At 33.4% G+C, this 72,089-nt stretch overlaps 5 protein-coding genes across 5 annotated transcripts in view; 3 read left to right on the top strand and 2 right to left on the bottom strand.

Annotated features, from left to right (window-relative positions):
* Positions 1-16,284: 16,284 nt before the first annotated feature.
* On the top strand, positions 16,285-18,734 carry LOC144573757 (coatomer subunit zeta-1-like). The gene is made up of 7 exons (XM_078323509.1): positions 16,285-16,377; positions 16,700-16,859; positions 17,189-17,336; positions 17,711-17,788; positions 18,030-18,117; positions 18,217-18,272; positions 18,480-18,734. The coding sequence occupies exons 1-7, from the start codon at positions 16,375-16,377 to the stop codon at positions 18,667-18,669; spliced, it is 723 nt and encodes a 240-aa protein (XP_078179635.1). The 5' UTR covers positions 16,285-16,374; the 3' UTR covers positions 18,670-18,734.
* Positions 18,735-38,630: 19,896 nt separating this feature from the next.
* Positions 38,631-45,554, top strand: LOC144550649 (uncharacterized). Its single transcript, XM_078298635.1, has 3 exons — positions 38,631-39,163; positions 43,484-43,548; positions 44,839-45,554. Exons 1-3 carry the CDS (start codon positions 38,682-38,684, stop codon positions 45,354-45,356), a joined length of 1,065 nt encoding a protein of 354 aa, XP_078154761.1. The 5' UTR covers positions 38,631-38,681; the 3' UTR covers positions 45,357-45,554.
* A 7,382-nt stretch (positions 45,555-52,936) lies between these two features.
* Positions 52,937-55,364, bottom strand: LOC144573779 (protein SOSEKI 4-like). The gene is made up of 4 exons (XM_078323527.1): positions 55,106-55,364; positions 54,949-55,018; positions 53,674-54,492; positions 52,937-53,372 (listed from the first exon to the last, which is right to left on the bottom strand). Exons 1-4 carry the CDS (start codon positions 55,308-55,310, stop codon positions 53,216-53,218), a joined length of 1,251 nt encoding a protein of 416 aa, XP_078179653.1. The 5' UTR covers positions 55,311-55,364; the 3' UTR covers positions 52,937-53,215.
* A 7,503-nt stretch (positions 55,365-62,867) lies between these two features.
* On the top strand, positions 62,868-67,523 carry CRSH (Ca2+-activated RelA/spot-like protein). The gene is made up of 4 exons (XM_078323519.1): positions 62,868-63,303; positions 64,821-65,206; positions 66,363-67,170; positions 67,269-67,523. Exons 1-4 carry the CDS (start codon positions 62,932-62,934, stop codon positions 67,404-67,406), a joined length of 1,704 nt encoding a protein of 567 aa, XP_078179645.1. The 5' UTR covers positions 62,868-62,931; the 3' UTR covers positions 67,407-67,523.
* A 2,246-nt stretch (positions 67,524-69,769) lies between these two features.
* LOC144573767 (heat shock cognate 70 kDa protein) overlaps positions 69,770-72,089 on the bottom strand; it is a 3,122-nt gene continuing 802 nt past the window's right edge. The window contains exon 2 of the mRNA XM_078323517.1: positions 69,770-71,726. Within this exon, the coding sequence (XP_078179643.1) occupies positions 69,994-71,726 (1,733 nt within the window). The 3' untranslated portion in view covers positions 69,770-69,993. The remainder of the gene's footprint in view (positions 71,727-72,089) is intronic.

The raw sequence follows: 72,089 nt of genomic DNA, 5'->3' as shown, positions 1-72,089 counted from the left end.
CTGTTTAGAGATTACATATCAAGAATTTTCTTATTGATACGTAAATATTTATATTTTTCTTAAAGAAATTTTCTTTCTTGGCATCAACAATTCAACATGCATCATCATAAGACTATAAGAACTATATATTTATTTGAACTTAATTACAATGAACTGTAGTATTTATATGTTTAATATAAATGGTGACGATTCTTTGTTTATTTACCATAAAACATATGTTTAAGTCTTGCTAAACATATATATTTGATGAAAAACTTAATGTTGGAGTTAACAAAAACCCTTATTCAATAATACAAAAGGAACCTTGTAATAACGCCTGATATAATAGGGACCTAGTTAGTGCATGTCATATACAGTAGTTTCGTATAGATATCAAAAATTGCATCGATATTGTTTTCAATTTTCCTGATTAACCAAGTTAAGATTTCAACTAAAATATGATAAAATAAGAAATATAAATATATTATTTGACAAGTAAAAAAATAAAAAGAAAAAGAAAAGTATTTTATAATAACAAGATACAAAGTAACGGCCAAATTAAATTACAAAATCAGTAAATCACCTAATTAATAAACAAAAGGTACCAGTAAAACCTCAGCCCATCAGTAAAATCTAATGGCCTACCAAAAAAAAAAAAAAAATATAGGGAACAAATCTGAAAACTGCATAAGAATGCATGACAATCAACAAGAGCCTAAAATAAATAAAATAAATTATAATTTAAAAAAAAAAGTCATGGCAGATCAAAGAAAACAATCCACCATACTAGAAACCTTATGTACAACATTCTGAGTGCCGAGGCTACTCATTTTTTGCCATTGAGTACCGGGCGGTGCCAGGTTTAAATCCAAGCACAGTGTCGTGCTGTCTTCGTCTACCTTCTTTTCTTCGATTTCTTGCTGCTCAATTCCATCAGCAATGGCTCGGTGGCGCCTCATGTGCCCACCTAGCGCTTGCCCTATTGTGAACTTGAGCCCACAAATTGGGCACCCGTGGACCCGTGGTTTTGTGGGACTAACACGCACCTCGGTGCAATGGTCTGCTAACATCCTTGGCTTCTTGTGGCTCGCGCGGTGGCCTCCGAGCGCTTGAAAGGAGGGAAATTTCCGGTTGCATGTTTTGCACTCGAACATCCTGTTGGATGACGGTGTCTGCATCTGGAACTGCTGTGACGGCCGTTCTACGATCTTGAAGCTATCGCAGCTGCTGGTGTTGCTGTTGCTGCTACTGCTATGGTGGTTGTACCTGTCTTGTGAAAATGACACGAGAACTTGGGCTAGGTTTATGTCGACCTCTATTTCTTCGTCTCCGAATCTGAATCTCTTCATCTTCACAGAAAGTATGTGTAGAGGTTTGCTTTGGGGAAGCTAGTGAATTAGGTTTGAGGTGTGTATATGTATTTGGGTTCTTGAAGGGTATGCAATTATATATAGATATATATAGATACGATGTGAGATATTCCAGCAGCCGTGTAGGTCATGTCTAAAAAAAACTAAAAGTCAGTTTAGAGTATAGTAGCTAGATTCGCTGCAGACTAACTATCACCAGACAAAAAAAAAATTAGAGAGAGAGAGAGACTGAGAGAGAGAGAGAGTCAATTGGTTGAATCCATGTCCATTACATGTAAATGGTTCGGTCCATTAATTACCAAACAAAATGCATAAAATATTGCATAATTAATTGAGATGCTGCCGACTTGCAAGTGTATAGCACAACTTGAAAGTTATTTACTGGGTTCATGTTTCTTTTTGTAAAATAAGTTTTATTTTGGTACATCCTGGAATAATTAGAGTCTCCATTTTTTTAGAACTGGAGAGATCAATGTACGTAGACCAAAAGTAAACAGCAGTTACAAGTTAGTTAAAGCCTTGCTTGAGCTGGCATTTGTGACTAGCTAGGCTGCTTACTAGAAGCAAAAAAATTTGAACCGTTGAATTTTGAATTTGGCAACTTTTCCTTGTCCTTCTAGATTTAAATAGCACCTTCATATTTTTTTCCTTTTTCCAAATATAAATTTTAAACGGCAAGTCTAACATGTTGAAGAAAAAAGCTTACTAGAAAGATATAAGTCAAGGAGTCATAGCAACTGGTTTTATGACTTTTCTGGTTTCTTAAATGGTAGTTGCTATTAAATGCGTGTTCTTCTAGTAGGTGGCTGATTTTTTTAAAAATACTTAAAAAAAAATTTATTAAAAATAATCAGGTTCTGAGTGGAATTTTAAAAATATCCAGGCTGCAGATTTTTTCCGCGCTCCAGAATTTTTATTCCGGGCCGCGGAAAAAATATACGCTCCGAATTTTTTTTTTTTAGATTTTTTTATTCCGAGCGCAGATTTTTTTTTTTTTTTTTTAGAGTTTGGAGAAAGAAAATATATGTATAATATATGTATAACTCATTTTTTTTATAATATATGTATATGTATATATATGTATGAGGTATATGTATATATAATATAATATAATATAATATATGTATAATATATGTATATATAAACATCTATAACTTTGGTTAGGAAAGTCGGATTTGTCCGTATGAGCACTTTTCGGAAAGGGGAGAATGAGACAGATCCGATTTTGCACTGGTGGTACACCGGGCATCGTCGCATCGGAAGCATCAGAATTTCAAAAAAAAAACATCATTTAGTGCCTCAAAAACTCAGTTTAAGTTTTCGTTCGACGGTAGACGTACAACGATCGGTATTTTGTTTAGTATAATTAAGTTTTTTGTAGTGTAATTATTAATTATGGAATTTTTTAGTTTGCATGTAGAGTAATTTAGGTTTTTGTATAATTATATTATATTATATAATTATACAAAAACCTTAATTATATATAATTATATGTAATTATATTATATATGTAATTATATTATACATATATTATATTATATATACATACACATATATTATACATATATTATAAAAAAAATAAACCAAACCATGGATATTTTCTTTCTCCAAACTCAAAAAAAAAAAAAAATTCGGAGCGCAAATTTTTTCCGTGGCCCGGAATAAAAATTCCGGAACGCGGAAAAAATCTACGGCCTGGGTATTTTTAAAATTTCACTCAAAACCTAGTTATTTTTAATAAAATAATTTTTTTTGGGTATTTAAAAAAAAATCGGAGTAGGTGGTGATGTTGAATAAAACTGAAAGAATCCAATATGTTCAGACTTGAGTACTTGACTAGTGTGACTAGTTGTATTTTATATAAAATTGACAAATCTGGTTTGGCTTAATGCAGAGCATCAGCCATTACTTTTTCATTTGTATGCATTGGCTGCGCTACATGAAGTCCTGAAATTTTTATCTATATTATAATTACAAAAAAAAAACCAAATCACCTCAGATTTTGGAGAATTCGAGAAATATCCAAACCACCAAACCGTTATGCAGCCCTAAAGACTGAGGGCCACCAATTAGCCCTGCAGTACCAGTCTAAGGGTGTCTAAATAAAACAATGATCGATCCCATTTTTTTTATACATAAATGTTATTTCGAGGTGTCCTTGAAATTTGTGCAACTTGCAAAAAAAAAAGGGCCGTTGTTTCATCCAAAGACCTCTAGATTGCAGTGGCATTGGGTGGCCCTCAGTTTTTGGGGTTGTTAAATGATTTGACGGTCTGGATGAATTACAAATTCTGATCAAATTAACGAGAGTTTTTTTTTTGTGTGAATATGATATAATTTTTTTTTTTTGGCATAAAGTCAAAATAGGTTTGCAAATATCTTAACCCTCCGATACTCTATTAAAAGTTGCCTTTTTTTTTTTTTTTTTTTTTCTGAAACTGGAAAAGGAGATCCAACACAAGTCATGACAATTTTGTTTCCTTTCAAATGTTGCGATCCTCTCCAGTCTATATTTTAATCGTAAATTTTGGACTTGCTAATTAATGGATAGGTGTGTTTACGTAATTTATTTGTTGTTGATGATATATATATGTGTCAGCCTGATACAATATATGTCCCCATCATCATACTTGAGTATGTACGTAAAGAATGCAGAAAAGTTGTATATCTTCTAGAAATTAAGATATTATTTGAGTCAGAAAGATAGGATCATTTTACTTTTTGTGGTTTATCTAGTTTTTCTAACTTCTAATTTTTACCTGACACATGTATATATAAAAATGATATATCTGAGCGGATTCAGAATATTCGTCAGAGGAAGAAAAAAAAATATCGAATCAGGTTTAAATAGCTCATCAGATTTAAACCAATTAATTAATTGAGTACTCGATAAAAAATAATACTTTGACTTATACTTTCCAATGCTCTGATTTGTAATTTGTAATTTTCTAACTTATAATTCTAATTACCAATCTTAATTCAACAAAATTATTTTAATTTTAACACTAAATTTAATCCGAACTATAAATTAAACATCTAAAGAGAAGCAATTTGTTTTTTTTTCAGAGAAGATAAAGTCATCAATCAGAACCGATAAATTACCACTATAATTTAAAATCCAGAGAGGACGTGGAACCATGTGGTCGTCCCTGTCTACTTAATTTCTAAGTTTCTAGTAATAAGGACGTTTTAATTTCTTGTTGACCTAACACAAATCTAGAGCATGTAAAGGTAATTTTTCATAAATAACGTAACCCTGAAAATTAATTCATGTTAAGAAAAAAAAATACAAACTGAAAATATTAAGACGAAAAAAGAAAATTGAACTCTCTTTTAAATTACTTGCTCATCAGTTTATAATGTCAGTAGAGGTTAAAAATTACGACTATATATTGATAGAAATTAATTAGAAAGAATAAGTTCAAAAAACCTATCTAACCATGCACGCGCGTACGGTTGCATATATTATAATTTTTGTTAGTGATCTTGCATGCTTTGGAAACAAAGCCAGAGGTCAAGTATTTATATTAATTAGGTTTTAATTACTTGTTTGACTATGAATATATATGTACAGTTTCTATACGTGTCTATACAGTTACAAGTTACAATTACCACTAGCACATAACACATCATCACCGACGGTTATAAATGGAAATCGATGATTGTGACTTTCAGTGAACACAAATACTATATATATATAACCAAAGTTGCTTTCACCATGATTTGGAAAATTAGATAACTAAGGCTTTATTTGTACGTATGCGAGTACGTATAGAGTGGGAAAAATGGCTTTTTTTTACGTATACGAGTATGTATAGAGTGGGAAAAATGACTAAAATATTAAAGTTGCTTTCACCGGCTCTGTCACGGAATGGTACGATTACGGTACGGCATGTGTGTTAGTTACGTACCATGACTCGCGTGTCCCGTGATCAATTTTTTGAAACATTGGCACGGCACGGCACAGCATGTCACGTGAAAAATCTAGTCACGGTATGGCATGGAACATAACGAGTCACGTGTAAATGTGTAATTAGGACCATTAGATATTGATTAAATGGTAAATCTTGAGTAAACTAACTTAAATTATGATTAAATTGTCATGTGAGTCATGAGAGGCATGTCTGATCACGGCACGTTTGGGTACATCGTGACTCACGTGGCGTGGCCATTAGCGTGCCGTGACCACCTTTGATATTTTAGTCACGACACGGCACGGCACGTGAAAAATTAACTTGGTCATGGCACGGGACGGCACGAGATCAAAGTTACGACGTATTAGTCACGGCACGGCACATTTTTTCCACTCTAAGTACGTATACTAAGTGTTATCTACTGATTTTTATTTTATTAAGCACACACAATATTTACCCAGACATAACTAGAATAATCTTTTTTATTGTCAAGCTTTTCAACTTCAAATACCTCCATTTTTTATATCTCCACCATATTTTCATTTTTTAAAATGTTAATAGCTCAAAATTTTTAACATAAAAATCAAAATAAAACTGTTGGATGCAACCTATGCTATTTTCTCTCTGTCTTCATAAAAAAAAATATTACATTTTGATTTTGTTTTTATATGAATCAATAAGTTGAAAAATTAATGTCTAGAAATCATCCACATATGTATATTTTTACAAGTTCTTGATAACAAGCAAAATAATAAAGTTCAAATGTCATAATTTTTTATAAGTGCATAGATAAAATGATGTAGATCATACCAATGGTTTTATTTTGATTTTTAAATTTTAAATTTGAGTTATTAAAGTTTTTAAAAATAGAGATACGATGGATTTGAATGCTCCTCTTTTAACACGTGCTTAATGTAAAAACTTGAATTGCATGGTAATATGCCTCTTTCTTTGGAGACGTGTAGAGACGAAATATGAGAAAATAGTAAAATAATGTATGAACTGGACAAGATATATAGGTCATATTAATTTGCTCCAACCCCCTCAGTATTAATAAAATTTCTTTGAAATTGATTCAATTTTTTTTTAATATTAATCAAAATACTTTAGAAACATCTGCCACATATATATATGCTCCATGCATTAAGTTCACATGAGGTAAAGAGAAATTCAAGTGAAAAGTAGAAAGGAAGGGAAAAGAAATAAAAAGAGAGGTGGCATATTTTTTATTTTTTTATTTGTTTATTTTTTTTCTTTTGTTACAATTCAATTTAAGGAGTAACAAAATATAAACTTTACAAGGTTAATTACCTAATTTTTGGAAAGAGCTCATGGAGAAGTTAGAAACACTCAAGTCCACCTAGTCGGCCAAATGAGAGGTTCTTATAGATTGCAGAATCATCATAAAGATGAAAGATAAGATTAGAGGAAATACACACTCTTCCATACCCATAAGGATTAGAGCTTTAGAGGTTATCAGCAGCTACTTTTTCCTAATAAGAGATTATGAGTTTCTTGCTTGAAACTTGCTTGTAAAGTGAATCAATTAGTGATCCATAAATAATGGAATTAATCAATATCCAACTCAATAAGAATTAATCAATTTTTTTTTCTTCCATTCCCCTTTTCTTTACTCTATTCTCCATCCAAACAAAATGTAAACTTTAAATGATTAAATATTAAATAAGTAAATTTCATCACTTTTATCTTCTTATTAAATATCCAACTCCACAAGTATTTAGTCAATTAATAAATTTTCTGGAGTGAGGCTATGGTACTGTACATAGCACATTTTGATCAGTACTTGGATCAATATTTTTATTTTTAAAGTTCTAAACTGTTCAACATGATTTCTATATGAAAATATACTTGCAATCTAAATTTTATAATTTTTATAACTTTTTACTTATTTTTTAGGTAGGTAGAAAATCACTTGATCTAAATATTCTAGACCATTCAAAAGTAGTGAACTTTTTACTAAAAAAAATAGTAAATTTGTTTAAAATGTCAAATTTAGTATAAAAGTACATTTTTATATGAAAACCATGTTGGACAATTCAGATCTTCAATTTGAACTTTGAAAACAAAAATATTGATCCGTAGTATATATGGACCATTGCGCTATGCATAGTACCATAACCTAACTCAATTTCCTTTCATTTTAATTTCTTAATTTCCTTTCTTCTATTCTCCATCCAAACAAGATGCAAAAAATTCAACATAAACATTTGTTAGGTATATTCCAAGGCACTTTCTAAGAAGTTGTTCATATATACATGTACTACTCATTAATTGTACTATTTCACTTGATTTCGTTAATTACCATGAAGTTTAAAATACAATAAAATTTAAGATCATCATTTGCCCAAAAGACTAGACACGTCAGACAGCCAATGGGTATTTTTGAGGTTAAATTTTTGTATCTGGAGAGATGCGATGAAATCTTTCTAAAGACTAATTACAAGGGTTTAATTCTAATAAGTCAGTTAAGCATATTAAGTGATAAGTTAGAGCAATTATGCTTGCCATGTTTTTGGCAGCAAATTGGTCATCACAAAGCAAGTTGCTTAATTAATAATCAACAATTATCACTGACATTGTGTGGACTTAATTGGAGCTTGATTAATGCACTCCAAGGCATCATGCATGCCATGCATCCATTAGTTTAAAGTATTTTAAATGCAGCTAGGAAAAATTAATTACCTTGAAAGTAAGAAATACTTTCATTTGTTTATTTATCACTTTAAACTCTTTTAGGGCCTGTTCGGCTGTCAGACGGGAACGGAAATGGACTTGGGTTCAGGTCCAATTTGAATGATCGAAACACTAAGCGTGTGGGAAAAAAAAATTCACTCACTCTGAGTGAATTTTTTTTTCCCACAAGCACAGTGGCAGCCGAACAGACCCTTATTGTTGAGCTCTTCTGTGTTCTGAACTAAAAATTCTATATATGTAATGTTTTCAATTAAATGCATATATTCTAGTTCTACTGAGATTCTGAGAATAAATTTATATTTTTGATGGAAATAAATGCTAACTTGTTCTTTGAAGCCGTCCACATTTTCTTAATTAATTATATGGTTTCTCAGATCAAGTTAGTTAAACTATGAGATATTATACCATATCAAAAGCACAAACTAATAAATAGACTATTATATTTTCTTCCAAACGAAATATAATTATTTTATTTGATACGTTGGACTAATATTTATAAATATATTATCTGTAAACAAATAAAATGTTATATAGAGTTTGTTTGAAGGTGGCCCTTGTAAGGAAAATATGTACTCATATATAATTGAACTATATAGAAATGATGCACATATTTTCCATGAAATTTCTCCAACATATACAAGTAAAAACACTACAGTCATTAGAGTTTTATATAAGAAGAATATACAATAATATATTCTGCATATTACATATTTTTTCATTGACATTTGACAACTGTGGAAACTCAGAGAAGCATCTCAAGAAAAAGCGCCGAAATTTTTATTTATAACATAAGAAAAAAAATAAAAAACCAAATAACAAGCTAAATGTGGAGCGATGGATTGCCAATTTTGTTTTTTAGTTAATAATAATAATATTTCTGTAAGAAAAGAAAAAAAAGAGTTGGGGCCATCAAACTGTTTGGCGGATCTAAGATTGGGGCTGCATGCAGGGGTATTTGGCGATCTCCAATCTTTGGAGCCACCAAACTGTTTGACGGCCTGGGTATTTTTAAAATTCTGATCAACTGAGGGTGTTTTGTTTTTTTTTTATTTTTTATTATGGTATAAATAAAAATTTCAGGAGAAAAGGTGTCAAGTACAATATAATTATTTTATGATAATAATTTGCACACTGTCTACAAAACCTAGCTACACATATTATATTAGAGAAAATAGTCTTATATTTTATTACATAATATTGTAGTACTTCTCTCTAAAACAGCTAGCGATCTCTTCACGTTGTACCGTTATATGACATACACTGCCATATTGTTTTCAAATCTATGGATTGTAATAATATACCACCAACCATATGATGCATTGTACGGAACCAAATTTTCAATAATTTTCCTCCCAAAGTTGTTTTTTCTTATTATAATAATTACGTCATCATCATTAATTAAATTTATCAGATGTGTGCTCTTGGTTCTCTCCTAGCAAATAACTGAATTTGTTTAAAAGAATATTCATCTAATATTTCTGAATAATAGTTTTATTGGACTAGGGTTGAGGGTTGAGCTTGAAGTCAAACCCTATAGTGTTTAATTAAACCTACTATCATCATTGCTTTTTATTATTTGTCAATAATATTTAATATATATAATTCAGTTGAGAACTACTTAAATGGCTGCTAAGAAGTAATATTAGGGGTGCAAACGGGTCGGATATTACCCGTCCGAATCCGGATCCGTATCCGAATTTTTGCGGATTCGGATATTCGGATACGGATAGTTGCGGATTTGGATACGGATACGGATTTTTTTTATGCAGATTCGGATACGGATACGGGTTGAGTTTCGGAATCGGATACGGATACGGATAATTATCCGGATCCGGATATTTTAATTTTTCGGATATCCAGATAGGAATATGCTAGCATGATATGCATAGCATAGAACCCTTCCATGCAACAGCTTGGATTTCGAGTTTTCAAAATCCTAATGGTCGATCCGAACCGTTCATCTTGTTCTCCATATTAATATGTGTTTGAAGACCAAATTTTACATTTTTTGGAATTTTTTTACTATTTCTTTAGATTTATTGAAAATCGCTGTTTTCAGCAAATCTGGACCATAAAAAAACAGCAATTTTCAATAAATCTAAAGAAATAGTAAAAAAATTCCAAAAAATATAAAATTTGGTTTCCAAACACATATTAATATGGAGAACAAGATGAACGGTTCGGATCGACCATTAGGATTTTGAAAACTCGAAATCCGAGCTGTTGCATGGAGGAGTTCTATGCTATGCATAGCATGCTAGCATATTCCATCCGGATATGTTAAGATTTGAGAAAAATTTGTGTCTATTTATCTTTTGTATTGTATAGTTATGTTGGTGAATTTTAGTTAATCAGATATATATTTTGTAATGGTGTAACAAGTTAATTAGATATATATTTTGAATTAGAAATCCGAATTATATCCGTATCTGTATTCGTATCCGAAAATATCCGATCCGAATCCGTATCCGTTTAATATCCGATCCGTATCCGTATCCGAAAAAAAATACGGATACGGATATGGGTTGAGCACTATCCGATCCGTTTGCACCCCTAAGTAATATCCTTGGGCTGATTCCGGTTTTAACTCAGGTGGTCAACTCATGCCCCCCTCCCCCCCCCCCCCCCCCCCCTCACACACACACACATTGTATTTGAAAAGCTCAAGCATCTCTTTATTGAACCTATTAACATTTTCATATCACTTATAATAAAATTGTAATTAAATAGATGATGTAAATTAAGTACTTATTAGTTTTAGCAAGATTGTATTGTATATTTTTTTTTACAATTTATTTTAAGTGATAAAATATTTTCATCTTTGCAATTGCTTTATATTGTTTAGTTTACCATGTTAGTGGGTCTCACAATTGAATTGAGAGATGAATATATGAAATAAATTGATGAATAATTGCTAAAATTGTAACCATGATAAAAGATACTTTTTTATAACTGTAATAATAAAAATACTCTCATTCAATTTTACCAAATTTTCAACCATTTAGCTTGTCACCCAATAAAAGATTGAAACCTAGCAGAGACAAAATCATGTGGACAAGAGCAATTGTTATATTATACTGTACTTGTTAGTTAAACCCTAGAAAAAAAATAAACCCTCAAGCTCTTGACTATATGTTATTCAATTAATGTCACACCATGCTTCCATTGGTATATTTTGAACCTATAAAATTAATTTTGATACAATCCTGCTCCAATGTAAAATTTTGTTCATTAATTAGTATCACAAATTTAGGAACCTCTGAACAAAAAAGAGAGCTACAGTGATCCTAAATTAGGGGTGCAAACGGATCAGATACGGATCGGATAGTGTTCAATCCATATCCGTATCCGTATTTTTTTTCGGATACAGATACGGATACGGATCGGATATTAATCGGATACAGATACTGATCGGATATTAAACGGATACAGATACGGATCGGATATTTTCGGATATGAATACTGATACGGATATAATTCGGATTTCTAATTCAAAATATATATCTAATTAACTAAAATTCACCAACGTAACTATAACTTTAATTAAAAATACCAACACAAAAGATACTCTTTAAAGATATTTTAATACAAAAGATAAATAGACACAAAAAAATTCTCTCAAATCTTAACATATCCGGATATCCAAAAAAATAAAATATCCGAATCTGGATAATTATCCGTATCTGTATCCGTATCCGATTCTGAAACTCAACCCGTATCCGTATCCGAATCCGCAAAAATTCGGATACGGATCCGGATTCGAACGGGTAATATCCGACCCGTTTGCACCCCTATCCTAAATCCTCCTTTCTTTCATAAATGCATTTATAAAGAAACAAATTAATATAAATGACTTAATGACAAAAATATATATAACTTAAAATCAAACAGGATTTTCAACATTTATAAAGAAAAAAATAATGGAATGAGGCACAAAATTCATTCAAGAAAATTAGTATCAAAACTACAAGGTTTTACCAACCAAAAAGGCTGCTATTTAGTGTCTTACTAAACGACCAGAATATATCATACCAACTGGTACCTACCTCCTGTACCTAACCTAGCAAGAAAATTGTTCAACACATACCAGTCCCCAAAAGCTAAATATGAACAGAACAAGCTAACAACCTCCTTACAGAACTGCAAAAGCAAAAAAAAAAAGTTGCACTACTAAAAGAAATCAACTGAAAATGCAAATTATATAGAACACCCTGTAATTCCTCAAATATAAAATAAGTAAAAGTGAACCAAAATGCCTGGCTTGAGTTACAAGTTAAAACCCAACATCTGTAAGAGGAAGGAATTCACATCCCCTCAGGTTACCTGACTGAGCACAATTACAATCCGACGATTATTTTAGCATGGCACGAATCTCAAAATGGACCCCTACAGTCTCCATAGAAACCGGATTGAGTCTGATCCGGCTGGGATTAATCTGACCTGTCAGTTTCAATTTGCTTGAGTCAGGTACCTGGGAGGGTACGGATCCAAGAGACAGGTGTTCATATGGTTTTGTTAATTTGGTTTTCACTAAACCAAATTTATTTTGGATAAAATAGTTTAGTTGGTTTGATTTATTTGACTCAATCGTGTTTAAATACGCTAGTTCGGTTTTTTAGTTTACGATTTGTTTATGACAATTAAAGATTAAATAAACTGAACCAACAAAATATATAACCTGAAGTGTTAGATATTATGTTAATATTGTAATATGCATACACTGAAAGATAAATTATTAAGTTAGTACTTATATTATTAATTATAAGTTGAAACTTTAATATTAATTTGATATAACAGTTAATCAGAATTAACTGAAGTAAAGATGAATTTATTTAATTTGGTTATAATTAGAGGAGCTACTTTTACCCGATTATCCATATCCGATCCGGATCCGAACTGGAACCGACCCGAATCCGATTAATTTGGATTGGATATGGTTTAAAAAATATAACCGGTTAAATTATAGGTACGGTTACAAAATTAATAATTTAATATCCGACCCGGATCCGAATTAACCGGAACCGATACTGTAATGGATAGGATATGAGTTTCATTTAATTATTTGATCCATAACCGAACCCGACCCGATACCCATATATATACCCGATAAAATGATAATACCATTTCTTTTATAATTATTTAATATAAAGCATATATTAATAACTATGGAAAGACAATCATTTACGGTATTTTTTAAATTTTTAAATGAAATTTGTTGCTCTTTTTGCACATATCATTGAAATCAAATTTCATGGTCATCTTTTGCCTATAAATTTTTGAAGCTAATTAGTTCCTTTCTTGATATCTTTGTCTACCATATATCTGCCTTTCTGCAGGGATCATTGAAATTATTGTGCCCTTCACTGATTGAAACAAATTGGTATTAATATTCTATTCATGAGTTTTTGGATTCATAGAATGAAATCACCATCTCCAATATTTTACTTTCTATAATTATCTCACCTTCAATATTTTGAAGCATATTTTAATTTATATTATAATATATATTATGTCTGGATATTTAAGAAATAATAATTATATTTAAATGTAAAGGGTTTCTCATATGCTTGTGAGTTGCGACATGTACCCGCTCCAGATCCGAAACCTACCCCGGATCCGAACCGGACCAGATAATCCACAAATAAGTTATGAGTATCTATCTACCCGGAACTGAAATACTGGATCCAAAATATCTACGGCTAGATAGGTATCCGGATCCGGATCCAATCCAATTTGAAACTAATAAGTATATGGATCGAAATTCGGACCCGAACACTTTTAGGGTATGAATTCAAATATAATAGTATCCGAACCCTACCCGATCCGATAACACCTCTAAGTTGTAATTTGACTAATCGCATTATATGATCGGTTTGAATTTACTTGTGCAAATCAAATTTAAATTGGGTTCATTTGTCAACAAACCTTATTACTAGATGCAACAGGAGAGTTTCCAGAAGGTACTGCAAGGTTCAGTTACCAGATTTTCTAAATTTCAAATTGAGCCTTAAACAATTTGCTATTTAGAACATGATGAATCACAACTAATATATAGAAACTAAATAAATATAGGAATGAAGCTTTTATTTCTTTTGCTTTCTAAATGCAAATAATATTTAGTTGATGAATATAACCAATACAAACAATTATATAACATGTATCTGATGTAACAGTTCTTCAAAAAAAATTTGAATTATCCCTTGTTCCCTTGCGGGACTTTCGTTTTTTAGAAACTTTTTTACTTAATTTGACCTAAGTTAACTTTATCTTGCTTCTGTACAAAAAGAAAACTAGAAAGTAGAAACACAGGATAAATTTTATGCTCTGAACTGATATTTTTGTAAACTCAGAAATTCAAAACTAACCAAATAATGGAACTCGTAGAAAGAAAATTTCCTTGTACATAGATACACACTGCATTTTCTGAGTTCCATAAAAAATGTCGTCATTAAAAAAAATATATATATACCGAAAAAAATCTCCCTTTTTTTTGATAAGAAATCCAGAGGTCAAGCCTCCATGAAGTTAAAACATAATAGAAGGTTAACAAGAAAAGAAAAAGAAAGAAAAGGAAGCAAAGAAAAGAATAGAAATAAAGAGTACAACAGCGCAACCAAAAGGAATCAGTAATCTGTTGCCATTTGTATCTGGTACCAACTGTTAAGCTCCATGCATGGCTATATGACTATATATCTGTCATCAGCTGACTTGCTTATTTTTTCCCTCCATACAATGAAACAGATATATAGCAGTCTGGATTTGGCTGACATTTTTTGTTGTAGAGCAAAGTATGGCATCAGCATAAGTCCAGCTATCCTGTGCTGTTGTCAGTATCTGATGCTGCATGTATATATGGACTGTCTCACTTGCTTGTCTGCAGAGATGACATATGCTTGGCAGTACTGGCAACAAAAATCCTTGTTTATTTTAAACTTATTATTTTGTGTTATTGTGCCCATAAACATAATCCTTGTTTAGTTTCATAAAATACTTTTGTCATCTAGACTGTAGGATATTGATGGATTAAATTGTTTAATGTGTAGTTTCACTTGATTAAATATATATATAAAAGTTTTTACTGTAAATGTATAATGCTTTAAAATATAAAAAGTTACAGATATAGGTATCAAAAGTATAATTATCATGATCAAAAGTTTAAAGTGCATATAGTGGGTTTATAACGGTTAGTATATATATAACACTGAAAATCGGATAGCGGTCATTTAGCGGGTGTTATCAGTTCGTAGTGGATATATTTATACATTATATATATACATTATATATAAGTAGAACTAAGGCGGATTTTTAGGAAAAAAATTTACAACTCAATATCCAGAATAACATATTACAAAAATTTTAAACTTGTATTTAACTCGATCAAATTACAATTTAGTAAACATGATTTAAATTGGAAGAGTTAGACGGGTTGAAAATTTGTCTGTAAAATTCAACTAACTAAATGAAAAAATGTTTACTGAAAGAGCCCATTTGACATGTGAAAAAATGAATGCAAAAAAAAAATTGAGAAATATTTTTTTCAAGATCAATATTTCTTATATACTTTTCTTTTAAAAAAATGGTTGGAGAATAATGTGAAGAAAAAATCAAAAGAAAATTCATTACTCGTTTTCCTAGAAAAAATCAAAAGAAAATTCATTACTCGTTTTCCTAGAAAAGAAAAGTAAAAATAATGGTTGGAGAATAACATGATTTTAAAAATAAAAAAATAAAAAGTAAACATGTGGATCAATATCTAACTGACGACGATTTTTTATACATCACTGAGGGCCTCTTTGCTACATCACTGAGGGCCTCTTTGCTGATTTTTGGGCCGAATTGGGCTTTGGACAGGACCATGTGCTTCGAAAGATTGCTCGAACGTGTATCAATCAATTCAATCCTTTGTTGGTGATTTCAGATAAGGACACCATGTAGCAAATCATAGACATGTGGGTCCAACCAATTTATTGCAGCAAGCAAACTGTAGCTAACGCCGGAACAAGTTTGATCCTATATAAGCCTTTGACTCGCCACACGCATCATTACATGTTGTTACGCCGGACCTGGTTGCCATGCGTTTTCTTTTTGTTTTAAGGTTACCATGTTTGCTCTCACAACCTTTTAGCGGATCTGTCCCTTAGGTTATTTGTATTTGGGAAGTAATAATGAACTTTTTTCTGTAGCCATGTGATTTCTCGTTTTATTTAGAAAAAGTATCACTGATTATATCTCATTTAATATTTATGAAAAAATGAAAACATTGGAGGACATATGTGAAAAAGTACCTTCCCACTTCTTGACCATCATCCGCCAGAAAGTCTAACGCTTCTTTCCTTTCATCGTTTCGCTTCGTCGACAAAGACCGCCGAATTCCGATTTTGCTCCTCTCACCTCAAATGGTAAATTTCTGAAATTCTCGTCTATTAGTTCTTCAAGCTCTCTCTTTGGCCCTTATAATGATCCTATCTCGATCAAATTTGTGCATTCTTTCTTTCTTTTAGCATTTTTTTTAGATGATATTTAGATAGTTTTACTATTTGTTGGAATTGAACTTTACACCGGATCAGATATACTAAAAAATCTTGTCATTTTGCTTGAAAGTAAAATACTCGAAATCTGCAGGATTTGAATAAAAATTCGCTCTAATCTGTTGGGATATGATACAACTTGATTCCAGTAATTCATTGACTCTATCTTACTGGAGCTTTTTGTGTATTGTAGGCAGCCCTGCCTTTGGTGAAAAACATCCTAGTGCTAGATTCAGAAGGAAAGCGTGTGGCAGTAAAGTATTTTACTGATGATTGGCCTTTGCTTTCTTCAAAATTAGCTTTTGAGAAATCTGTCTTTACTAAGACCATGAAAATAAATGCTAGAAATGAAGGTAGCACACCCTTCTCTCAAATTATGTATTATAAAATAAACCGGTCTTCAATTTATCAATTGAGGGTAAGTTGCGCATAAACTTGGATCAATTAAGAGTAATTTAGGCAGATTGGGTCTCAATTTATAGCACAATTGAGCCTATTACGGGAATCGCTACTTTGCACCAAGGCCTGGTACCAAATATTTTGTGGCAGTAATGTTGGTATACAACTTAAAATTAGAATTGGGTGTATTTTGCGAATACCAATAATGGGCCATTCTCAATATGACAATATCTAATGCACCTTTTGTTTGTATGTCTGTATGTGTGCGTATACACATGTGCAGCTGATATAGTGATGTTTGACGGGCACATAGTGGTCTTCAAGTTCATTCAAGATCTTCATTTCTTTGTCACCGGAGGAGATGATGAAAATGAGCTCATTTTAGCGTCAGTTCTTCAAGGTTTCTTTGATGCTGTTGGCACCATCCTCAGGTCTGTTTTCCTCATAGTAAATTTTACATCAGACTACAATAACCAAGAATTTCAGTAACTGGATACATGCATTTATAATATTGCAGTGGTATATTTCAATACCTTGTACAATGAAGATATTGTTATGTAAATCTTTACTAATATGTGCCACCGTTACGGAAATTGACTGGTAATTTACTTACTTGGAGTCCTTCTGGCTGGTATCTGATATTCGAGGCTCATTGATGTTATGAAAATGAGAAAGTCATGTGGTACCAGGGTAGCGTACCAGTGGCATGTTACTATTGGGTCTGTTTATACTGGTTCATTACTTTGATACTTGTTATTCAGGTAATTTACTGATGGATTGATTATTTATTTTGGATCTGGTACAGAAACAATGTCGACAAAAGGACAGCACTTGAAAACCTTGATCTGATCTACTTATGCATTGATGAAGTCATCGATGGAGGGTAACTCTATGATTTCTCTTTTTATATATCAGAACTATCTTTGTACCATTTTTGGCTCTTATGCTCTTTTTGGTTGTTAAGGAGCGGCTTAAAGTACATAAGGTGGTTGTAAAATAACTTATTAAGGTGCTTTTAAGATTGTAAAATTTATTTACCTGTTTTCTTTTCTTAGTTATGGACTAGCTTGTCTTTTCTCAATTCTTATCTTTTGTTTCCTTCTGAGTATTATTTTTTCTGTCAGGATGATTCTAGAAACAGATGCTAGTGTAATAGCAGATAAAGTCTCCTCTGCCAGTGGTCTTGATTCTGGGGCCCCCTTCTCTGAGCAGGTGCCTTAATTTCCAGCCATATTTTGGTACTGTTTTAAGTTTATCATTACATAATTAATTTTCTAATCTAATACTTTGCTTGATGAATTATTTTTATAGACTCTATCTCAGGCCTTTGCTGTTGCAAGAGAGCACTTTGCAAGATCTCTTCTCAAGTAAGTTTAGAGACATCTGGGTCAAAGATTTTTTTGCTATTGGACCATACAATTTTTACTGGTACTTTCCTTCCGTTTCCTTTCTTTTGCTATCATGTGGAGTGGTTGGAGCTCAGATTAAATTCCTCCCTCTTTTCCTGAAATACTATAGGTAAATTTTGGGTTCTTGTCAAGTTTCATTCCTAGGAATTTTTTTAATATGCTCAGCTGGCAGGCCGAAGAAAGCCTTAGTGTGATTATGCTTTTAGACAAATTTGTCAACTTTACAATTGAAGAATTAAATTTCATCTGTTCCCAAGTAATATTTGTTATCCATGTGAATTCTATAGATGTTGTGTTTCAATTCAATTGGTATGTTGGAAATATTGTTTTTATTTATTTGATTATATTTTGTTGATGGTGTATTTCAATTCTCTTTTGGTTCAAAGATCCAATTGGAACCAAATTGAACTAGTTGAGCTAACTTGCGGTAAATTCGGATCATCCGTTAAAACAATGGGTGAACATTGTTTTTGTATACTTCCTCAGATTCTCTATCAATTATGTCGTGGTAATTTTATAGTTGTATCTCTAAAATATTCTTGTACCTGCTCATTGAGTTGACTTGTTATGTTTTGTAATTCATTTGGTAATTTCACGGGCTTCAGTTGTTTCTTCCTAAACAAGAAGCGCTCCAGGGTAAATAAAAAATGATTCTAGATTTCTAGTGAGTACTAGCTATTTTTATTCATCAGATTCATCAGCAAATTCAAAATTTTGAAACATTGCAACACCCCACATGGAGGAAATAATGAAAATTTTCCTTTGTTGTTTTTTTTTTGTTGAAAAAGAAACCCTACAAATGTCGAAATCACAATCTTTTGTGTGTTTATTTAATATTTGTGAATGAATGATTGGCTAGATTTTAGTTAGAACTACGGGTGCAAATGGATCGGATAATATCCAACGGTATCCGAGTCCATATCCAAATATCCATACGAATACTAATACGGATATGGTTTTGAATTTTAATTATCTGTATCTATAATTAATATAGTAGATTTATACCATATATATTAAAATATAATTTAATATATAGTAGATATATACGGATACGGATATAGTAGATATATATCATATAATTTAATATATATAATGAAAATATTATGTATATATCTATGGATATTCGATATTCGATCCGTATCTGTCAAATATCCAATCCGTTTCTGAACAGTAAAAACGCGAATACTGATATGGTTTTACCACCATTCGATCAACTACCCCGTCAGAATCTTCTATTGTAATACTACTTTTGTATAAGAATCGAAAAATGGCGATTATTCTAAGCACTAAGCTGCTTCAATCAAGAGTTTAAAATATAAACATGATATTGGTTTTATGTTCTTCGTATAGATTATGATGGGGACAGATTAGTGCAATTTGCAGTATCACTAGTTGTCTTTTTATATGATTTCAATTACAAAGGAAGAGTAAACGAGTAAACCAATAAAATCAATGAATGAAGTGAAAATTCCAATAGATCTAAATTCCTTTCATTCCCATTGAAAAAAGGGCATCCGAACGACCCTTCTCGAATAGTAGCTATTCAAAATAGCAACGTGCATAAAAATAACATTTTTGCTATTTGAAATAGCTAGAATAGCTACTATTTTTTGTTCCTTGTAAATATTGGAATAACTACTATTTAGAAGTGTGAAGAGAGAAAAAAAAAATTTCATTCTTGAATTTCCGCCAACATAGTCTCGAAATGACAAATTTTACACCACTTTCACTATCTTCACGTCGTGACAATTCATTTGAGATCTCACCTGTCTATCTTTCCTCTTAATTAACACCTTATTAACACTATTTTTTGTTGGCTACAGCTATTCACTATTTCACATATACAATTAAAACAATATTTTTACTAATCTGAATAACACTATTTTCACACTAATATGAAAATCACTATTTTTCTCTATTCTCATTTACTATTTTCAAATTTCACTATTCTAACTATTCAATCAAGTATACTATTAAATGAGGTCACCAAAAACTAATACTTAAATTTTTTTGTTTTGATGTAATAATGTAGATAAAATATGGTGTTGGTGTTGGTTAAGAAAAACACTGTTAAACACAAACAACACAAGTGTTTGATTAGTGTGAAAAAAATAGAGGTAAGTTGACCCCCTTTTTACATCTACTTAAATCCGCCCCCTGTTTTAATTAACATTATCTAATAAAATGATAAGAAAAGTCCAGATGTAAATTCCAATGGAACCCATGAGGTTGTTTACGAAGGAGAATTCAAGCTCACATCCCACTTCCCAGACAGGATGCATAATAAAGATTTTATAGGAATTAGGTACGCTCTTCCGAATTTCTCTTTGAAGTACCAGCATCTGGAATAAAAAAAAAAAAAAAAAAGTACCAGCATGGCAGCATCGATCAGTGGTCCAGCTTTTAGGAAACTTCGTTCATGGTTGCTAGATGATGATTGATGAGACTAATTACATCATATCCTTATCAACGCGGAGACTCAGGTCAATTACGCTACTGTTGACCTTGACCTTGACCTTGACCTTGACCACCAGGTAACTCGACGACTTCACATCCCCTCAGGTTAACGGGAATTCGTATCTCTGAGATATCTCAAACTTTGCGTGACTCTTTGGAAAATCCCAACCGTTTAAATACGTTCTGCACGAATCTCAAAGCACACATAATACCGACCCCCTACATCACCCCCGAATAGGCACCGGACATGTCGGTCACGCAAAAGTTGAGATATCTCAGAGGATACGCACTCGGTTAACGGACGGTCTGAAATTGGAACTTTTAACTTGGCACGAATCTCAAAGTACAAATAATACTGCTCCTACTGCTATCCCGTGTGCTCACCGGCTGAAATTAAATCTGGGCCGTCCATTTCAATTGTGTTGAGTGAGGTACCTGGGAGGATACGGATCCAGGTACGAACTGCACAAATTATGTTAAACTTTTTTTTATTTTATTAATATGTTAAACTTAAAAAGAGTGAAAAATTAACTAGTGTTTTTTTCATCTGATTATGTACGAACGAAACAAATCATGCAGCAATGGGTCCCACTCGTTAGTACACTCCTTAATTAGCGTCTATTCTCAATTACCTAGTCAATTCATTGTTTCTATATATAAAAATCAGAATTTAATTTTGTCCAAACGATTTTGGACAAATTTTATTCAAAGTAGAACTTAAACCGTCCGTTCTGCATTTAAATTTGTACGAATAGATGAAAGTTAATAAATTTAAACAATCCTGTGAATCTATCCATATAAATTTTAATTTTAAAGTGAATCAGACAGTATAGACTCAACTTTAAATAAAACTTTATACAAAACTCTTTAAAGAAAACCCCAGTACCCCACCCATAGAATCTGGGACTGATTCATCTAATATTATAAATATTATACATAGATAATGCTCTATAATTAATATGTTATTTTATTGAAGTAACGAAGAAGTTGCTTGTTTCTTGCTCAGGAAGATTCTATCGCACCCTATATATATGTATAAGATCCCTGTAACATGCATATATACCTCCGAACAAATTAACCACACTCAATGGGAGCTTCAAACAAACATACAAGAGATAATCACACACAAGTAAGAGAAGAAGCAAATCTACTACTCTCATTAGCACTCCCTCAACAAAACAATAAAATCAAAAGGAGGAAGAAAAAAATTCCAGGAGTGTTTGAATGCAAAAAATGCAATCGCCAATTTCTGTCATTCCAAGCCCTCGGGGGACACATGACGAGCCACCTTAGACCGAAAGTTCGGTTTGATGGGCTCGGCATGGTAATCACAACGAAATTTAAGGAAAGAAAGAGGCATCTATGTAACTTGTGTGGAAAGGAGTTCATGTTAGGTCAGGCATTGGGCGGACACAAACGTCTGCACCGAACTCCTGCGGTAGTAACCGAGCAGTTTTTGCATGACTGGCGCCGTGAGGCTAGTATTGATTTGAATATGCCTCCTTTGGACATGAACAAACTATCATAGATGATTGTACTCGTATATATATAATAATAATGTGATTTGGATGTATAGGTACTTTTATTGGTATTTAGTTGCTGCATTTATACTACATGTTATGTAAGATATGAGTTGTGATAGCATTTCAAGCTGTTTGTAAAGTATGATAAGAAGTATGAATATCATATTATCCTTAATTAACTCATGATTTGTGAAAATGATCCTCAATTTGAATGACCAATCAAACTGATTATTGTTGCAAGCTGTTTTCATATGGCAATGTTGTCAAATAAATTTAGTTAACCCCATTTAAAGTCTTTTTTGAGGAGTATATGCAATTTGCCTGGCAATAAATCATTAACAAAAAGAAGGGTTAATTACCTCAAGATGGAGAAGAAAAAGAAAACCAAATGAAAATAAATATACAAGCACATGAACCAAAGGTCTGAAATTTCAAAAATAATAAAATAAGTAGAGCCTTGCCAATTGAAAGTCTTGAACCTGAAATTTGCATTTAACAGTTGGAGAAGATATAATGAACTTCATGGCCAAATCAACATGGTAAAATAAGTGGGATATATCTAAATGAACACTAGCGGAAAAACAGGAATCAGGATCGGCCTATCTGGATCGACTATATGAAACAACCGATACTAATATCTATTAGGATCGGTTATTTATACAAAACCGATCCTAAAAACTAATAAGATCGGGTTTTTTAGTCAACTGATCCTGATAGTTCAGCTATCAGGATCGGTTGTTTATAAAAACCGATCCAGATAGTATCAGAATCGGTTTTTACAAACAACCGATCCTGATAGTTCAACTATCAGGATCAGTTGCTTATACAAAACCGATCCTGATACTATCAAGATCGGTTTTTTATATACAACTGATCCTAATAGTTGAACTATAAGAATCAGTTGTTAAGAACAACTAAACAACTGATCTAGTTATATTATAAATTATTTTAATAAATTATCTTAAAAATTTTAATGTTATTTTTAGTAGCTTATTTTTTTCATGTTAAAAGTTTCAAGTTTTAATTTTCTTGTAACTTATTTTTTTTGAATGTTTTAAACAAATTTTCATTACATGTCCGGTGGCACACTCAATTTGGTCTTGGATAGCTACTTTTAATAATTTTGTGTTTGATAGTACTACTGTAGGTCAGTTATGGGAACTTGATTACTGTATACCATTGAAGGATGCTAATCTTGTAGAAATGATACGTGGAGCAATTCTATGGTCTCTTTGGTTGGATCGCAACAGAATTGTGTTTCGTAATGGCAATATTTTAAATATTCAAGCTTTAGGTTCAAAGATTATTTCACTTGCTTTCTTTTGGGCTTCCCAACAGAAATCAGATTTAACTGCGCAACTAAAGCTTATTATGCCTTGTGATGTGAAGGACCTATTAGGTACAACGCGGGCTATTTCCATGGGGGATACACAGGTTACAATCCTTACGAATGGAGGCGGGACAGCTTTGGATGATAACTTTGGACTGCAGTTGGTGCCTTGGGCGTCTATGGAAGATGGAGAGTCTCTATTTTCTACTTTTATAGTTTGTTGTTATATTTTGTTTTGTGTGTTTTTCTGTTTTGGTGTTTGTAGGTTTTGATATAATATTGGTCTCTCTGTGGGTATTCGCTGCTAGGGTATTTTTGTAAGAATTTTGTGGTCTGTACGGTTACATCTTAGAGGTACCGGTGATTCTCTGTAAAACTTTGGTTTTCATGTTAATGAAAATCGGTGGCAATGTCACTTCTCTCAAAAAAAAAAAAAAAAAAATTATTGATTGAGAAAGTCTTATTATTCATAAATAGTTGTACCAAAATTTTAATATTTCTTAAGCATGTCATAATATTGGTTCCTAAAGTCTTAATATTTCTTAAGCAAGTCATAATATTGGTTCCTAAAGAATTAATATTTCTTAAGCAAGTCATAATATTGGTATGTCAAAAAATATAAAAATGTGAGTTAATATTTTTTAATATTGCTGACTTAAGGAAATTTTTTTTTTCTTCAGGATGCATTGAAACATGTTATTTCTTCAACATTTCTTCTAGCTTATTTTTTAAATTTTTAATGTTATTTTTTTAGTAGCTTATTTTATTTTACGTTATAAGTAATTTTCAAGTTATTAAGTTAATATAATAAAATAATTTTTAAAATAGCTAATATACTAAAGTAGTTTTCAAAATAATTAATATACTAAAGAAAATTTTAAAGTAATTTTCAAGCTTATTTATAAAATATCATACACATAAACATCCTGTTTTTAATTTTTTTAAATAACATACACATACACAAATATAATACACCCATATAAATATAAAACACTATCTGGATCGGTTCCTTGATTAAGAACCGATCCAGATAGTATCAGGATCGGTTCTTAATCCAAAAACCGATCCAGATAGTGGTTTTTAAGCCAGGAACCGATGCCAAAAACCGATCCAGATAGTGGTTTTTAAGCCAGGAACCGATGCTGATAGTACTCCCTTGGAGAATTCAATAATTTATTCAATAATTTATTTGTAACCTATAAATATTTGTAACCGAAAATTATTTGAGGTTACAATATAATTTATTTGTAACCCGAATTATTAATTTACAATATTTATTTGTAACCGAAAATAATTTTCGGTTACAATTTTCGGTTAATAATTTGGATACAATATTTATTTGTAACCGAAAATAATTTTCAGTTACAATTTTCGGTTAAGAGTATAGGATCAAGATCGGTTTTTTCAAAAAACCGATCCTGATACTGATCAGTTAACCGATCCTGATAACTTCTAGGGTTCTTATTTTCATTTCGCGCCTCTCATTTTCAACTTAGCGAAAATCAAACCCGCCTCTCAACTATCCCGTCTCTCTCTGTCTCAGTCTTTCTCGCTTCTAGGGTTCTTATTTTCATTTCGCTAAAGATGTGTCATTCATCTCTTCCAAGTTCATGAAATGAGATGAAGGATGATGCCCCGGCTTATGCCCTTAAATTATACTTAAGGTACCTATTGTTTATTTCCTCATATCTTATGTACATTTGAGCATCTTTTGTATTTTTAATTTACACTAAATTGCAGTATTACAGTTCATGATTTCAATTTTTTTTTATTTTTTTTATTTGAGCAAAGGCTTTCTGAGATTATTCCATCAGCGGTGAAGAGGTACACTTTGAGGTATGCTAGCTAGGTTTTCCTTGTCTATCAATTTAAATAATACATGTATCGAAGATGCACAAGCAAGCAATTAATGATATAAATATTTGTTCAGATTTTGAAGTTTGCACTGGTGGAGATGATAAAAGAGGGAGTGTCATACAAGTGGCTGAATTTTATTTTCCTATTGCACCAAATTTCTTCAACTATTGTACTTGTTTTTGTGTTTCATGAATTTTATTTTGTGTTCTTAATTGATTTTGAGCTCCAATAAATCAATGGTAAATAAAAAAAATATTTTATGCTGGCCAACAAATATATATGGAAGCTGGCCAAATAAAAAAAAAATTTAGATCCAATATAACATCAGGATCGGTTGTTTCAAACAACTGATCCTGATGGTAACTATCAGGATCGGTTTTTTGGTTAAACAACCGATCCTGATAGTAACTATCTAGATCGGTTAAATAACCGATCCAGATTAGTGTAGTATCAGTATCGCCTTCATCAGGATCGGTTGTATTCCGATACTAATATGTCTATATAACCGATCCTGATTGCATATTTTCCACCAATGGAAGTAATTAACAAGCAAAGACAAAGTAAAACAAGAAGAGTATTTTTTTATATTTAAAAATGAGATTTGGTCTTCCAACTTTTAAATATTTTTAAAAGATCTTTCAATCGGATTTCGAATTTGCAACTTTTCATACGGAGAGTGTAATATAATTAAAAAGAGTCATCATTTGCATAAACAATAAGAGTTGTCATTAAATATTTTATTTTTCCTTCAAATTCATCATTCTTTTTGTAAACTTTGGAAGAAAGAGAGAGAAGTGCCGAAGAAATTTGAAATAGTTGAAAATGCTGTGTACAGTAAGATGGCTGCAGTTATCAATCCTATTCCGCTCTTCAATAGTAATTTACAGTAATCTAAATTTGATAATTAATAATATATGTTTATAGGAACTTAATATTGCATGTATTGGCAGAGGGAAGAAGAGAAAATGGGGCTAATTGACTCTTATTATTTTTTAGATTTTTTGTATTTGTGTATGATTTTCTATATAATTTAGAGTAAAATAATTTGGTATTGTCAAATCGACCACCATTCTCCGTAGAATTTTTTTCTGTTTGACCCCCTAGTTTGAAAGTCTGACTTTGTTCTTGTATACTAGTTTAGAAAGTATTAAAATAATGTCAATCGAATGTCTATTTCTTTAAAGATAGGTTTGGATGGAAGTTAGAATAGCTAGAATAGTAAAATTTAAGAATAACAAATGAAAATAGAAAATAAATAGTGATTTTCATATTAGTATAAAAATTGTGCTATTCAGATTAGTTAAAATGTTGTTTGGATTGTAAATTTGGAATAGTGAATAGCTGTAACCGATAAAGAATAGTGTTAACAATGTGCTAATTAAGAGGAAAGATAGGCAAGTGGGTTCTCAATTGAATTATCACAACGTGGAAATAACAAAAGTGGTGTCAATTTTATAATTTTGGAACTGCATTAGCAGAAATCTGAGAAGGAAGCATTTTTTTTTTCTCTCCTCATACTTTCGAATAGTAGTTATTCCAACATTTACAAGGAATAGAGAATAGCAGCTATTCTAACTATTCCGAATAGCAAAAATATTATTTGAATGTACATTGCTATTCCGAATAGCCCTCTATTCTAGCTATTCTCATTTCATCCAAACATACTTGGTTACTTAATCAGTACTACGTACGTATTTGCATCAATTCGGAATTTCTCAATTTACCAGTAACAGTACCCTTTGATTTAATTATGTAATTCCGAGGATCAATCCATGTAATAATTAAATGAGAGATCATATTTTTAATTAGTCAGCGATTAATAGCAATAGAGAGAAAAAAAAAGTTGAAAGATTTAATACTAAAGGGTTCTTGAATGTTTTAAATTTAACGGCTGATTTAAATGATTTATTAATTATGGATCAATTTAGTTCAATAATAACAATGATGATATCAACAGAGTTAGGGAGTGTCAATGGGTACGATATGGGTAGGGTGGAACCATTTTCATATCCATTAAGAATTGACCTTACCCATACCCTACCCATACCGTTAAGAATTTGCCTTAACCTATCCTACCCATACCCGCTAAGATTAGTGGGTAACGAAATGGTAGTGGGCGAATAATGATAATACAAATATAATAGTTTTATTATTTTTACAAATAAACCATCAAAACTTATCACGTCATACATATGCAATCACTATTACTAATAAAAAAATTAAAATATAAATATGTAATTAATTCTAAGTAATAGGTTTTTATAAAGCAAAAAAAGTCAAGATCAAAAATACCTCTTCTAACAAATTCAATTCCTTAACTAAATAATAAAACATTCAAATAAAAAATAAAATGTTTAGCATAATATTCTTCTTATGATATAATTTATTTTATATAATTACCCGTTATCCAACGGGTGCGAAATAACCTTTACCCATACCCATACCCGTTTATCTAACAAAATAAAATCCTTACCCATATCCATACCCAATAAATTAACAAAACAAAAAAATCTTACCCATACCCATCTTATTGAATACGATACGGGTAGGGTAAATGGGTGTCATTGACACCCCTAGTTACCGAGTATACAAGCTATTTGGACATTGGAAAGTTTTCTATATATATTTGCCTCAAAGTAAATTGTGTATACAAATTTCTACACTCCGATATCATCAATATATATAAGGTAGACTTCAGACTTGTAACAGCTTTCTGTGTAAGGTCTTGCTTTTCTTTTTTCTTTTTTCTTTTTTCTTAAGCCCCTTAGAAAGATATCTTATAATAATAAAAAATTAAGGTAATAGTATGTGTTTCCCTAACCGGATAACTTAGTGACCAAGGCACTTCACTAGTACTGCATCTTGTCAATATATTCTAATCTGTCTCTATCAGATTTAATTTCTTGGTTAATTAGCTTATAAGCAACATAGGTTATCCCTTTTCTTAATCAAGCTTCAAAGGAAGCAAAGAAGGAAAGGACTCAGGAGTCAACAGAATTAGTGTTTTCGTTGTCATTTGAAGTGGCCTCAGTGTTTACACAATCAATGACATGTAGGCTGTCGGTACTTCTATGGGCATTCTTTCCCAAAACAAAAGGAAAGACATATATAGTTGCATACTTGCATATAATAAAAATATTAATTATATATATTTTTTGAATCTGTTAATGATTTATTGCTACTAGATGTGTTTGCATATATTTTATGGATCCTGATAATTATCTCCGTACTCCCATCTCCACATTTATTCTCGTATTAACTTCTATAACTATCTTGGGAGACCATAAAAACTCCGGCACTGATTTTTTTTTTTTAAGCATTAATACTTATGCATGGAAGTACTTGTACTTTATTGAACAATTTTTACATAAATAATTGTCTCTCCAACAAAATCTCAAACTATATGAGAAGCATACACGTTTTTAGAGGGTTTTTTTTTAATCTCATTTCAATCTCATCTACATTTCTGATGATCTATGAGGAATTTTGCAAATTTAAAATCACGAACATCTTCTACGCAATTTTCTTTTTCAAATGAGATCCATGATAATGTACTTTCGATTTTGTTGTTACACAAGTATTTATATCTCGTCGTGCAAGTATATATATCTATACTTGCAAGTATTTTTTACATATGACACTCACTAACATATAAAAGTATTACAAGTAGTTATACTTATACACTAGAATATTTATATTTATATAAAAAATACTTGAATAATCACCTCATATACGTTTATCATGATGAATATTTTTTTGTATGGATAAATAATTAGTGGGGGACTATAGTACAACTTCTAATTTAAGAAGTAGACACTCTAATTTTAGAAGTGTTTAAATAATTAGTGGTGGTGGGAGTAAGAGTGTAGAGATGAATATTATTATTCATATTTTATTAAAACATAAATTTTATTTTTAGTCTTCTTCTCCAGAATTAATTGGAGTTATTAGTTTATCCATCTATTGTAACTTTAACTTCTTTTTTTTATGTAAAGTTAGATAGTATGATTCCATTTTAAAACTAATTCTTATTCTATCATTTAATGTGAACAACTTGACTCAGAAGTCAGAAAGACGGAATAATAATCTCATATACAGAATCACAGGAAATTAAAGAAAAGATCCCTACATGAGCTAGACCCTGGATTTGAGGAGATCTAGCTGAAATATAGAGGAAATAGATAAGATGTGATATATATGATCAACCTTCTTAGTGAATTATGATAGCAATTAATTAATTTCTGATGATTGTGGGACTCAGTAGCTCAACCTTTTATCTGAATGTTTGTTGACTTCTTTGATTTGTATTTAGTTAAACTGTAGTGCACCCTATAGCTAGGTGGAAACAAATCTGCTGTGATTCTTGAGCAGACCCTGTTTTTCCAAATTTACCTATTTATTTGTTTTGAGATTTGTGCATTTAAAAAAAATAGAGGGGTGGATTTGAAAAAGCAAGTCCCGTGATTCTTTTGAGAATCACATCAGATTTATTTCCCCTTACAGGTAGTTTATATTTAAGTTTTCATGTTTAGAGGTACTAGATATTTGTCATATACTATAAACATGGGACAGTATTCACGAAGATATACCGATATAAAAGTGAATTTTCTATTAGCAACAGTAGTATCCGTAACGGTATACCGACAGTATCCCTCGCGGATACTGTTCTATTCTTGTATTGTCTACTTTTGTAAGAACAATTATGCATGATTTGTTACATGAAATTGGTTGGGTTTCCCGGTCCCTTTTATAAAATAAAAAATATTGAATTCCTGTGCTAAAAAGAGAAAGACAACGGGAATTCATAAAACAAGAGAGTACGGAAAACAAATTGTTAAACTATAATAAAACAAGAGAAAGACAACGGGTTTTATTACAGTGACACTTGTTAAACGTAAAGTTATATTACGAGTGGTTTACTTCACGTTTATATCTTCAATATGAAAGTTCAAAATATCTATCTGAATCGTTCAAATTGATCTCTATATTAAATTATGCTTGGAGATCAAATTTTACAATTTTTAGAATTTTTTTACTATTTTTTTGGAAATTTTTAAAATCACCGTTTTTTAGAAAATCGCAAAGTTCTAAATAGCATTTATAGCGGCATAGCGGGGAGACAAAAAAAAAAGCTTTAGCGAATAGCGCAGCTATAGCAAAAGCTATTATAAAAATTATATTTTATATTTCAAAAATTATATTTTATATTTCTACTAATAGTAAACATGTCTCATCAATAAAAAAAACACCAAATTGATTAAGAAGTTACAATATTCATATTGAAGTTCAATTTCTCACGGACAAGGTCCCTAGACATTGTTTTAATTTTTCATTTTTGGAAAACCCAACAATAATGCATAATATAAAATTTAATTGATATAGCGGTATAGCCTGCACATGTTCCATTATATTGATATAGTTTGATAAAGTTAAAAAAAACTCATCTCGACATTAACGCTCATTAAAATTGCAAAATCATAAGCCCATGTAGCATAACGGACCACTATTGCCGCTACGTGCTACATGCTACACGCTATAGCGGACCGCTATTAGCGCTATAGCGGCCGTAGCTCAATTAGCGCAGTTTTACCCCGTAGTTTAGCTTTCTAGGTCCAAAACCACTATAGCTAGCTATTTAGAACACTGAAAAATTGTGATGTAATTAACCCTTCTTTTTGTTAATGATTTATTACTATGCAAATTGCATATACTCCTAAAAAAAAGACTTTCAATTGGCTAGGCTCTACTTATTTTATTATTTTTGAAATTTTAAACCTTATTTGGTTCATGTGCTTGTATATTTATTTTCAATTGGTTTTCTTTTTCTTTCTCCATCTTGATGTAATTAACCCTTTTTTTTGTTAATGATTTATTACTAGGCAAATTGCATTTGCATATACTCCTCAAAAATGACTTTAAATGGAGTTAATAACTTCATTTTTTTTGAAGGCTTGACAGAGACTTTCAAGTTACAACAATACAGAAAGTAAAAGTTACATCGAGCCCCCTACAAAGTTTTGAAATGGAGTTAACTAAATTTTATTTGACAACATTGCCATATGAAAAACAGCTTGCAACAATAATCAGTTTGATTGTCCCTTCAAATTGAGAAGCATTTTCACAAATCATGAGTTAATTAAGGTTAATATGATTTTCATACTTTACAAACAGCTTGGAAACGCTATCAGAACTCATATATATATCTTACATAACATGTAGTATAAATATAATGCAGCAACTAAATACAAATAAAAGTACCTATACATCCAAAACACATTATTATATATACAAGTATAATCATCTATGATAGTTAGGTGTTCATGTCCAAAGGAGGCATATTCAAATCAATACTAGCCTCACGGCGCCAGTCATGCAACAACTGTTCGGGTACTACCGCAGGAGTTCGGTGCAGACGTTTGTGTCCACCCAATGCCTGACCTAACATGAACTCCTTTCCACACAAGTTACATAGATGCCTCTTTCGCTCCTTAAATTTCGTTGTGATTACCATGCCGAGCCCATCAAACCGGACTTTCGGTCTAAGGTGGCTCGTCATGTGTCCCCCGAGGGCTTGGAATGACAAAAATTGGCGATTGCATGTTTTGCATTCAAACACACCTGGAATTTTTGTCTTCCTTCTTCTTTTGATTTTATTGTTTTGTCCAGGAAGTGCTAGTGAGAGTGGTAGATTTGCTTCTTCTCCTACTTGTGTGTGATTATCTCTTGTATGTTTCTTTGATGCTCCCATTGAGTGTGGTTAATTAATTTGTTTGGAGGTATACATGATCTGCATGTTACATGGATCTTATATATATAGCCATATAGGGTACGATAGATTCCTGGGCAAGAAACAAGCAACTTCTTCGTTACTTCAAGAAAATAACATATTAATTATAGAGCATTATCTATGTATAATATTTAATTATAATATTAGATGAATCAGTGCCAGATTTCTATGGGTGGGTTTTTTTAAAGAGTTTTGGATAAAGTGTTATTTAAAATTGAATCTAAATTGTCTGATTCACATTAAAATTTAAAATTAATTTAATTGAATCTAGATGAATCTAAATTGTCTCAGTCAATAATAAATTAATAATCTAATTTACATAAAATGAAGTAGGCAACTCAAAATCCAATATAACTTAATTTTTTTAGAGAAAAAGATATTGATCCTATTATATATATGAATTGTTAACATAGCCGACTAATTAATTAAGTAGCTCTTGTAATACTGTGGCTAATATTAAATCCTGAATTCAGTAATTATTTTAATTTGTGGAAATTTTAGAAGCTTCCTTTATATTGAAGTTGCTTCGTCAAGTCATCACCGAAAAAAGACACGTCCAGACATATGCATCCTACAAATTAATAGTCAAAAACAACTGAAAAAAGCATTTTCTGGGATAATACAACTTTAACGCAAATATATAGTACAAAATTCTACAGTAAGACTTGGTTATTTGTTATTTGATGTTTTGTGAGCGACCCCTTCCGCAAGTTCGAGGTCTTTTGTTATATTCCTCCTAAATTAAAAACCAAAATTATTGGAAAATTATTGAAACATTTTCCGAATTATCCACAATTTTTTTTCTTTCTTTCTTTTGTACCTCAGAATAGTGTTATTATAAAAAACGTCCGTTTAGATCGATTAGTCGTTGGCGGTAATCAAACCGTTACATATTTTTCCGATTAGTCAGTCAATTATTTTTTATTATAGTTCATTATTCTCGATTAATCGCTTGCCGATATTCTGTCTGTTTGATAACCGCATACCGTTATTTACAACATTGCCTCATAATCTTAATGTATATATATGCATTAAAAACAAACTATTCCTTAATTTTATTTATATATCTGAATTATTGAACGAGTCCTTTAAATTATTTCAAATTTATGAACTTACAAAATACTATTCTTCTGTAAATTTATGCAAATTTTTCTGAAAAAAATAATGCTAGTTATAATTAGGAGTCACGGAACTTTGACGAAGAAAAGTATAATTGACAGGGACAATGTCACAATGCCTGTATATATTGTATGATTGAGAGAGACGAAACCTTTAAGAGGGAACATAACTTTATAATATTTTTAAACGCAATATATTTTTACTATTTAAAAAAAAACAATAAAAGAAGTACATTTTTTAAATTATTCGCTGTCACTGAATATTAACTATTGTACATAAAATCATGTTTAATATAATTAGTTAAAAAAGAATTACATATTAAAAAAATATTAAATTCAAATTTAAAATTCGAGTGGAGATCTCTTATGAATATTAAAATAGCCAGGTGATGTGATCTCCAACTTTATTTTTTTTTTAAAAACCATTAAACTGCGGTAGTTCAGGAACAAGAACCGAAATCCTTTCTTTCCTCAAATAAAGAAAAATAAAATAAAGTCGGTCATTGCATGGAGATATATCGTTCTCTCGCTTTAGACCGTGTGCTTTCATGGTAGGATGGCCCCACGAAACTGCCCTCTTTATTGTCCGATCGATAAAATGTGATCTCTTGTGATTTGCGTAGTTCGCCTCTAAATATAACAAGTCATATAGCACCGTTTTTATACTTCGTTACATATTTGACTGCACAGGAACCGTTACAAAACACCTTAAATCACGAACTTTCTTCCCAGCCCGGTCAACACTCGCTTAACTTTATCAACACGGAGAGCACCGGTAACCGGTTACGTGTTTAATTAGTCAACCGTGTCCCATTCTATTCTGTTTATTGCTAAAAGACAAATTAACACGCTCACACAGAAAGACTTGCTCGCAAAGTAATTTCCTTCGCTTTCACTCATACCATTCTTCACACGTAGACAAGATATACTATAAATTGTATGTGTTGCTTCTACAGTTGCAATAATCTCAGATACCTTTCTTATATACAAGCTTAATCATCTAAGATCAGATGGGGTTACCAACAAGCCAAACAAAGAGAGAAAACACAAATCTCTTGCTGTCTCTTTCAATTTCAAACAAGATAAACAAGAAGAACAACAACAGATCAAGGAAGAAGAAGAATGGAGTGTTTGAATGCAAGACATGCAACCGTGAGTTTTCGTCGTTCCAGGCTTTAGGAGGACACTGTACCAGCCACCTTCGGCCAAAGTTACAACGCATCAATGATGTAAAAATTGGTGAGAAATATAAGGAACCAACGAAGCATACATGCAACTTTTGCGGCAAGGAGTTTCCGATGGGCCAAGCTTTAGGCGGCCATATGCGGTTGCATAGATCATCACCGGTTACATCTCCGCAGCTTGGTCAAATCCGGCAGGAGGAAGAGTTTGATTTGAGTATGCTTCCAACAAGGAAAGATGAAAAATTAGGTTTCTATATTGATGGAGATGTGATTAGTGAACGTTTTGAAGGTCGTTTGCTCAACCTGTTTGTGTAATTAAGATATATATTATCACATGTTTATGTAGAGAAATAGGTAGCTGTGCATATTTAGCAAGTCCTGTTCATATTTGGACTAACTTTTAGGTACTAGATAGGAAATATTTGCTTTGTTATTTTATTTTATTTTAAATTTGGAGTATTTGTTTATAAATTTGGAGTCTTTTTTTTCTGAATATGAGATTTTTTTTGTTTTTAATTTTGAGACTTTGTTTCTGTGGACACAACAATGTCAAATATGGTCAGGAACAAGTCCTTTGGATATTTAATGTAATTAATGAATTTCATTCTCAATCTCGTAATTGGTTGAGAGTCGTACAAAAGTTAATAATTAGTGAGAGGAATGTGAGAGAATTAAATAAGATTCGAGTTAATTATGCATATTGGGCAAAATTAGATGTGGTGAATTGATTTAAAATGTAAACGATTCTTGTGACACATATATGTTGCAGAAATTGATTTTAGGACAAAATTAATGGCACAAGTATACTTATTCACAATGTAATATTGTTATTTTCATGTAATGTTGTATATATTACTGAGTTACAATTTTATGGACTTTGAAAAGGTTGATTCAAAGTTAAATTGAAAAGGTTCATTAAAAGCTTAAAACCTACGGCGTTTCAATTATGTTTTATCAGAGTACCATGCAAAACCAGTTAGTTATAATGTTTGCTCAATTAATACATAATTGGGATCGATGCATAATTTTTGTTTTAGAATGGAATGAGCGTTAGGAGTCTGCATTGGAACAGTTAGAACAATGTCATATCTAGCTCCCAATTAAGCTGCAACACAGGGATCTCATCAATCTCTTAATCCACCCTGCCGAACACCATTGTGTGAATGTATAATTAAGATTTGACAATGGAAAACCATATATATATATATATATATATATATAATCATGTCAAACGCTGTTCAAATAACCCCCAATAGACGTCATCAAGTGCATCAAATTAACTTTAGCTGATGTTGACACTTAACGGACGAAACCACCTATCAACTGTATTCCACCCACTAAAAACTGAAATGGATGCCGACGTGTACGGTGCCTATTCGGGGGTAACACAGAGATTCGTGCAGAACGTATTTGAACTGCTGAGATTTTCCAAAAGAACACTCAAAGTTTGAGATATCTCATAGAATGCGAATTCTAGACGTACAGCTTCTGTCATTCGCTTACGAGCTTTCGAAAAAAGAAAAAAGAAAAAAACACCTTCTGTCATCGATGATATCATTAATAATATATGTATTCCTCCTTAATTTTCGAATTCGCATCCTCTACGTTAACTCAAAAGGGAATCTCAATCGTTTGATATGTTTTAAAATTTGTGTGAACTAGATCTGTACTAATTTAGAAAGATCTCGTATTTTATAAGTAGGAGTTGAATTGGCTCCTTTTAAGATCAGACAGTTGAGATGATTAACTCAAAAGATTCCCTTTTGAGTTAATGCAGAGGATATGCATTCTTAATTTTCCAGCTCCACAATGGAAACGATTCTACAAATTAAGCTAATCTTTTTTAGGGATTTAGATTTGTTCCGCTAATTTGATTTTATCTAATTGAATTTATTTATTGTTTAATTGACGCCGATCAACGAAATAGTAATAGATCGATTCTATAAAATATATATATAATTAAGTATTCTATTAGATTTTGATATAGATCATATTGCGTGACTTAATTTAATTGACAATTTGAATCGTACAACTCATGAAGGGCGTGTTCGGCGTGCCACTGTGCCCGCGGGAAAAAAAAAAATCCACTCAGAGTGAAATTTTTTTTTCCCACACGAATAGTGTTTTGGTTATTCAAATTGGATCCAAACCCAAACTCATTCCCGTTCCCGCTTAGCAACCGAACACGCCCGAATTGAAGCCACAATACACGATCAAATCTCCGTTGATTGTGTATATATACGTATAGCACTTTTTTGAACAAGGCGTAAACACCACATATATATTAGTATTTTTAACTTTTTAGTATAATTTTTTTGTGGGTAGTTAATTAATTAGGTGGAAAGCAGGTGGACACGTTTTACGCCCATTTATATATGAATGCATGTGGCCAGCAAAATCTGTTCGGCTATGAACCTTTCAAATGGTATTAGTCAACATACTTTATTCTCATTATAACTATAAAAGACAGGCACTTTTTACACTTTTTACGAGAATAAAAAGTGACTTTTTGTGACAGAGTACCGTCATAAACGTATTTTTTCTATTCACGACGGTACTTTTTTGCAACAGAATTACATCATAAATGCATTTTTTCTCTCGCAAAAAGTATCTACTTTGTTGTTGTAATTAATTAAGTTTATAAAATTATACCTTTTATATGTATTCCGGAAAACGTTTATATCAGATGGAATATATAATTTATATATTCGCAAAAGTTGAACATCCAAAAAATCCAATAAATAATCTAACTTTTTATCATATGTGATCTTAAAATCCAATCCATTAAAAAAAAAATTATACGAGGTTTTTTGTAATTACTAATCTAGGATATCTGGTAAAATTAGGCCATAATTGACCTTGTTTAGAAAAGTTCATGTTGGTATGAAATGAAGTACAATATATATAGGTGTTAAAAAAATGGTGAACCAGAAATAACAAAACGTACTGTATAATTAATTCGGTGGCTTCTTATTGTTGTTTATATAAACATTTGGTGTCTCATGTACTAGCATTTTTTTGTGGAAACAAATCTGCTAGGTGCGATCCGAATTGGAGCTACAGTACCCTGAAATCTCTGTTTTTTCAAATCTAACTATTAATTTTTTTTTTTAAAATGCGTACATAAAAAAACTAGCTATTTAGAGATGTGTGTACAAAAAAAGTTGAACGGTGGAATTTGGAAAAACAGAGATTTAAAGTACTGTAGCTACCATTCGGATCGCAGCAGATTTATTTCCTTTTTTTGTTGGTATTTCGAACCTTAGAATTTCACTCATCTCATCAATTCACGCAGTTCGCCACATAATTCAACATCGGAATTAAACAAGAAATCAAATCGTCTGCCCCCCGGGGGGCAGGAATTTCCTGCCTCCAGAGTCTCTGTGCGGTGGGACCGGTTACTGTTTAAGGGTTTAATTATTGTTACTGTTTTTAAATGGAGTCCCACCCGCAAAGACTTTGGAGGCAGGAATTTCCTGCCCCCGGAGGCAGACGATCTGGTCTCATTAAACAACGTAACTAACTCCTAGCATAAGGAATTAAATGTGGGTCTCCATTTTTGATTGGTTGAAAAAAAAAATGGCAGTTGGTAGTCGGTACGCAAATTTAGAGAGAGTAAACTTCAAACTTTTTTTTTTTGCGAAGTTTCACAGCATTCAAAAGTGTACATGCATTGCATATTACACTAATTAATTAATAAGGGAAGCTACTTTGATAAGCTTCTGTTTATAGTTTTGCTTCGTCAGGTTTACGCGTAAAACATTACCTTAATTACTGCATGCGTACTATTAGAGCACCGGTGGAATGTTACGTCACTTACGTGTTTAATTAATTAATCAACCGTGTCACATTCTATTCCCAACTGTTTCTCTTGCTTGCCTACAGCCGGGCAAATCTTACAATAAGAAAAAAAGAGCTGTTTATTGCTAAATTATCACACTCCCACACAGAGACTTGCTCCCCAAGTAATTTCCTTGGCTTGCACTCGAATCTCGATACCATCCTTCACACCCAGACATAGATATACTATAAATTGAACAGAATTATTTCTACAATTCTACTAATTAACCTCAGATATTGCTTACATATACAAGCTTAATTATCTGATCAGATGGGAGTACCTACAAGCCAAGCAAAGGGAGAAAACATAAAGGCAGCAAATCTCTTGCTGTCACTTTCAATTTCAAACAAGATAATTAAGAAGAGCAACAACAGAAGGAAGAAGAAGAAGAATGGTGTGTTTCAATGCAAGACATGTAGCCGCGAGTTTATGTCATTCCAGGCTCTAGGAGGACACAGTACCAGCCACCATCGGCTGAAGGTACAACGCATAGATGGAGAGAAATGCAAGGAACCAGCGAAGCATACATGCGGCTTTTGCGGTAAGGAGTTTCCGATGGGTCAAGCTTTAGGTGGCCATATGCGACTGCATAGAGTTTCACCGGTTACATCTGCACAGCTGGTTCAAATCAGACAGCAGAAAGAGATTGATTTGAGTATGCTTCCAACAAGGAAAGATGAAAAATTAGGTTTCTATATTGATGGAGATGTGATTAGTGAACGTTTTGAAGGTCGTTTGCTCAACCTGTTTGTGTAATTAAGATATATATTATCACATGTTTATGTAGAGAAATAGGTAGCTGTGCATATTTAGCAAGTTCTGTTCATATTTGGACAAACTTTTAGGTACTGGATAAGAAATATGAGCTTTGTTCTTTTTAATTTAGAGTATTTCTTTATGAACTTGGAATTCTTTTTTTCTGAATATGAGATTTCTTCTTATTAATTTTGAGTCTTTGTTTCTGTATTCAACAATGTAAAATATAACAAATCCTTTGGATATAAAAGCATGCCTCGGACTCTCCGCCAAACCTTAGAGAGTCCGCAGGCGATGTATATGAGACAATTTTGTTGTTTTGAGGGTCGACTTCTGTTGCTTTCTCCGCCCTCTCTCCCTTCTCTCTTTCCGGCTATTATGCTTTCTTTTCCGTTCAAGTAGTGCTTCTGTCTAAAGGATTTGGTCACAATTCTTTGCTTCAATTCATTGTTCCTCATCACCTTTCCGTCCGAGCATGTGTTTCCACCTAGTGGATCTGGCTGCTGCTCGTCGCTCCACCTCACTACTTTGTTCGAGCAGGTGCTTCCATCTAATGGATATAGTTACCGCTCTTCGCTTCACCTCGTCTCTTTGAGTTCGGATGGACATGTTGTGTATTTGCCCCACCTCTCCTGTAGTCTTTACTATATCTATCTATAATAAGGTAACAGTTTATGATTTAATAAGAGAGATATTGTTGGCAGTGATGTTGTCTCCTTCTTTTTCTTTTTTTTCCCTTCCTTCTTCCTATTCCTTCTTCTCCTCTCCTTTCTCTTTCTCTGTCTTCTTTGCCTGGTATTCTTATGTAATACATCAGGCACAAATCTCATATGAGTACGTATGAATGTTCCCATGGATACTCCTGGCTCGCCTTGATTCTAACAGTACTATTTTGTGCTAATGACAAAGAACCATGCAGAAATTGATTTTAGGACAAAATAATGACACGAGTATATATACTAATTAATTCACAGTGTAGTATTGTTATTTTCATGTAATGTTGTATATATTACCGAGTTACAATTTTTTGGAATTTAGAATAATATATGATTCAAAGTTAAAATGACATGATTAAAATCTATGACGTTTCAATTTTATTTTATCAGAGTCCCATGGAAAACCAGTTAGATAGTGTTTGCTCAATTAATAGCTAAAGGGAGGGTCCTTGATTTAAGAGCATATAATATATTAATATATTTACTTTTTGTAGAATGGAATGAGCGGCAGAGTCTGCATTGGAACAGTTGGAAAAATGCCGTATGTACTCATTGAGCTGCAGTGCGGGGTTCTCTAAGAACATATTTGAGCGCAATGTTCAAACAAAGAGAAATTTTAGTTACTGTATCACAAAAAATAATTTACCAATCAACAATTTCATAAACAAAATAAAAATTATAATGGAGAACCAGTACATCTTAATTGATCTAGTGGAAAAGACAATATCTTCTTTATAAGAGATTGCAAGTACAAATTTTCGGATGGAAATTTTTTGTAGACATTTAATAGTTAGATAAAAGCAAAATTAAAATTAAGAAGTTTGACAAACAATATACTATATAATTTTTTAGTAAAATATTAGAGTTCAAGTAAACTAACTATTTAATATCCACATATTCATCTGAATTTCGAACTTATAACTACTACGCAAAAAAATATTATTTTTGTCACTAGATCAAAAACTTATTCTCATACCAATAATACAAAATAAGTAGCAACAATTTTAAGATGCATAAATGTGATCACAACTTCTACTTTTGAAAATTATTTTACCTTTACCTTAATTCTATTGTCTGAATGTACAAGATTTGACAATGGGAAACCACAATAATGTCAAACGCTAGCTTTTCAAAATTCAAATAACCCCAATAAGCGTGTACATCAAACTTTAGGAATTCACATCCTCTCCAATACCTGATAAGGGAATCTTTTACAATTACTAGATCTGAACCGTTCTTTTTAACTTGGCACGAATCTCAAAGCCCAAAAATACTGCCCCTATTGCAGCCCAAATACCAAACCGGTTGAAATTGAATCTGAAACCGTAAAGTGAGGGTGATCCTCTGCAATACCTGAGAGGATACGGATTCAAACTTTAGCCGATGTTGACACTTAACGGAGGAAACCACTTGGAAAAGCACATATGAATGCTAACTCCAGTACCAGTACTTAATATGAACTGAACATCTATCCTGACACCCAGTAAAGAGACGGGCACTTTTTGTGACGATAAAAGTGTTTTTTTGCGACGGAGTACTGTTATGAACGTGCTTTTTCTATTCGCGATGATACTTTTTGCGACAGAGTCCCGTCATAAATGTACTTTTTCTCTCGCGAAAAATGTCTACTTTGTTGTTGCGGACCTGTTCGGTTGTTAGGTGGGAACGAAAATGGACTTAAATATCAGCTTCAATTTGAATGACTGAAACATTATGCGCGTGAGAAAAAAATAATCACTCCAAAATAAACTTTTTTTTCACAGACAGTGACAGCCGAACATATCCTAATAAAAAAAAATGAACCAAAGTCCAAATGAAAGAAATGCTCACAATTATTAATCAATTTAGCTTCTGTACTATTGCCATACTAGGCCTTTTAACTTATTTATATGCAATTAGTCTTGTGGAATTTTTGGCAAATGAAGGTGTGTAATGGGATTGATTAAATCGAGAAGAAATATTAGTCTTAGGTAACAAGAACAGCATATATATATACTGATTTGCTTGTTTATTCTAGAACGAAAAAAGTGCTCAATTGGTGCATCGATCAAATGTACATGGTTTTTATATATGTCGTCGCCATTATTCTAAAGTATATATATTTCGTTTATATATGTTTATCTTTTCATTCTGTTATTATTTTTAATTTGTATATATGCGATGCCAGTTTATATATGTTTATCTTTTCATTCTGTTATTATTTTTAATTTGTATATATATTTCGTTTATATATGTTTATCTTTTCATTTTGTTATTATTTTTAATTTGTATATATGCGATGCCAGTTAATTCCACATCTGAATGAAGATATTAATTTTGAAACCGAATCTCTTGTTCACATGTGGGCAAAAAGTTGAAGATTCGATTTCATTCAGTTTACCGCTAAAAAGGGATTTTTAATGTTTACGCCCTGCTCTTCTTCAAAAAAAATGTTTACGCTCTGCTGAAAGCCTGAAAAGAATACTTGATGCCATTCCCTTGATTCTATTCTTTTCCAGCTCGACAATTAAAGGAAATGATTCTACAAATTGAGGATTTATGACGGTATTTTTCCGTGAAAAGTACCATCATGAATAGAAAAAGCACAATAATGACGATATTCCGTCGCGAAAAGTCACTTTTTATCCTCGCGAATCATTTTTAGGAATTTAGATGTGTTCCGTTAATTTGAATTTATCGTAATTGAATTTATTTTATTGTTTGACACCTATCAACGAAATAGTAATAGATTTTATAAAAATAATTATATAATTTAGGGATTTAGATGTGTTCCGTTAATTTGAATTTATCCTTGTTGAATTTATTTTATTGTTTGACACCTATCAACGAAATAGTAATAGATTTTATAAAAATATTTATATAATTTAGTTTTCTATTACATATTGTATTTAATCGACAATTTGAATCTCACAACTCGAGATTTGGAGCCATAATACATGATCATCCGATGCTGGGTCGGATCCAGGATTTTTGTTAAGGGGAGGCAAAAAAATATCGAATCAGATTTAAATAGCTTATTGAATTTAAATCCATTAACTAATTGGGTACTCAATAAAAAAACAATGCTTTGACTTATATTTTCTAATGCTTTGACTTGTAATTTCTGATGTTTTAACTTGTAATTCTAATTACCAATCACAATTCAAGAAATTTATTTTGATTTTAATACTAAATTTAACCCGAATTACGAATCAAACATCCAGACGGGGCAAAAAAAATTTGGGGAGGACAAAGTCGATCAGTACCTATGACCACTAAAACTTAAAATCTAGGGGGAGGGGAGCGGCTGCCCCCCGGTATACACTGGGTCCGCCCCTGCTGATGCTATGCTTAGTATCACAGACTCATTCAATGTATAAAAATAATCTCCGTTGATTTTGTATAGCATTTTTTTAACAGGCGTTAACTACATATATTAGTATTTTTAATTTCAAGTAATTAATATGAGGTACAATTCATCTTTGCATTTTAATATTATTTTTGTGTGGGTATATAGTTAATCAGGTGGAAATTAAAACATGTGGACAGCAAAATCTGTTCGACTATGAATTTTTCAAATGGCATTTAATTAGTCAAAATGCTTTATTCACATTAATGTAGATGGATTGCTCTTGGCCTTGGCATACTTATCTTGCGAACAATGGCGTTCATAAAAAATGACAATGGCATGGTCAAATTTGGCCACAATTTACCCTTGATTAATTAAAAAGCCTTCTCAATACTTTTTTTGATTCGAACCTTCTAGAATTTCACCCCCCATCTCATCACGCAGTTCGCCACATAATATTCAACATCGAAAACAACCAACTCCTAGCTAGCATAAGGAATTGAATATGGACCGTTTTTGGTTGCTTGAAAAAAAAAAAAAAAATTGGCAGTGGATAATCGGTACATCAAATTAGACAGAGTCAACTTCAAACGGTCACTAATTAACAAGAGAAGCTCCTAGGATAAGCTTCCGTTTGTAGTTTTGCTTCGTCATCATGAGGTACTCAGGTTTACACATAAATACATAATACATTACCCCTGCATGCGCGGAATTCGTATCCCCTCAGGTTATCTGACTCTGACTGACTGAGTAGAATAGAATCCGACGGTTCGAAAATGAAATTTTTAACTTGGCACGCATCTCAAAGCACAAATAATACTGTCTCTTACTGCCATCCGGGTCACGAGTGCGCTCTGAGATATCTCATATTTTGCGTGACCGACGTGTCTGGTGTCTATTCGGGGGTGATGTAGGGGGCCAGTAGAGCTTTGAGATTCGCATAGAATGTACTGCAACGGTTGAGATTTTTCAAAACGTCACGCAAAATATAAGATATCTAAGAGGATGTGAATTTCCGGATCTCTGAAATTAAATATGGACCGTCCATTTTAATTGTGTTGAGTCAGCTACCTGGGAGGCGCGTTCTATTAGAAAATTCAGGATTTGCAGTTTTGTACCGACACGTTTCTTGGTTGACTTTTTTTTTATTTTAATTTAATTTCGCTCATGCAGCTCTAACTTCTAACGCGTTTTTTTCCTTACGCGCATGCATCATGCATGCCGTCGTTGAATTAACACTAATTCCTTGGTATGTATTTTATCTCATAATATTTTTAAAATGAAGGAAATATTTTCCTTGCCATACTTATCTTGCGAACAATTATCCAAAAATGAAAAAAATAAAAATAAAAATAATTTCTCTAGGTACAATCTAGGCGTGCATTTGGCACATCCCTATTGAGCAAAAGAGAAAAATAATATTAAACACTTATTTGTTGCTGTACGGAATTATCTTTTATTAACTTATAACGCAAGCTCAGGCGCCTCCTTAATTTACTTACCGTGCAAGTCACAATTTGTAGCAAAGACTAGTATATATATAAATGTGAACAGCTCAACATGTACAGGTTGCAGCATCTATATTATATATAGATATATATATATATATCTATATAAGATTGGTAAGGCTCCTTCTATACAACTTTTTTTAGCTTGCACAACAAATTACCTAAAAAACAGAGGAAAAAAAGAAGAAGCAAAGAACAAGAAGAGGAAGACTACGGAATGGTACAACCCGTTAAGGGAGAGGCAATCGACTTTACGACCAACTTGTCGCTCTCGTGTGATTATTCGATGAGTGATCAGAAGAAAAATAGCAAACCGGCAGAGGGGATATTCGTGTGCAAAACATGCAACAAAGAGTTTGCATCGTTTCAGGCATTGGGAGGACATCGAACAAGCCATAACCGGCAAAGATCTAGAGCTCAAGGTGCCGATATGAAGACGAAACCAAGGGCGCATGAGTGCACGATTTGTGGCATGGAGTTTCCTATGGGACAGGCTCTAGGAGGGCACATGCGCCGGCATCGACCCACGACTGATTCTTCGTCAGAAACGGTGCAACCTGATCATTTTGAGCTGTTGGATTGTAACCATCATCCAAGTAATAGCTTGCAATTGCTACAGTTGTTTCCAGATCAATAACTTTCTCTTCTTTTTTTTGACATTTTTCATATATTTATTTGTGCATATCGGTTGATTTGGATTCTTTTTAAATAATTTCCATGTATAAAACACAGTACAGGATTCATTCGTTTGCTTGTTTGTTCAGTTTTCTAGATTTGGTTATTTATGCAATGTAAACACCAGGTGTACAAATTTTATAGTTTATTGACAGGACCAGGATGAGTGATGCAAAGATGTGCATATCTGGAACAATTAAAACAAAACAAGTGTTTGTTCAATTACTGATGAATTTATGCCCATTTTGAAACATATTCTGACTTGTTCTTGATTTCTCCCTTCTATGTGGGGATTTTTTTTTTCTAATTGCTTTTTGGGGAATCAAACGAAATTTTCATGTACTAATATATAAATGCATACTTAGAACCTGTATTTAGTCTAGTGGTAAAAGCACATAGCTCTTATGTAAGAGGTTATAGGTTTGAAATCTATAAAGTAAAAAAAAAAAATTATGTAATATATTCAGAAATTTGATAGCTTGACCCGCCAACCCATGATTTCACATACATACATACACACACACACATACATATACATATACATACATATATACTGGTACATACACATATACACATATATACTGGTACATACACATATATACATATACATACATATACATACATATATACTGGTACATACACATATACACATATATACTGGTACATACACATATATACACATATATACATATATGCATACTTCCTTTTCCTGTAGTAAATTAATCATATGTAAATATATTTCTCTCTGGATTTCTTCTAGATATCCCCTCTCCAGCCCCTTCCCTTGTTAGGATACAAACGGATCAGATATTATCCATTTGTATTCGGATTCATATTTTACTTTTTATGGATTTGGATACGGATAATTTGCTAATACAAATATGAACATGATTTATACAAATACAAATATGATTTCAGTTTCAAAAGCGGATTTACCACTATCTGATCCGCATTTGATCCTTTTGCACCCATATCTCTCCCTCCTTCCCCCCTCCTCTCCAACAAAAAATCAAATAGAACCATAGATAATGAATAATGACACAAGTCCACACTCACCCCCTCTCTGTTTACTTTAGGAGGAATTATGGTTCTAAAATGAGCATCATCCTCTTTCAAAAAACAGAGATAAGCTTCTTAAGATTTGAGAACTCCTGAGAACCAATCCAAGCACTACTAGAATTCCCAGTAATGGCAACGGTGGGATTGGGCTTGTTGCAACGGCTTACCCTTGCTATAGGCCCCAAAAACGCCATTTGCAAGCGTTACGCTTGCAATAACTACCGTTGCTTTAAACCTCCATGCAAATGCTCAATTTCTGACTTTTTGCAAGCGCCTACGCTTGCTAAAACATTTCCCTAGACTTTCCGCGTGGTCAACTGAGTATTAGCAAGCATACGTATCGTAGGCCCCACTTAGTATTTGCAAGGATGTCCCTCGTGGGTCCCACCTAGTTATTAGCAAGGATATCATTTGTGGGTCCCACTTATTATTTGCAAGGATGTCACGCATGGGTTCCACCAGATTATTAGCAAGGTTATCAAACATGGGCCCCACCTGACTATTTGCAAAGACATAATTAATACTTTTTGCATGCTCTAATTCTATAATCTTCCCTCATTGTATCAATCTGGTACCACCCCGATACCAACCCAGTACCAACCCAATAAACTGTTACAATTCCATTGAACCAAATTTACATAAACACATTTAAATATAAAGATATAACATTTAATAAACATTAATCAATATAGTACAATCATTATACATTGTACCAATATACATTACAACAACAGTAATGAAATGAACTTCTAAATATGCCCAAAATACATCGACCACCCATTTAACAATTTTTACAAAATAAATTACAGTCAAGAAATTAGTTGCATAATTCTGAAATTTGCCATTAGCACCAATCATCAGAAGCAGCATTTAAGAATGTTCAAAATAGTCTTCGCAATCAAATACCTAATGAAATAAACAATCAAAATATTTAATAAGTGCTAAAAGTGACATCACTGATATATATCTTTTATAAGATAAAATTTTCAATTGAACCTTATTAAATGAACAAAGACAACATATTTTCTTCTTTTACCTTCTATCGTGAACAGAAGCAAGCATTTGATTGTCATGGTTCAATGAAACATCATGGGTACCAACTTCATTTCCTTCTTTTGTAGCACTTTCCATATAAATCACATAAACCTTGTGTTTCAAGAAAAATAATTAATGTTAATTAAGTAGAGAAATGATAAAGATTTCTGAGTAATTATGTGGTTACCTTAAATGGTTGCATAACTCATAAAATGGTTTCATTATGTGATTGAATATGTCAAGTTGAAACAATTATATATCCAAACACGTACCTTTAGACAAATAGAGATGTGGGGTGGTTTGCTTTGATTCTATCAAACGCTTTGCAATGGCACACGACATAGCCACTGTCTGCTAGTCCAAGAAAAAAAGAAGTCACAGAATACATGTAGGTTTCACTTGGCTCGGTTTTTTGGAAATCACAGAATCAGATAAGGTAGAAAAGGCACATGTAGGTTTCACTTGCATACATGCCTCTACCATGCATTAATCCAACAGATCGGTCTCACTTGCATTAATCCAACAGATCGGTCTCACTTGCAATGGCACACGACATGACCATATATGGTTACAGGATTGATGACAAATTGAATCTGGGTTGATTTAAGTTGATGATTAGTTACATACTTGAGAACAATTTAGAAGTCATTTGAGCTTAAATGAATTGCAATTACACAACTAACAAGAAAGTTCAAATGCAACGTAGTGAAGTAGTTGATCGATTAAAGAATTTGGGGGGCAATTTCAATTAGTCTGGTATGCATGAAGAATTTGGGGCTTACGATACTATGAATGGATGAGCCCGTCAACTGCTTGTAGAAAAGCATCTTTGAGAAATTCCTGCAATCGAGTTGCAACCTTAATTCCTACAAATCTGTTATGCAATGGTTTTAGTAAATAGTTTGATTAATCAATAAAAATTCAGGCAGTAATTATTCTAGAAAAATAATTAAGGAAAAAAATGTGAAGGCATACCTCAATGTGCTCGTCAGCCCCGTACCTCGTCAACCGACCAGCCCCGCACGCCCAAATCTAGCCTCGCCTGAGCACACGCTGCACGTCCGCACCAGGCCAGCGATCGCACCACCTGAGCCGCCTCCAGCCTCGCACGAGGGTTTGGTGGTTGGATTATATGTGTGCGGGGGGAGGCAATGAAAGAGGGGGCGTGAGCGCGTCTTTGCTGTGATCAATGCTAATAGGCGCCGATCTGAGGCATTAGAGCGAAAGAGCGAAAGAGAGAAAGAGAGATGGCGAAGAGCTTTTAAAGAGTTAGATTTTACCGTAATAAGGAGAATCTGAATTTTTAGGAGGGAAATGAAAATTTAGGAAGGCGCCGAAATGAATGTTTGGAGAGAAATGAAAATAAACCCTAAGTTCCCCAAGTCCACAACAGAGAAGAAAAATAGAAGATGCTCTGTATCGTAATATACTCCAAGGTAACATAATATTTTTGTTTAAATCAGGGTCGTCTAAGAAGAGTTTTGCACGAATATTAAAACATATGGTGTATCATTTAAAACCGCATCTAAAAAGCAATATTATATTACCTCAGAGAATAGGGACTTCTTACCCACAATCTCTAAAATAAAGACATCAAGACCATTCATTATCTATCGAACGGTTTAGAGTTTGATATTTACTAATTGGATAATGTATGTACAACAAATAATATTTAAAAAATTCAAAAAAAATAAATTTTAATTATTTCCATCTTATATAGCCAAATAATACTTATTATTGTCATTTTTATATACATTCATCATTATATGTCCCTTCAAATTTAGAAAACATTTTCGGACCATTCATTTTCACGCGGGAAATCAACGGTCGATCTGTAATAAAATCTTTCCAAATTTGTTTTAAAATGATCAAGGGAGAACAATAAACGTAACCAACATAAAAGTTTGGAAGTTTTATTATGTATGGTCTTCGATCCAACACGAAGTGTTTATGGCCATACGATACTTCAATTTTCAATTAACTAAATGGATGGGTAAATAAAAACAAAATTTTATCAAACTTAGATACAAGACAATAAATGTAGTGTTTTTTAATTTAAACGGTTCCGATCGACCATCGGTGACATATTCTCGTGCATCTTCATTAACTCACGAAACAAGAGTTTATGTTTCATGTTCATACATAGAAGATATGAGTCAAGTAAGCAACATGCATGTAATGCTATACAATTTAATGTGTCAAAATCAAATAATTAAGTAATAAATATGTTATAACATTAATTGTTGCATAAATTTCATAAATAAAATTTCCATGATAAAATATTTTTATAAAATTGAAGTAAATTTTTGATGTAAAACTAATATTAATTAACACACGTTGAAGGGAAATTTGAAAATATTTTCACTAATGTTTTCACTAAAAATTTGAAAATATATATTTTTCATCTTTTTTAATATTATTTGTTGTACTTTTCATTTTATCTGACCAGAGAAACCATAAAAATTTTAAAAATATTTTTTTCATATTATTTGTCGTGCGTGAATTACCTAATTATATTTTGTTTCATTTTCATAATATTTTCTAAAAAATTGTTTTTCTGAAAAATATTTTGATTTAAAAGAAGTCACTCAACTTAATTTATTTTATGAAGTATCAATTTTTTTAGAAAAGCGGTAAGGATTTAAAAAACCACTCAACTTAATTTTAATCTATGCATATGTAAATCATAGAAAAATAGTAAGGATTTTAAAATCTTCTTTTTAATTATCTTATATTATTTTGTAGTATATGTTTTATCTAATCTATACATATGTAAATCATAAAAATTATTTTGTTAACTTTTAATTTTATTCTGACTTTAATAATTTGACCTTGTAAAATACCACTCAACTTAATATATTTTGCAATAAATTTTAAATATACAAGTGAAATAATTTTAATTTCTTCTCAAGACTAATATGAAATTTATCTGCAATTTAAATTCAAGACTAATATGAAATTTCAGATTGAGTTCCAATATCTGTCGTGTAGAGCCTTAACTTGTTTTTATTTTCTCTTCTTACCACCCGCCTTCTCCTTTTTCTGGTGGAGGAGTTTATCGAACTCAAAATTTTGATTCCCTCCTCTCAAATTTCACTTCTCCCTCTCTGAACTTTTGTGAAAATTTATTTCCCTCTCAATTTTCACTAGATACTTCTCTCCAACCAAGCCCTAAATCCCCACCAAACCATCCCCGCCAATACCTTTTACAGTTTTGAATTTGTAGCACTCGCTTCCCGACAGCCCCGATAATTCATCCAAAGAAGCAATTAGACGATTCTCAATGGTGCCTTTCCCTCTTCAGGCTGCACCCCACTTCCCCAATCAATCTCACCCTCCCCTCTTCAGGTTGCGGAGCCCAGATAAGATATCTGAGCTTAATCCCCTTTGGTCCTCCTGCTAAGGATACACAAATTGGTGAGTAGTAAATTCAAGATCAACTAAAATTAATTGGTTAATTGAATTTCTTTGGTACTGTTGTTGTTAATTTGGCTACACTTCCACTATACTCACGAGGTGTTTGATGAAATGCCCCGTTGAATCATGTGCATTCTTAAGTCTGAGTGGTTACATGATAAACTTGCTGAGAAGTACAAGGTCAAGGTATAGTGCATTGACAGTGATGCTGTGGTACTTAACTGGTATCAACCAACAGGGAGTCGTAGTGTTATGATATTACACCTTGTTTATCATAAAATTGGAAGTGAATTGGTATAGTGCCCAAGGTGTTAATTATTATGTTACTTCATGTTTTTTTGAGAAATAATCACAACTAATTATTATGTTACTTAAATTGAAAGCATTTTGATGACAATGGCATTTTCACAGAGTCCTGTTCATAAAAAAAATCAGCTTTGCACTGGATCAGGTCATCTTACCTATTATCAGCCTTGGTCTTCTCACTGTCCTCCCATGCCTTGATTATAGAAATTCTCATCTCTTTCTATCCTTGTGAGACCAACATCTGCACAAAATTCTCACAAGCTTTAATTATACTTTGAGAATTTAGATTTCTACAATCTAATTTCATGCTTCTCTTTGCCAAATAGGGAACCGAGGCTCTGGCCAGACCCCACTAAACTGGGAGACTCGAGCTAACATCACCCTGGCAGTCTCCCGTAGACTCCACCACATCCACTCAGGGGGACTGTTGGAGAAATTAATACCCTAATGTCTACTGGTACAGTATTTTCTATGACCAGTCCAGATTCTGAGAAATTATGGACTGTTGGAGAAATGTGTACAAAAACAGATGTTACCTTTCTTATTTTTACTTGATATTTTGTGGAATTACATTAGATATATATGGGAGGGTTATGTAAAATTTTGAAGGGGTACTGTGTGGGAAAAATGTGAGACAAAGCAATTTGAACTGGCACACCAGCTGCTGTTCAGAAAGCTGCAGCAGGTTGCGTCAAGTTCAAAGGCTCAGCAGGTTGCGTCAAGTTCAGAAAGCTGCAGCAGGTTGCGTCAAGTTCAGAAAGCTGCAGCAGGTTGCGTCAAGTTTGAAAGTATGGTGAATTTACTGTCGATTCAAATGAAGATAATCATGGGGGGGCTATTATATTAATTTGTGGGTTGTATACAATACATTAACTTCATATGTACACAGTGGGTACTCAACAAAAAGAAAATCAAATTTTTAATTGGTAAATCAATACATGTATGTGTTGTGGCAATTTGGTGAATTATTTGTGTATCTCAATTACTTTGTAAAGTAGGATGTAATATTTTTTGTTTTTTTCCCTTCCATATATATATTTTTTTATGGAATCCTGTGTAATATTGAAAAAAAATATATTACCACCTCTAATCCAGTGTAATATTGTTTTGTGTTAATGCATCCAAATTCTTCATTTATCTAATATCATTTACCTTCTATACAAGTAAATGAATACAATATTGAACTGTTGACCTTTTGATGAGCCTTCAACTACACAACCACTGGGATATATACACCTTGTTTTATTTTAATTTGTAATCTCATTAGTTATAGGATAATACTAATTTTTGTTGTCTCTGTACAAGGGTCTCTCTGGATAATACTAATTAACGTCTTTTACAATAAAATAATATAAAATGCACCTTACAAAACATTAGCAAGGGTGCCTCTTGCAAATAGTTAGGACCTTCACAACTCAAAAACAATTGCAACGGCCCCCCTTGCAAATAATAATGACCTGCACAATAAAATAATGTAAACAGAACCCTTTATTTTATTTGCAACGGTGCCCCTTGCAACTAGTGTGTTGTGACCGTCTGGGACTAATTTGCAAGCGCAATAGGAGACATTAGCAAGGGTAAGTATAAGACATTAGCAAGCGTGCTTATTTGCAAGGGGCTGCCGTTGCAAATATATTAATTTATTCGGAAGAAATCAGAATCTCAATTTCTATTGCAAGGGCTCTTATTACCCTTGCTAAAACCACCTAGTACCGTTGCCATTACCGGGAATTCTAGTAGTGAAGAAATTTAAAATAAAAGAAGAGGATTAAAGCCAAAAAAAAAAAAAAAACTAAGCATTACATCAGAGCCGAAAAAAAACATGTCTCATTCAGTCACACTGCATTAGTACTCACATATAAGCTCCTCTCCTCAACTTATGAAATGGCAATGGCTAGTCTCCTAATCAACTTAGAGATGAAATTGATTTTGAATTTTGATTTCTAAAATTTCCCTTTTAGCATAAGCGTAGACAAGAGGCCTACCCTTGGCTATTATTGTTAGCTATGTATTGAACCTTTTGCTTCCCTTAGTGCTACTACGAGCGATATGAGGCAAGTAGGTGCTGCCATTGCTACCTTCTTTCCTTGGTTTTGAATTTCTTGGCATGCATCTGGAGTGCACTCTTTCAGTTTCCTTAGCCAACTCCATCTTCATTCCCCTATTTCAAAAGGTAAATATGGTCATTTATTAATCAAGATATTTCACAATTTTGCTCTGACATTTGAATGGCAGGATAAGGTTAGAGCCCAAAAAGATCAGGCCTTTAAGGTTAGGCCCAAATTAACTCCTAAACTTGGACCTCCAGCTAAGAATATTCTTATTATTTATTTATATTGCTTTTCTATGGATTGTTATTTCAGACTCTAGTCCTAGTTATGAACAACAATAAAACAGAGAAACAGAGAGAAAATCAAGGACTAAACCAGCAATTGAACCAGAGAATGAACAAAGATATGTACCTCTCAGCATTGTAAGAAGAGCACCTCTTCAATACAGCAGCAATCTGCTCATCTTCTTTTGTTTCCAGCAAACTCCCACTGAAATATTCCTTCTCTACCACCACCTTTGCACCTCCTGAAAGCCTACAACTACCTCCAATTGGACTGTGGGACCCTTTTGTCAGTCTCGCTCCATGCTGTGGTACAACCGCCACACGCTGCCCCTTCACCGCTATCGACCCGCATGATATCAGATGCATCAGCACTGCTGATGTTTTTCCTCTTACGTTACTAGCCATCAGGTACTGATCTCCCAAAATCTGACCATTGTATCTTCTTACCAGTGTTTCAAGAGTTTCAGGACTGGATGTAGGCGGCGGTGAATACTCGTCCTGCATTAGCTCTATGGTTTTATTTTCGACCGTTAGATTTGCGGGTGGATATGTTATTTCTCTCCTTCTGTACCGCTTCTCCTCAGTTTGTGTCGATGCATCCGTGGATTGATGAACATTGCTAAAATTGTTACCAGTTTTGTTGTCAGGTTCCATTAACTTGGCTCTGTAGACATTGTATTCCTTTAACTCGAGCGAACCCCAGTTTTTTTTCTGAGACCTCATTAATGGAGCAGAAAAATTAAAGTCACCTCGGTTTGATTTTGAGGTTTCCAGAATCTTCCCTGTGCTGGTAGTGGAAGAGGCTGTGCCGACTGAATTCTCAGAGCATGAAACCGGGCCAAGGTTCAAGAGCTCCGTTCCTTTGAGCACGTATTCGTTGCCATGGACCGGGTGTATGAAATCTTCTTCAGTTAGATCATGCCACACATAGCCATTTTTATAGCTCCTGATCAAAATCAATACCCATTAGTTTACTCACTTGCTTTAAGTTTTCTTAAAATTGCACTTAAAAAATATTCTGCCAAAAGTAAGATGTAGCAAAATCTGATTAAAATTTAAAAGGACGCCTCTGAATTCAAACTGAACCCAAAAGAATTATTATGAACAAATTTATTAACCAAAATTCAACAGGATCACCTCAATCTACCCCTTAATCAAGTTTAATTAAAAAATATGCAACCAGTAATCTAAAATCAATTTTACTAGGAAGAACAAAATAATCCTATTCCAATTCAATACTCAAAACAGGTCTGAACCTGAAATGATCCAAAAAAAAATTGAACACTAACCTACATGAGCTGACACTGAAACGGTTCGACCCAATCCGCTTATATGTCACCTCTAACCTCTTCACTTAATCTAATAAAACAGAAAATGAGAGATGAGATGTATGGGAACAAACCGTTTAGCTGACCAAGAAAATAGACCAGCAAATCCTCTGCCCCTAAGTGCACTTACCCGGTTAATCACATCTGTATTTAATGCACAACAAAATATTACATACTAATTATTTGTATTTTTTTTTAAAAACAAAGATTATTTGGTGTTTCACAAGCTACCTTTAAGATAGAGACCATCAGAAAAGGAGAGAGGTACTTCCATGAAATGGGGGTGTTCTAAAAGGCCATTTCTCGACAAGTAATACACCACAGCAACGCTCTTCTCTGACAACTGGGTCCTTGAGTCTAACCATACCTTTGCTCTCTCTGTACATGGCTCTTTTGTTGCCTCTCCTCTTCCCTTAGAAGTAGTTACCATCGCCATCGTACTACTTTGTTAAAGGGGGGGGGGGGGGGGATGTTGTACTACTGGAAAGACAACAAATATAGGCTTCTCAGTCTACTATACTGTGAGTAGAAATGTTAAATTTAGCGAATTAGTTGAAATGAACAGAGCAGGTTCAAGGGAATTGATCTGAAGTCAAACCAGCATGTGAAGGTGAAGCCAGTTTTAATAGAGTGGCACTTAACCCCAGTTTAATTGCCGTAAGAATCCCTGCATTTAACTTGATATTGTAAAAGGGTGCAATTCTAATTTCTGGTAGTCAATGAAACTTTGTTTTTTTTTTTTTTTTTTTTTTTTTTGAGAAATTGGCAGTGACTGCCAAGTCAATGAAACTTTGGAAAGGTGAAATTAATGGTTTCAATTTGATCTATATGGTACAATAAAGCTTCAATTAAAAGAAGAGAGGGATAATTGTCATTCTATTTTCATAAGTATATGTGGTCATATGCTTATAATTCGTTTTTGTATTTTTGATGTCTAAATGGTTGATCTGAAGCGCTCAACATGTTCTCCATATTAATATGTGCTTGGAGAATTTTTCAAAACATAGTTTTTCACATTTTGAAAAATTCTAAAAAAAATAGTAAAAAAATTCAAAAAATATAAAATTTGGTCTCCTAGCACATATTAATATGGAGAACATGTTGAGCACTTCAGATCAACTATTTGAGCATCGGAAACGCAAAAACGAGTTATGAGCATATGACCACATATGCTTATGAAAATAAAATAGTCAACCTCTTCTATTCATACATGTATACATACTACTTGTCCCGTTTATATATATTTATATTTTTTTCAAAGAGCGTTTATACTTGGTGTTTAATTTATTTATACTTTAATATGATCATTTATAAAAGAATATTGCATGATAAACATTTTATTGCGTACAATTTTAAACACTTGTTGATTCAGTTATGAACAACATGCATGTTAAATATAAATATTTTTAGACTAGAATCGTCAATCGGTCGAGCCGCGTCAGGTTGGTATATTATTTTATTATTTTCTTTGACTAGACCCGGGCCCGGCTAGGTTAAAATTATTTTATAAATACATTTTTTTCTTGTATTTAATTGTTTCATGTGGTTAAAAAATGCAAATAGATATACATTACAATATTACAGAGCCATGGACAAATTAATTGGACTATTGTTAAAAGCAAAAATTTACTATTTTATCTAGCTTGGAAGAAACAGCTCAAATTAAAATTTGAGTTTGAATATTTTATAATTCTACAGATACAATAGATTATCTATATATAGCAACATCACTATTTGCTAGTGAAAAAAACTCGTATATCATCATTAAAAATACAATGAAGAAATTAATAAATTAATAAAAATTGATAATTTCATCAAAATATCCACCAATTTCATAAAAATAGAATATAAGAAGAAGAAAAATGCAGAGGATGTCATGAATCATCATTTACGAGAGCAACGGGAACAGAACGCTGTTTGCTTCACCATTTACAGTACATATATTGAACAGAGAGAAAGAAAGTGGGAGAGAACTTCAAAAAGAAAAATAAAAAGAAAGAAAGAGAACCAGAAATCTGGGAAAAAGAAGAGAGAAAGAGAGAGCATGGCTTCTGCACGGGTAAAAGAAAGAATAAAGAAATGGAATAAGGCATTGTACAAGGCCTAGATTTCGAAATTCGGGAAACATTGCAGCTACGTTCGTGCTGCTGCTTCTCCATTGTTTAATAATAAAGTAAAATTAATTAGTAACGAGGAAGAACCAGTGGAAGCTAATTGGATGGTTTATTTTTATCTTGTTTGTTCTTGACCTAGTAATTTGAAAACACCAGTGCGGTGTCCTCTCTGGTCGGTTAGTTGGATTCGACCAAAGCTAACAAGTCAATGAGAACCTACCTTCACGTGAGAGAATTACGACTTATTACAATGTCAAAGTCATTGGTCCGGATCCTCTACTGATGGTTCGGTACATCCTTCCATGAAATTAACGGTTGGATTAAATTTTGACGGTTAGAAATGATGGAATGAATCCAAAGGGAATTTTCCTTTTGTTTTTTCTGATTTTGAGAAGTAAATATAATAACATTAAAAGAGATAAATATATTTTTTAGAAGAGATGGGGATCAAGTTACTAACCACTCAACTGTCTAATATCTATAAGAAATTGGTATTCAAATTTCAAACTTGCGTGTAACATTTCATATAGAGAATATTATCTTTTGTCACTAAATTATATTAGATGCTGCTATAAAATAACAAGTTGAGAATTAGAGTGGTATTTGACACTTTTAATGCAGATTTATTGGTTATAAATTATACATATAACATATGCATATTTTTTTAAAAGAAGTTTTCAAAACTTTGAATAAATAATTATTAAAGAAATTTAGTTGATAAGAAAATATTAATATTACTTAGATTTATTAATTAGAGCCAAATCTTTAATTTATTGTCTAATCAGATGAAATTTAAAAATTAAATAATATATTATTAAATATACAATGAATCCTCTTATGCATGCGATTTTTATAGCGTAAGCAGTATTCGAATTGCATTTTAAAAAATTGCCTTCAATAACAAGTTAGTATAATTAATGGATACATCAAGTAGAAGAGTCGTACTTTAAACCCTATACTCTAATGCATGACAATTGGTGTTAAGATTTAAGATTTTCTACAATGCAGGGATCTATTAGAAAAAAAAAAAAAAACCGTATTCTCCCATGCAATGTTTTAAAACACGGTTTTGTCCCTTCTTACGAAAAGTCATTTTATGTTGATCTTTGCATGAATATCATACTAAAATATTTTTGTTTTCAAAGTCTAAATTGTCGATCCGAACCATTGAACATGATATCCATACTAAAATACATTTGAGGAAGAAAATTACTATTTTTTTAGATAGGTAGAAAATGACTGTGTTTGAACGGTTCAGTAATATTGTACCTATCTTAAAAAATAGTTAATGATTTCGAAACAAAAAATATAAAAATATATATTTCAATTGTTCTGCCTTTCCCCTGGGGTACTACCGTACAAATTTGAATTAGTCATAGCCGAGTTATAAGAATTTCATATCTATTTTTAAGAAAAATCCATTTTAAATTCTTACAAATTTATATTGAACCTTTGGAATTTAACCTGATTCTAAATTTTGTAAAACATCCCCCAACTTGCGTCCATCTATCGAGTTTTTTTTTATCCTTTTGAGTCGCTTCTTCATCCTTCCTATCTCTGTCTTAGCGGGATCTGTATCCTCGTATTACTATACAGTGGGATTCACAATTTTATAGTTCAGATTTATTTTTAATCAGATCAAACTCAATCCGGTACCTATTTAGACGGTAGAAGTCCCCTTAAAATTTTGTATCTAGTTAAAAAAAATAGTATGAATTATCTCATTGTATATAACAATGATTCTGTAATAATCCAGAGGATACAAATTCGTCACAGCCTCTGTCATGGTTCATGGATGATGAATAAAAAAAGTAGCTATTAGATGCATGTGCTCTCCCGATTTCTTTATACAAAGTATTTTAAAAAGCAAATTTATCCTTTCTATTTTAAAAGTTATACATTCAAGAGTTCACACAACTGTCATAGTTGAAATGATATTATAACTACGATACATTCGAATCTAGCATGAACCTTAAAAAGGCCCTACAAAACTTGATCAGATTGCACACCTGACTTCACAGCATATAAAAAATAAAAAAAATAAAAAAAAAGGTAGGATTCATTATTTTGTGAGGAACAAAAGTTGCTTCACCTACTCAATTAAACCAAATGATGAAAGGGTTTAAGAAAAGAGATGTGTTGGCACTTGGCAGCTTGGCGCGGTCAGGTCAGGGGTTCTAAAAAACGCGCCCCTGATTAAAGTTTGAATCAGAGAGTATGACACTGTACTATCTGGTCCCTCAAAATTTTGAAAAGTAGCGCTGAAATGATAACGCAACATGTAAAAGCCCAACCCCAGCGCACTATTTTGAAAATTTGAAGCCGAATGCCAATAAATGACTCGTGATTTTGGAGCCAATATAATAATTAAGCTGATGGATACCAATAAGGCAATAAATGACTCGTGATTTTGGAGCGGATTAGTTCCCGGACTGAGCTGTACGCAGCTGTATATCCACGCCATATGTTTATTTATAATTTTAACAACTCTATTTTTAAATATAAGTTTAAATTTATAGCCAACATGTTTATTTGATAACTTTAATAATATGATTTTGTTATCAATATTGTCAGCGTTATAAATTGGATGTAAACAAATGTCATTCTTACTGATGATTTGTTAACATATCAGTAAATTTATCCTGTGGCAGTAATAATTATGATATTATCAACTCTCTTCTATTCTAATCCATACTAGATTTTTTTTTTTGTTGAAACACGTAGGTAATTGCATTGATAGAAAAAATTACAAAGTAGCTGTTATATAAGATTAGACAACGACTGTCTGTGAAAACATACAGCTAAACAAAACTAGAAACATAAAGGGATATGTGCATAATGTAGATACAAATTTGATTGTCCTTACTTGATTGGAGTGAAGAGAGCCTAGTAATGATTTTATCTATACGCATATCACAGACGAGAAGATACTAAATCGATCAAATCAGGACAGTCACTCATCAGCTGAGAAAGTACTGAATCAATTCAGACTAGGAACTAAATCAACTCCAGAACAGTCACCTCTAAACATAAAGAAAAAAAAAAGACAGAAAAAAGGCATGAAGCAGCACAAAACAACACACAAATATCAAACTAAAAACGAAAGGTATACCTACTGTACATAAATAGAAGACCACTCGCCCTTCCATCACCAAAAAAGATAAGGCACCGTGACTGATCCGTTACGTTAGTCCGACATCCATCAAAGAGGAGATATGAGCGACAAAGGTGGTCATGGTTATTTTTTCTTTTCCCAATTGCCTCATATCGCTTTTCTTATCTCGCCGCTTGGAGACCGCTTTTGTTAGAGCATCTTCAATCCAGCAATTGAAATTAATTGTTAAATAACAATTATGAAAATTTTAGAAATTAAGCAATCCACTCCTACATTAGTACAATCAACAAAACAATTGAGAATTAAACACTTGTCCAATAAGAATTAAACATTTGGCTAACTCATCTTTAGAAAATGATTTCTTATTAAGCAATTATTTCCAACAATTGCTAAATAAGCAATAGCCATACAACCCAACAATTACAAAAACAATTGACACATCAGCATAAGCAATTCATAAGCAATCAATGTTGGAGATGCTCTTAATTCATACTATTTTTTTTTATTTTTTGAGAAATTCATACTAGTTGAAACACTAACTGTATCATATAATTTAGAAATGACAGTTTTAGCTGGATCCGGCCGAATTTATCTGACATAACCTAATTCGGTCCGGTCTGACATCTATTGGTCCAGTTAGTTCCAGTCAAGGGTTAGGCCGACTTAGGTCTTAGGTGCATGTCAAGCTTGTCAAGAGTTGGCCTGATTATAAGCCTTTTCTTTTAACTTGCTTCTATGTATCTTCCCTGTTCATGTTTGCAAATGCTGTGTTTTTTCTTCTTCTTTTTTTTTTTTTTTTTTTTTTTTTTTTGATTGAAGCAAATATTTGCATTAACTCGAGAAAAATTACAAACTAGCTGTTACATAATATTAGACAACGAGTATCTTTGAAAGCAATAAGTTGTAAACAAATATACACACAAGGTATTTGTGACACAAATTTTATCATCCTTGCTTGATTGTAATTATGAGAACCTAGTGATTGTTTTCATTGTGCGTATATTTGTCTTGTTTCTTCTGGCATATTACACATGTGTTGAACCCTTCCTTGTACACGGTAGAGAAGGCACTGAATCATATCAAACTGGAAACTGAATCATTGGATCAGGACAACCACCGCTCAACAAAGTGTGCAAGCGAGAAAGCATTGAATCAAATCAAACCAGGAACTAAATCAACCAAACCAGAACAGTCACTTCTCAGAGGAAGAGTCGCCAAGATTAAAGCCAAAAAAGTTTATTAGAGCAAGAAGAGGAGAGAAGATACAGCATGTCACAAGCATGCAACCAACACAAAACAACAACAACAACAAACATATAACATAAGTAACTATATATACAACTCGTTTCACTTACTTTTTCATTGTCAAAGATAAAAAGAAGAGCACGGGAGAATAAAAAGCAAACCGCTTATCTTGAAGAGGCAAGATGGTGATCAAAGCGAAGAGTGATGGTTAGATCTACTAGACAGAAGCAGCGAAAATGGTAGTCAGATCTATTAGACAACACCAGCTCAAACAGATTAGATGGATAAACCGAGAATGAAGAGGAATTGGAGTCGGCGCCATCGCCTTCAGACCTTAAGCATCGACCTTGTGCTGTGTTTTTTCCGTTTGTTAAATGATTGGCAGCAATTTTTGTTTCATTATTAACTAATTGATCTTTGCATTAAGTTCAATATATTTGTTCTCAAGTGCCGCGCATTCTTTTCTTGATTTTGTTGTTTCATGTGCCAATTATTTGAGAATGTATTGTACTGTCCATGAATGCCTCTACAAACATCAAGATGAATTAAGATCTACAAAAGAAGAAAAATTATAAACATCAAGATGAAGCTTGTCAAGAGACCTTTGCGCATTTTGCAAAGGAATTGGAAGCGGGTTATAGTGTATTTTATTTTTTTAAATGAGGGGCAAACCATCAAAATTTATTAATTAAAAACCAGACATACCGTAACTAGGGTTGTCAATAATACCCCTTTAACCGTTTATATTATCCGTACCGTATTTGATAAGACGGGTATGAATGATTTTTTTTTTTGTTAACTTATTGAGTATGAGTAAGGATTTTTTTTTTTTGTTAACTAAACGGATAAGTTACGAGTCAAGGCTATTTCTTACCGTTACCATATAGTATCATTATATAAAATAAAGTTATATGATAATGTTTGAGCAATTATTAGTGATAATAAAATTTTATTACGTGATATTTTATATAATAATGTTTGAGCAATATTTAATAATGTATTTTTGTTATTTAGCGTATATTTTTTGTTATAAGAAAAATATTTTTTGTCACTTTTATTTTCACCGCTAATTTTTATGGCAATATTTGATTAACTGTTGAAATTTAAATTCAAAAAGTTTAAAGTTGTTTACTTCATCTTATTTCTTTTATTAATGTTTTATTTGACAATTTAAGTTAGGATTTAAATTAATTCATTGAATTTTTGTATACAGCAGTGAGTCTTACGATAAATTAAATGTGAAATAAATTATTTCAAAAAAGTAATTTAACGTTCTCCATGGTAATTCTATCTTATTCCGCCGTCTGTGGACGTGGCACGAAATGGAAACGGTTTGATGCATACTAGATCAAAACCGTTCAATTTGCATCAAAATACGCATAGACAGCTATAGGTTCGTGCAAATTAAATTCACACAGATCTTTATACGAATCTTAATGCGATGGAACGGCTCTTTGACTGTGGCATATACACGTAATCAGGCCGGCCAGTGAACAAGAACAACTGATACAGCTTTTTATAAAGTTGCTTGATTTATTAGTAGTAAAAACTGCAAGGGAACAAGTCCCTGTGGCGGTGGCGCTATGGTTGCCACAATCCACCCCCGCCTTCAACCTCTCCATTCCACTCCGAAACCGGCGTACTCCCGTCGCCTCCGTTGCGCACCCTTCTTCGCCCTCCGCTGCTTGCCCTCCTCCTCCGTCCCCTCTCCAGTCCCGTCGCCTACTTATTCCTTAGATAGACGCGGCGGCAAGATGGTGGCAGAGCTTGTTGGCGCATTCAATGACATAACAGAGCGCATGGGGTCCTTATCTAACACCTCTTCGTCTTCTCAACTACTCTTCAAGTCTCTCAAATTGTCAATTCCTTTACTTCAGGCGGCTGATTTCGCCCCTGACGGCCGGGACCGGCTGTCCCGGGCTCTGGCTGTTGCTACTCTCTTGGCTGATCTCCAGGTTTTTCCCTTTTCTTATTTCTTAATTTTTGGTGCTTAGAAACCGGTCCTTGCTGATTCTCGATCAAATTATCCTGAATTTGGATGTGTTAGTTTGGTTTTACTTACTGAGCTATTGTTGAGGGCTTAATTACATCCTTAGTTTGTTATTCCATCCTTTCATATTACTCATGGTTTGTTTCGCATGCTACAAGGTCCTGATTCATTTTTGTTGTATTCTGAAAAGTTCAGTGTAATAATTCAACGGTTTGGTAGCAATATATGGTTGTAGTCCCATAGACAATTATACAACTAGTTTATGGAGTACTGTCTCCAGTTTAGAGTGAGGCTATGGTAATATATGCATATTACGGATCCATCCGTGCTATGGATACATATCTCTATTTTTAGAGTTCAAACAGTCGATCTGAACTGTTAAACAAAAATCTTCATATCAAAATGTACATGTAGACCAAAATGCATTGTTACCGATTCGGTATTTTCAAAAGTATAAACCATGTGTTTTTAAAAAAAAAGTAAACCATGTCTTGTATAAAAAAATAGCAAACCTTTAACAATTTAAAGTACTGTTTGTTGAAAATGTGAACCAATTGCTAGTAATGTTAGAGAGAAAATATCCAGGACAGTTGTTAATTAGCAGGCCTAAGAAAAACCAAAACAAGGGTCACTGCTAGAGGTAGGGATGTCAATGGGCCAAGTTTGTGCCAAACCCTAGGTCCAGCCCTTCATCCCAAATGTTAGAACCGGCCTTGTCGTAGGCCTGAAAATTGAGGCCTGGCCTGTTGCATTCTCGATTGGGTCTGGCTTATTTTAGATTTTTCTTACAATTTTTTTAGATAGGTAGAAAGTCACTGCTTTTGGATGGTCTGAAATTTTCAGATCAAGTGATTTTGTACCTATCTAAAAATATAATAAAATGAATCTAAAAAATATAAAATTTGGTCCGCAAGTACATTTCCATATGAAGATCATGTTGAATGGTTCCGATCGACTGTTTGAACTTTAAAAATGAAGATAAGAGTCAATGGCGCTGGCCGTTGTGTAATATGCATATTACGATAGCCTCACTCTCTAATTTATCATTTCAGTACTGGTATATCAGGACTTGCATATTGTATGGGTCTAGCGCTCTCACTAACAGATGCAGGGCTTATAATAATTAAAGATGAGCTCCGTTTACATTCACCAGTGCAGTATTGAAAAGCCAGATAATTACAGAAAGAAAGAGTAGAAGAATTTTTACTTCTACTGGTATGTGCTGCAAATTTAACCACAGGACCTAGAACCTTAATTTTAAGAGGTCAAACATGCAATACTCGCAACATATGAAATATCCCTTTGCCCCTCTACCAAATTACCAGAATGCTCACACAAAGAGAAATATAGTACTGGGTGTAGTTCCACTTCCGGTGTATAGTTAAAAGGTAGTACTTTTGCACTCTCACACATTTTCTGATATGTATGAGATATTTTGAAGTTTTTGAAGGTGCACTACTAAATTTGATTGAATGGTGACAGATGGATGCAGAGGTAATATCGGCTGGGATACTGAGAGAAGCTCTAGAAGCGGGTTTGTTAAGCATGCATGATATAAAGACCTTTATTGGACCTGGGCCCGCTCAGCTCTTACATGAGAGTCTACGCATGAGGAACGCCCCAAAGAAGGTTGACGTCCTGGACGACGAAAGCGCAGCGGCTCTCAGGAAATTTTGCCTCACTTTCTATGACATCCGGGCCCTTGTTCTGGAACTGGCTCTGAAGCTCGACTTCATGCGAAATCTTGACTATTTGCCGAAATGCCATCAGATTGTTAAATCCCTCGAGGTCATCAAGATCTATGCTCCTCTCGCGTATGCTGTTGGGGCTGGCTCTCTCTCTCTAAAGTTGGAAGACCTCTCCTTCAGGTAATGTATCTATGCTTGTTAGGAGTATTATTTTTGTATATTGAAATAATTCCATGTAGTGCACTTATGAATCATCAAAAGTTTCCTGTATATGACAGAAATTATAATAGTCGTCAATTAATTTCATAATTTCCTGAAGAGTACCAAAGTTATCCCTCTCTCTACTTCTGTCTGGTGTTGGAGATTATAAAGGAAAAATGTGACAAAATAATGGTTCATTGGATGACACTGGAGTATTTGGTTTTGTTTGGTTTACAAAATGTTGGGGGAAAAAAATGTAGAAAACTAGAAATGAATATTTGGACATGTTTTTGGGAAAAGTTGGATTGTTTAGGAACTTTTCCGTACAGAAAAGGTGTGAGAGATGAAAACCAAGCTCTTGGCATCAGTCTTCCTTGGTAAAAGTTATGTTATATATTACAAACTATTAGTATATAAAAAGTTTTAAAAATAGGTGAAACAAGGAAATATAGTCTATTTAAAGGACAAAATAAATTTGATTTCCCCAACTTTTACGTTGTTTTTCAAAAAGCTTTGCTTGAAGTTTGACTGTCGCTATATATAAACAATAAACATGTATTTTCAAGTTGAGTGAAAGAAATGTAAATTAATAAATAAAGAACTATCAAATTAATAAACAAAAGTAATAAGCAAGAAATTAGGTCTTCTTAAAGGGTAAAATAAATAGTACAAAAGATAAAACATATACTAAATTTAATCGAAAGTAATATGGCTCAAATTAAAATTAAGAATAGAGAGTTGAAATAAAAATCAATTTATCTTTTGTTAAAAAGCTCTCAAACAACAATATCTGCAGGTTTACTACTTTTTTTCCAAAGTTATGTTCAAAATTACATTGTGCATTCATACAACTTTGCAAGATTTCCTATTTATGGAATGGCCATTGCGCAAACTCAACTCCTACAGAGTTGTAATCCCAAACTTGAAATGTCCCAAGCATCCAAATAATACTGTCTACTTTTTGTGTGATATGCATAATTTGGTATTAATACTGGCAGAAGTGTGAGCGAAGGTTTTAATTTGTTGTTTATCAACTAACAATTATTTATGTTCAAGTGTGCATGTACATGGCTTAAGGCTTTCTATTTGTTGGTACTGTTTGTTTAAATTGTTTTGCTTGGCAAATTATTTCAAGGTACTTGTTTCCATTCTCCTATGGCTTTGTCGACACATGGCTGGGAAGCCGCGAAAAGGAGAGTAAAAGGCTGCTTGAGTCATACAAGGAAGAGCTGGTGCGTGCATTGAATGCAGACGAGGAGTTGCAGAATATGGTAAATGGCATATCAATTGAAAGTCGGTACAAGAGTCGCTTCAGTACCATGAAGAAGCTGCTAAAAGATGGCCGAAAACCAGAAGAGGTGAACGACATACTAGGTCTGAGAGTGATACTGGACACGAGCTCTGACAAGTGGGCAGCACAGGCATGCTACCGGACCCACGACGTGATTCGGAGCATATGGAGAGAGGTAGCGGAGAGGACAAAGGATTACATAACGAAACCAAAGAGGAATGGGTACCGGAGTTTGCATGTGGCGGTGGATGTTGGAGAAGGGGCTGGGGGAGTATCTAGGCCATTGATGGAGGTTCAGATCCGGACAGCTGAGATGCATATCATGGCCATTGGCGGGGCCGCAGCTCACTCCATGTACAAGGGGGGCCTCACAGACCCTGAGGAGGCGAAGCGATTGAAAGCAATAATGGTGGCAGCAGCTGAGGTGGCAGCTGTGCGGCTGAGGGAGCTAGGGATGGGTTGCGGAGAGAGGAAGGGAATGTTTTGCCTGCTTGACAAAAACAGGGATGGCAGGATAAGCATAGAGGAGCTTACGGAGGTGATTCACGATCTGGGTGCGGATAGCGAGGATGCAAAAGAGCTCATGTGCCTCCTTGATGCAAACTGCGATGGCTTTCTCAGCTCTGAAGAGTTTGATATATTTCAACAACAGGTGCACATGCATTCCATTTTTTTCTTCTACTTATATTCTCTTTCTTTCTCTCTCTTGACTCCTTTTTGTCTTCTTTTATTTGGGAAAAAAAATGTTAGGTGGAAATAATGAGAAGCATGGAGGATAGAGATGACAAGTACCGCAGCATTTTGAAAGAAAAACTTGAGACAATTGACAGCGCGGGCCTCATTCAAGTCTACCGAAATGAGCTTGACAATAAGCTTGTAATGTCATAGGTGATATGTTTCAAGTTTGCTATTCAATATGTATATATTATCCCTGCACCATGGCTGCTTATTTTGTTGACAGAAATGTATATTCTTTTAACAAGTCATGCATAAATTTGAGAGCTATCCTTCAGGTGCAGTCCAAATAGTATTCAAAAGTTTAAAGGGGCAAAAAAGGAACAAACCAGATAAGCTGGTTCATTGAGCATTAATTTGAGTCTACTCACTGATTTTGGCTGAGGTTCGATGAGGTGACAAGCACAGGAACCGACTAAGGCTTAACTCCAGACTTGAAGTTACTGGCACAGTTTAGAATTCCTAATTCTACTTTATTTATGTTTGGTATATTTGTCAAGTGTCTTGAAATTAAGTCCTATTGAATTCACTTGCTAAGAATATTTGAATGATTGATAATTGATACAAAAAGAGAGTAGCTGGTTAAGAGTTTTTAATAAACAAGGAAACTGATACTAAGGAGCTAGATGCTAAAAGCATGAATATATGTTCTTTCTAATTAATTAATCAACCTCCTATTACTAATTATTGGGTAATAGTATCCCAGTTCATTTTGCTTTTAGCCTACATTCTATAGCCTAAAATTCAATATCTTCAACAAATTTTCTGACCTCACAGCAAAAACTAAAAACCTTCATTGAAACTTGACCTATGCAAAATACTAAGAACAATCTCCGATTTGAGTCTCCAAAGCTGATTTTAATGATACAGCGCAGTGTGCGACCCGGATTGTGGCCACAAAGTTGGCACCTCAAGTGTGGTGTAAGAAGAGCTTATCTGCATTGAGAAACCAAACAGTAAGCGTCCAAAGAAATGTCTTCCATCAGGCAAGCCAATGAACTGTTTCTTTTAGTACTAAGTGTTGGGGCTTGTAGCCTTATCTCCCACTGTTAGATTTCTTGAATTAAAAAAAATGAATGAGATCCTGTTTTGAAATGCTTACAAGTTTGGGTTTCATGTCTGATCCAGACATTTGTAACCAGTAAATTACACAGTTTTATATTGAAAATAACTTGACAAACTAAATGAATAATATATATGTCCTTTTAACCGGACAAGTAGTGGAAATGGACTGCAACCTTGGACATGAAACTTTTGTTACTCTTTCCAAGATTCATTTTCAATTGTGTATGTTGGTTTATGACGATTGAAAGTTCCGACTGTCTGACGAGTTCTTTTTAATGAGAACAAAAGATGGGATCCATTTCGTGTTTCTTTTGTGTCACGAATCAACCTATCTGGAACTGCTGCTTTATCTATGAAGATATTTCAGTCAATTCACTGGAAAGAGGCGCTGTTTCCGAAACAGTGATTTACAAACTCGAGAGCCCAGCTGCACTAATTAGTTCTCTATGTTGTACTGGCTAAGTGAAATGTCAGAGGAAAAAAAGGAGCAAGTCTGTAGAGCCTGCCCTTCCTCATAGCTTGAATACACTACAGCTGCAGTTGAAGATCCCAATTATCAGCATCATTGATACAACACAGGGTAATAACAGTAGCTCCACAACTGCAACGATCCAAGGGGATAACTTATTTCTTTCTGACAGAAAGGTTAAAGTGAATTAAATAATAGGAAGCATTTTCACTTTAAAAACTTCCCAAGTATGAATTTTGTATTGTCGGTAAGTAGCTCATATGAATTTTATATTGTAGGTAAGTAGTTCATAATACAGTGGGTGACTGGAATCTATAACTATTTCATTAAGAGAAATAGGACAATCTGCATTTATGTGAAATGAATTAATCTATCAGGTCCACCTTGATTGCTAAGCTGCATTGTTCTCCCTGTCACTAATCGAATTCATGTTCTCAGTTAGGTCTCATTGCAACAATGCAACTTCCCTCTTTTCTGGCATTTAACGATGCTAAAAATATTCAGTTTCTTATGACATACTTTCCATCGAAAGAAAGATTATTTGAAATTAAATATTGTTGTTGACCTTTCTTTCTTCCCAGCCCATGCGAACTCGAGAACAGTTTAATTTGCTCAAATGAAAATAAGAACATATCGATTTTCCTATTTCCATCAGAATTTCACAAACTCATAAAGTTAGCCTCAAGAAAATTATGACCTCCACAAACAAAATACGAACTAGTACAATCTTCACCATTGGTACAATACAATTTTGTTCCCTTTCAGAGAAAGACGCAAACACTGAAAATACTGAACCCACCATAAAGATGTCACACAAGTAGATTATTATATAAGATTGCAAGATCAGAATGAACCGCAATATTACACCATACTAGTAAAGAATAACAACAGCCCTTTTGACCGACCATCAGGGGCCCCTCAAAAAGTATCACTACCCAATATCAACACAACTACCATACCAAAACAAAGAAGATCCTACAACACTACACTGGAGAAATATGGAACTATAGTTTTCGAAAAAGTTTCAACTGTTATTTGGAATAACAGAAAAGCTACAAGACCCCTCTTACCGACCAAGTACCATCATACCATCGAACACCCTCCCACTACTTAATGACACCCCTCAACACCATACTAATACCATAACCAAAAAAATAAAATAAGGCACTTCGACACGAAAAGCAACAGCACACCAAATGACATAGCTTAATCAACTTCCTCAATCTTGGGACCAGCACCACTGGGGCCACCACCTGAAGCTGGCCCATCCTCATCCATATCTGCACCAGGTGCACCACCCTGGTACATCTTAGCAATAATCGGATTGCATACGCTCTCTAGCTCCTTCATCTTGTCTTCAAACTCCTCTGTCTCAGCCAGCTGGTTGCCATCAAGCCAACTGATCGCCTCATCAATTGCTTCCTCGATCTTCTTTTTGTCATCAGCTGGTAGCTTTGAAGAGATCTTGTCATCTCTGATTGTGTTCCTCATATTGTACGCATAGTTTTCAAGAGCATTCTTCGCCTCAACCTTCTTCTTGAGCTCTTCATCCTCTGCCTTGTACTTCTCAGCCTCTTGAACCATCTTCTCAATCTCCTCCTTGCTGAGTCGACCCTTATCATTGGTGATTGTGATCTTGTTCTTCTGGCCGGTGGTCTTATCCTCAGCCGATACATTCAAAATACCATTGGCATCAATATCAAAGCACACAGTGATTTGGGGCACACCTCTCGGTGCCGGAGGTATGCCGGACAACTCAAATTTGCCGAGAAGGTTGTTGTCCTTGGTGCGGGCCCTTTCACCTTCATAGACCTGGATCAGTACACCGGGCTGGTTGTCCGAGTAGGTGGAGAACACCTGCTCCTTCTTGGTGGGAATGGTGGTATTTCGGGGAATCAAAACGGTCATGACACCGCCGGCTGTCTCAAGACCAAGTGACAATGGGGTGACATCAAGGAGCAGCAAGTCCTGGACTTTCTCATTACCTTCGCCACTCAAAATGGCAGCCTGAACAGCAGCACCATATGCCACAGCCTCATCAGGGTTGATGCTCTTGCAGAGCTCCTTGCCGTTAAAGAAATCTTGAAGCAGCTGTTGCACTTTTGGGATTCTAGTAGACCCACCAACAAGCACAACATCATCAACATTGCTCTTGTCCATCTTGGCATCTCTCAAGCACTTCTCAACTGGCTCCATGCACTTTCGGAAAAGATCCATGTTGAGTTCCTCAAACCGTGCCCGAGTAATTGTGGAATAGAAGTCGATCCCCTCATACAAAGAATCAATCTCAATGGTGGTCTGGGCAGTGGAAGAAAGGGTTCTTTTAGCTCGCTCACAAGCTGTTCTGAGACGCCTGAGAGCCCTGGGATTACCAGTGATATCCTTCTTGTTTTTGCGCTTGAACTCCTGCACAAAGTGGTTCACCATTCTGTTGTCGAAATCCTCACCTCCTAGGTGAGTATCACCGGCTGTGGCCTTCACCTCAAAGATTCCCTCCTCTATGGTGAGGAGAGACACATCAAAGGTTCCACCGCCAAGGTCAAAAATCAGAACATTTTTCTCCCCTGAGCTGGCAGCTTTTTTGTCAAGGCCATATGCAATGGCTGCTGCAGTCGGCTCATTTATAATACGCATTACATTGAGGCCAGCAATTACACCGGCATCCTTTGTAGCTTGGCGTTGGGAGTCGTTGAAGTAGGCAGGAACAGTCACGACTGCATTTTTTATTGTGGAGCCAAGATAGGCCTCGGCAATCTCCTTCATTTTGATAAGGACCATAGAGGAGATTTCTTCAGCTGAAAACTGCTTCTCTTCACCTTTGTATTGGACCACGATCATGGGCTTGTCCCCTGGACCGGGGATCACCTTGAATGGCCAGTGCCTCATGTCACTCTGGACTGACGGGTCAGAGAACCGACGCCCTATCAGACGCTTTGCATCTGCAATTTTTACAAAACAAAGCAGCAGGTAAGTTAGAATATCTCTCTAGTCTATAGATTCATTGTCTTGGTATGGTATCAAGACTGAAGCGAGGATCTACTAACTAATCAAGTGCAAAACAAAAACAACAGCACTGTTATTAGAATTCAGAAAATATTTTTGAAACAACATGTTCACATAAATCCCAAGTATTTTGAAACAACAAGTTACCACGTCAGTTTTTATCATGCCTTAAATTTTGTTTTGAGGAAATCATCATACAAAATCAACTGGTCGTTTACTAAACTAGATTTGTTTCCAAATTATTGCTTCACAGCAATTATTTCCCCAAAATAACTGAGGCTTAGCTCTGGTTCACATTT

This window comes from Carex rostrata, chromosome 2 (assembly GCF_964058835.1).
Source record: "Carex rostrata chromosome 2, lpCarRost1.2, whole genome shotgun sequence".
In the NCBI taxonomy this organism is placed as follows: domain Eukaryota; kingdom Viridiplantae; phylum Streptophyta; class Magnoliopsida; order Poales; family Cyperaceae; genus Carex; species Carex rostrata.
This window is presented reverse-complemented; position numbering and strand designations above follow the sequence as displayed.

What these genes read in the sequence shown, in the direction of transcription:
- LOC144573757 (XM_078323509.1), top strand. An exon ending in GCTGTTGGCACCATCCTCAG is followed by an intron (nt 17,337 to 17,710) that starts GTCTGTTTTCCT and finishes GATCTGGTACAG; the next exon opens with AAACAATGTCGACAAAAGGA. An exon ending in GGGCCCCCTTCTCTGAGCAG is followed by an intron (nt 18,118 to 18,216) that starts GTGCCTTAATTT and finishes TTATTTTTATAG; the next exon opens with ACTCTATCTCAGGCCTTTGC.
- LOC144550649 (XM_078298635.1), top strand. Translation starts at nt 38,682, where the DNA reads ATGGGAGTACCTACAAGCCAAGCAAAGGGAGAAAACATAAAGGCAGCA. An exon ending in CGTTTGCTCAACCTGTTTGT is followed by an intron (nt 39,164 to 43,483) that starts GTAATTAAGATA and finishes ACATTAATGTAG; the next exon opens with ATGGATTGCTCTTGGCCTTG. An exon ending in GTTCATAAAAAATGACAATG is followed by an intron (nt 43,549 to 44,838) that starts GCATGGTCAAAT and finishes AAGATTGGTAAG; the next exon opens with GCTCCTTCTATACAACTTTT.
- LOC144573779 (XM_078323527.1), bottom strand. Translation starts at nt 55,310, where the DNA reads ATGGCGATGGTAACTACTTCTAAGGGAAGAGGAGAGGCAACAAAAGAG. An exon ending in TTTTCTTGGTCAGCTAAACG is followed by an intron (nt 54,493 to 54,948) that starts GTTTGTTCCCAT and finishes GATTTTGATCAG; the next exon opens with GAGCTATAAAAATGGCTATG. An exon ending in TCTTCTTACAATGCTGAGAG is followed by an intron (nt 53,373 to 53,673) that starts GTACATATCTTT and finishes CTTTTGAAATAG; the next exon opens with GGGAATGAAGATGGAGTTGG.
- CRSH (XM_078323519.1), top strand. Translation starts at nt 62,932, where the DNA reads ATGGTTGCCACAATCCACCCCCGCCTTCAACCTCTCCATTCCACTCCG. An exon ending in TTGGAAGACCTCTCCTTCAG is followed by an intron (nt 65,207 to 66,362) that starts GTAATGTATCTA and finishes AATTATTTCAAG; the next exon opens with GTACTTGTTTCCATTCTCCT. An exon ending in TTGATATATTTCAACAACAG is followed by an intron (nt 67,171 to 67,268) that starts GTGCACATGCAT and finishes AAAAAATGTTAG; the next exon opens with GTGGAAATAATGAGAAGCAT.